The sequence below is a fragment of the Vidua macroura genome, chromosome 3 (assembly GCF_024509145.1).
Source record: "Vidua macroura isolate BioBank_ID:100142 chromosome 3, ASM2450914v1, whole genome shotgun sequence".
NCBI classification, from domain to species: Eukaryota; Metazoa; Chordata; class Aves; order Passeriformes; family Viduidae; genus Vidua; species Vidua macroura.
The window spans coordinates 105,406,563-105,478,276 of NC_071573.1; the positions used below are offsets into that span (position 1 = coordinate 105,406,563).

At 44.5% G+C, this 71,714-nt stretch overlaps 2 protein-coding genes across 2 annotated transcripts; both read left to right on the forward strand.

Moving 5' to 3' along the window:
* The first annotated feature begins 390 nt into the window (after positions 1-390).
* On the forward strand, positions 391-12,561 carry LOC128805285 (b(0,+)-type amino acid transporter 1-like). The gene is made up of 7 exons (XM_053973862.1): positions 391-452; positions 2,992-3,777; positions 5,375-5,508; positions 8,266-8,395; positions 10,639-10,763; positions 11,184-11,271; positions 12,328-12,561. The coding sequence occupies exons 2-7, from the start codon at positions 3,034-3,036 to the stop codon at positions 12,559-12,561; spliced, it is 1,455 nt and encodes a 484-aa protein (XP_053829837.1). The 5' UTR covers positions 391-452; positions 2,992-3,033.
* Positions 12,562-37,647: 25,086 nt separating this feature from the next.
* Positions 37,648-40,026, forward strand: RHOB (ras homolog family member B). The gene has a single exon (XM_053974297.1). The coding sequence runs from the start codon at positions 37,949-37,951 to the stop codon at positions 38,537-38,539; it is 591 nt and encodes a 196-aa protein (XP_053830272.1). The 5' UTR covers positions 37,648-37,948; the 3' UTR covers positions 38,540-40,026.
* The last annotated feature ends 31,688 nt before the right edge of the window (positions 40,027-71,714 follow it).

Below are 71,714 nucleotides of genomic sequence, written 5' to 3' on the forward strand. Positions count from 1 at the left end.
GAAAGTTATGGGCAGTGGTTTTAGCTGCTCCACCCTCAGATTACAGGTTATTTTTAATCCCATCTAGAGATTTGTAACTCTTTTCCAAGCATGGGACAGGGAAACCAAGCCCGTAACTGTGTTCCAAATATCACTCCTGGGACCTAAAATTAAATATTGCAAAATATTTGCCCACATGTTTTGCCTAGTTTTTACCACTGACATTGACCTTTACTTCAAATTGGTTTTCTCTAGTCCTCCTGAGATGAAAAAACACCATAAAGACATTAAGGAGACTGTTCATTCACAGCTCGAATATAGTCTATTTGTGCTATTGTAATGTTGAAGGAGTAATACTTACAGTAGGCTTTCTTTTCAGCCAGGAATGCAAAATATCAAAAAACCGTGGATTGAGCCATGTCGCATTATTGCTCGGGACCAGTAGATGGCAACCACCCATTGCAGTGTCAAAGGTAAGTGAGAATTGTTCAGGTAGGGGATGTATTAGGAGACAGGTTGAGCAGCAAAGCTCTGCTACTCCACACGAGGAGAAGGCAGAACTTGTATTTTTTGCTCCTACTTATACCTCTCCCTTTGGGAAGGGAGCAGTGAGTTGCCCTTTTCCATACTCAGTTTTGACAAATTATAATTGTGACAATTCATTTGACTAAGCTATCTGCTGCTTCTTCTATCTGAGGCTGCTCCTTACTGCTAATATCAGTCAAAAAAAGAACAAGACAATGGAAAAAAAATCCAAAGCAATCAGACTACCTTAACTTCCACAGGAATAGCCTCAAGTTCTTATCATTATTAATTAGATTCCTTATTACTTTAGGTGGAAGCAGTTAGAACTGAGTAACAATTAATCTGGGATCGGAAATAGACTTCCCTCTAGGAATTGACTGGTGCTATTGACATACCAGCTAATTAATTCTCATTATATGAGGGGCCTTACAGAATTTTTTTTGACATAATAAAGTTTGAAGACATTCTATTTTTTTTCCTACAACATTAGATTAAAAGTTATTCATTTCTAGGAGCAGGAACACTAAGGGTTTGGAAAAAATGCCCTCCAAGAACTTTGCATTTACACTTCAGAACAGAAGTTCCTTCATTAAAACAGGAGAAGAGTTAGAGAAGTATATGTATAGCTTTACTAGAAGGATACTTAATTGCCTGTAGTCATATGAAATTTTCCTTTAGCGTTGATTTAATCATATTTTGTGCCTTTGTTTTCAATAATTATTGGTATACATAATACATGTATTGATGCACACAGGAGTGTCAGTAGTGCAGGAAAAAACCCAGACCTTTGGACCCCTGAAGGATTCCAGCATCGCCTTACAGTGTCATTTGCAATTTAAAGAAGAATACACTACAAATAGCTAAACCAGACAAGAAGAGCACTGTCACTTAGTAAAAGCAAACCAAAATAGTCTGCATTACTGGGATGCCTCTCTCCAAGTTCTCAACCACTTTGCAAACCATTAACTTGAAATGTGTTCATTTGCACTCTTGCAGTACAAGGTTTATTCTCAGAACGTACACCTTAGCTGGGAAAGCTTAAAAAACCTATTTGACCGATAAAGTATAAGCTTTTGCTTTTGTTACAACTACCCCTTGATTAACTGTGAATTTCTATAAGGGACTTTGAAATTAGGAGAAAACCAGCTGGCATCCATTTCCTAGTGAATACTAGAGAGGTGGTATTAGGAATAGCTTCTGAAGTCCTTTATGAAACCCATCAAAATTGTTCATTATTTCCTTAATCTAATAGTAACATTTATACTCTAAACCCCTCTACTTTTTAATGAGATTTGAGAGATTCTTTCTTCTTTAGAGAACTTAAAGTCTTTCAACCTGATGATAAAATCTGAGCACCTTTATTTGCCTTAGGATGAGAAACTATATGACTTGTATATGGTGTTTTTCTTGTGGACTCACGAGTTTTGTTAAGGGTCCAAGAGTTACCTTCTTACAGAGAACTGCAAAGCTAGTTAGATTTTTTTTTTTTACAAAAAGGCAAAGAAAGAGAAGTCTAAATTATTTAGAAGGAATTTTTAGAGAAACAATGGGTCTGTTTATAGTCATGCTTTTTTTAGCTCAAATATTTGAGGACAGATAGTTTTAAAGATTCAAGGTCTGTGGTTGTCATGAAGGGCAGAGAAAGGTCTCCTTGTAACCGTCATATTTATAGCAGAACCTGCCTCAAGGTCTGGAATTTTATGTGTTAGATATCTAAGTAAGGGTCAGGGGTAACTTCAGAAGCTTGTACCATGTTTCTGTCATGTGTGCATTGAAATGTGTATACGATGAGGTGTGACAAAGTGCTCTGAAGATTGTGGTCTGGTAGGAGTGTGCACACCTTATGTAAATGGTAAAAAGGCCCTGGAAAACTGTAATTGCAGTCTTTTCATGCTTCTCCGCCTCCACTTCCTAAAATTGGAAAAAGCCCATATTGCCCCCTACTACTGTACAGAAAAAGAGTCTCTGGACTGTTTTTAGCAAAACCTTTCTGTTTCTTTGATCAAGACACTGGAAATGTTCCCTGTTGAGCAAAGCCTTAGCATGTTGGCCAGCAGACTTGTTCGTTTGATCATGTTATGGTGAAGAATGTAAATATGATTGAGCACTGAAGTGAGTGCTTGAACCTTGACTTTTCAGCAAGGAATAAAGTACAGATTTGCATGGGGACTTTGCTTACCTGATCCTTATTTCAGATGCTGTTTGAGGCATGATTTAAAGGAGAGATAACCAGGATCACAGTCCAGCAATATGCTGAGTGATTTTGAGGTGGTGCTGGATACTATCCATTACCATTGCTTGCAATGAGATTCAGGGATAATCAAACTTGGCATAATAAATTACCAAGATAAGATGGGTAATGAAAGAATGTGAAATGCAGAAGATAGGTTTGTGCTTCTCAACGGCATTCAGTGTGACTTTTGTAATTATTAACTAAACCTTAAAGCCTGAGGTAGTCCTTATTCAAATGCCTTAATCCTTTTTCAGATTCTGTCCTTACAACAACTTCTATCTCTTCACATTTCCATAATGAGGGAGAGGAAGGCAACAGATCCACTCCATTCATCCACAGATCTGAGTGAAGGGAAGGAGAAGTTAAGACTGAAACAAGAGGTCGGCCTGATTAGCAGTGTGTCATTAATTGCAGGTACCATGATAGGCTCGGGGATCTTTATGTCCCCTGAGTGGGTACTGCATCACATGGGGAACCCTGCCAGCAGCCTGCTGATCTGGGCAGCTTGTGGTCTCCTGGCCATGTTTGGAGCCTTGTCGTATGCTGAGCTTGGAACAATAATTAAAGAGTCTGGAGGAGAATATATTTACATTTTGAGGATTTTTGGTTCCTTTCCTGCTTTCATTTTCGCCTACACTTCTGTCATCCTGGTGAGACCAGCTGGTTTGGCTGCTGTCTGTCTGAGCTTTGCTGAGTACGCCATTGCGCCGTTCTATCCAGGATGCTCATCTCCACAGGTTGCCGTCAAATGTACAGCTGCTGCCTGCATCCTGATTTTAGCTATCATCAACAGTCTCAACGTGAGGCTGGCAACATCTGTTATGAACATTTTCACAGCTGCCAAACTCTTGGCTTTGTTGGTGATCGTGGTAGGTGGGTTGCTACTGCTTGCCAAGGGACAAACTCAGAGTTTTCAGAATGGTTTTCAAGGCACGACTGCAGGTATTGGAGCAGTTGGAGTGGCGTTTTACCAGGGACTCTGGTCCTATGATGGATGGAACAACCTAAATTATGTAACTGAGGAACTGAGGAAGCCTGAGGTGAGTGAATGAGCAAGCAAGCTGGGTTTTACTTACTTAATCCTGCTGTTAATATGTTTGATTCTATCTGTGATTGTGTTAAGAGTGGTAATCAAGGGTTTTATAGTGAGGGTGGTGAGACACTGACACAAGAGATGTTGTGGATGCCCCATCCCCAGAAGTGTTCAAAGCCAGCTTTTGTGGGGCTTTGAGCAACCTAGTGTAGTGGAAGGAACCCCTGCTCATTGCATGGAGGTTAGAACTAGATAATCTTTAAGGTTCCTTCCAATCCAAACCATCTTGTGGTCCTATAAAAGTCCTAAATTAACCCATTGACTGGAAAGAAATTATTAGGCAGCACTTGGATGCTTTGGGGTGAAGTTTTTTCTTAGTGTTTAGAGGATCTCACTGTAGACACCTAGATTTATTCAGAAAAACACTCACTGCTATAATCCATAAAGGATTCTTAACAACATGTATTTTCTGAAAGACTTGATCCATAATCTATGCTTTAGAAAACTACTTTATCTCTCCCTGTTGCATTGAGGGGCAACTTCAGAGCAAGCCAAGCCTCACTGGAAAAGGAATCTAACTCTGTGAATGATCCCTGTCTTTAGACATCCATATTTTAGCATTGTGCAGTCCATGCTATAGGCACTGAAGTAGCTCATCTGCATCTCACATTACCTTCTCTGTGCCATATTACCCACTTTCACAGATCAAACACTGCAGCAGTGAACAACTCTTACTTTGCAAGAGTTGTGTGAGTGCAGAGTTTATGGAGTGTGCTTTGTACCAGTGCAGCGCACAAGATCCAACAGATTAAATGCAATTACACAGTTAAATATTAACCTAAATGGCAGCAAAAATCCCAGGGCCACTCTCTCCCACAGGATTGTGAGCACTGATATTCAGGCCCTTCCAGAGTGGGGAAGGGATACAGCATTAGGAATCGCTGTATCTTGCCCTGTGTTGAGAATGGGGAATGCAAAAATTGGTATTTCAGGTTCTTAGATGCATAATTGCCATTTCCCACTATTTTCAGTTGCATAAGACACTGTTGATTTTATTGAGTCTTAAAATGATCCTGTGGTGTTCTAATACACAATCCTGCCACTAAGAAAAAAGAAATATTTCCTTCCTAGAGTGAATCCCCTTTAAGATTTTGAGATCAAACCCCTGTTTTGATTTAAACTGTAGAGTAGTTAAATGTGATGCAATACACTGGAACTTTGTCCATGGCAGTGAGGTGTTTATGGGAAGATGCAGCACACCAGGAGACACAACATACTAATAACAAATAAATCAATATTAAAATAATCAAGAAGTATGCAAAAGACATCTTGGGCAGCTACAAACCAAAATCTTTTAAATAAGATTTGGTGGGTTCTTTTTGTTTGATTTATTTTGTTAGGTTGGTTGTGGGGTTTTTAAGACTAACTTTAGAACTGTACAAGACTGGTGTGAAAGCTGCCATGTGAATCTGGATCTATGTCTTGTTCTGAGGAAAAGTTTAGGGAGTGGAGGAATTTGAATGAGAGACGTGGGTGGTGGCAAAACCAAACCAAACAAAAAAAGCACAGTGCTGCACCTAACACTGCTGTCATCCCTTTTCTAGGTGACCCTTCCCAGAGCTCTGATGATTGCCATTCCTTTGGTTACATGCCTGTATTTGCTGGTAAATGTGAGCTACTTGGCAGCCATGACTCCCTCTGAGCTGCTGTCTTCAGGAGCTGTGGCCGTCACCTGGGGGTGAGCTCTGCATGGGGCAACATGGGCAACGCAGCCCTGAGAAACACTGGTTCTCTCCTGAGTTTCAGGAGATTTAAATGTTATTCCCAGAGGGAATGGTAGCACTGCACTGGTCAGGCCAGGAGGACCTGTCAGGCCATGTTACAGAGAAGAAGAGGGTGACAAAGATGTTCAGAGGGCTGAAGCACATTGCTGTCTGAGAGAGCTGGACTGTTCAGCCTGGAAGAGAGAAAGCTCCAGGGAGACGTTACAGCACTTTCCAGTGCCTAAAGGGGCTATAAGAGAGCTGGAAGGGAAGTTTTTACAAGGGCATGTAGAAGTAGAACAAGCACGAATGGCTTCAGTTTGAAAGAGAGTAGGTTTAGCTTAGACATAAGGAAGAAATTATTTACTGTGAGAGTGGTGAGGCACAGGCACAGGTTGCCTAGAGAAGCTGTGGATATCCCATCCCTGGAAACATTCAAGGTGAGGTTGGAGGGGGCTTTGAGCAGCCTGGTGTAGTGGAAGGTGTCCCTGCCCATGGCAGGGGCTTGGAAGAGGATGATCTTCAAGGTCCATTCCAAACTGTTCTATGATTCTGTAATTCTGTGGTGAGACGAAGGCTGAACAGCTCCAGCTGTCCATGGTCTCCAAGGTGCATCTAGGCTGCCAAGATGGCATATTCCTTACTCCTCATTCCCTTTGTTTACACTGGGAACCTGTAACTCCCCCAACTCATGTTTTACCTCATGGAAAGTGCCCATAAAGGAGAGGTGAAGGTCACACCAGCAGCATCTCCCCACAGGCACTGAGAATGCAGTGAGGGTACATATCCAGACTTGGGGACACACATTTTTGATATTTCCAGGGAAATGAGGAGGGCAATGTGCTGCCCTGCTTATGCAGAGGCAGTGTGTTGGGAGTGAGGCAGGAGTCAACTGGCTGAATCCTGTCTACTTGGCACCTGGAATTTAGAGCAGACCAGAGTCTTTTGTCTCAGTTTCTCCATCTGTGGGGATATGGAAGATGGCATTGATCTCAACAACACCTTTGAGAGCTGTTATACACAGGTTGGGTAGCCTTTGGTAACTGTAACTTCAATTGGCTTGTGTTTCTCCAGAGCTGCACAGAAACAATTTCTACCTTCAACCTGAAGTATTTGGTGACATTAAACAGTTTCTGTACAAGATAAGGAATTTAGGAAGAGAAGGAAGGGACCATCATGAGAGCTATAGACACCATCAATGGTCTTCCACCAGAACATCCAGCCTTAGTCTAAATATTTCCAAAGACACAGAATCCCTGATAGCCCTAAATGAGTTATCTGGCAGAAATGATGACACAGTGTATCCACAGATTATGTACTGCTCTTCCAAAAAGTCAGCAGCAGCTTCTGTGTGCATTTCACAAGATCTCCCATTTGAAGATCTGTCTGAGCTCTTGCTGGATGTGTTCTCTAACAGCCTTTCACGTCATTATGAGTAGGAGCTTTTAAAGGTCTAGTGCTTTGTTTGAGCATGTCACAAAGCCTCACTAAGCTGCAGTGTCATGAACTTTCCCTGCACTTCCTTTCCCATCATTCCTAATTAGCAAGTTATTTGTGAGCTTCCTCCTTTGTAACACATCTCCTTTTCCTGCCTGATTAACTTTTTCACCCAAGAGTGCAATTCAGGAAGAAATATTGAACTAATGACAGGAAAGCTGAGCACTCAAAGGCTGGGGAACAGGTAGGGAGCCAGTCTGAGGAGGTGAAGGTTGTGGCTCACAAGCAAGACATGCAGCTATTCAGGCCATTAATAAAGAATGAGAGGAGTATAAAGAAACCAGAGGAGGACTTGTCACATTTAAATTTATTTATTTAATCTATTTATTCCCTATATAAGAGGAAAACTGCCAGAAACAAATATTGTTCAGTGGTGAGAGGTGCAGCCACAAAAGGAGCTCAGGAAACTCTTCCCAGTGTTTCTTTGATGACAGTGATTTAAGAGCAACCACAGGTTTCAGTTTGCTTGTAAATAAAGTGATCTAAAAAAACACTTGAGTTTTGGATTTTTGCCAGTTAGATAAACAGTGTTTGTGTATGTGATAATTACCCCAAACACCAGCATTTATTACTCAGTTAATACTCTTAATGCTGCTTCATTCTAGAAGACAATCTTCATTTTCAGGTGAGAAAATTAAGATTCCTTCCTAATGTTTACCTTGAACTCTGTAACTCCAGTACTTCTTCTGTTAAGTAGAAAACGAAACAGAAATGTCTGAACATGTTGTAGAACCAAACATCTGAAATTCAAACAATTTTTTTGGCTTAAGTCAGATTCACAGAAGAGCAGTAATAGGTGCATATGGGATTGAAGGGTTAAAATCCTATGCATATTCAGGAAGAGGTTGTAATGCAGAATATTTCTTCCAGTGTCATAGGAACAGTTTTTTCTGTGATATCCGAGCTAATATTATTGGTTGTGATAGCAGTATCTTCAGGTGTTTTGCCACAGCATCAGTACACAAAAAGGTGGTTTTGCCTGTTGTGACCTCTTTGTACACCATCGCAGTGTGGATAGAATATATATAGCAGGAAGAAAAGCTGTCAGACAAGACAAACTTACTGGTCACTAATATATGGGAATTGCAAGAAGATTTTAAATCTTTAGAAAGACTTTGGAAAAAGATTCTGTATAATACAGAAATAATGGAGGGATGTAACCTGTCTGGCTCTACAGTGAGTATTCAATACCTCTATGAACTGCATCTTATGCCGTGAATTCTTTCCCACCTCAGGGACAAAGTCCTGGGCAGCTGGGCATGGCTCATCTCCCTGTCGGTGGCCCTGTCTACGTTTGGTTCATCGAACGGCACTTTCTTCAGCGGAGGCCGCGTGTGCTACATTGCTGCCAGGGAGGGCCATTTGGTAAGCACAAAGAAAGGGGTCTAGCTTGCTTTGAGCAACTTCACCTTCTTGTGACACTAAAGCAGAGAGGAAAACACTGTGTATGTTCAGCTGGCAGAGTGATGGCTCTTCAAGGGGTTTGTTCCTTGCTCATTAATTCCCATCTCTTTCAAATGTAAAGTGTATGTTGTCTCTGGGCTTTCTTCTTCAATCAGGTGCTTCCAAAAGCATATTCATATGAACATATTCACAGCTAGCCTGAATTCTAAGAACAGCTTTGAAATGAACCACTCAAATACTGTGCATTAGAGCACCCGGCACAAGCTGTGGGGTGACCCAGTCAATATACCTTCCAGGAAAGGAGAACCTGGCCATGCTTGTGTGTTGTAAGGCACCTTTGCTCGCACTGGGAAGGTAGCCCAGCACCAGCCAGCTGCTTTTGCAGCTATTATACTGACTATACAGATTGGTTTCAGGGGTGATCCAGCCTTCACATGGGTAGTCCAGCTTAGATGCAGCATAGTATATCTCTGGTCTTCAAGCTTCGTAGCAATTACAAGGTGACACAAAGCCTCACAACTCTCCTAGCATTGGTTTTGTTAGGTGGGCCAAATCTGGTAACCCAGTGGAGGTCAGGCTGCTGCAGCTCCCTCCTCCCTGGTCCAACCAATTAGTTCAGTAGCCACACACAGAGCCAAACATAGGTATCAAACATTTATATACAGCTATACATACATGTATAGCTGTGCATATACATACAGAGCCAGCAAGGAACATAGAGCTCCACATACAGACATACCTGGGGCTCACACAAACACCAGCACTAACAACACCAAGGGCCTTTCATTCCCTGTCTGGCTGATCAGGGGTCTATTAGTGAGAAATACATATAAATCTTATGTACAGTGTGGGTCCTTCCAGCAGCTGGGTTCAGATACTCAGCCCCTGGATCCCAGTCTCCCCAGTTGCTGGTATCTGGGCAAACAAGCCCCCAAGGTTGCTGTCACATCCCAGCTGCTGATACAGACCCCCTCACTCACAGGTACACCTCCACACACACTTCATCACACTGCTCCACAAAGAGGAGAAAAAAGGCTGAAGTGCGTTTGTCCTCTGTTTTGAGCAGGCCTCTTGTGTTCCTCCTGAATCTCTCTGCTTTTTTTGGTCCTTCCCACCCACAACATCTGGCATTTCAGTCCTCAGGTGTGAAGGCACTGAAATAGGTTGCACAGAGATGTTGTGGATGCCCAGTCTCTGGAAGTTTGAGGCCAGGCTTGATGGGGCTCTGAGCAGCTGGGTCTAGTGAAAGGTGTCCCCTCCCTACAGCAGGATGTTGCAATTAGATAATCTTTAAGGTCCCTTCCAACCCAAATCATTCTATGAATCTATGATTCCACACCAGCTCCACTCCTGGTTCATAGCAGGGAATCTTTTATGCATGTGAATGACCAGGTTGGTGGAAATGACTGTACTGGTGGTTGCTGGTTTTGGTGGTTATTGGTTTTGGTGGTTACTGGTTCCTCATCTTCTCTCTCTGAGGATAGTGCCTGCTCTATCATGGCAAGCTCTGTGCTGAAAAGTGCACAGATGGTCTGAATCTGACCATACCAGACTATGAGCTGAATGCTTATGCCATTTCTCAGACATTCATATCTAGCAAAGGTCCTTGCATGATATTTTGGTTGGGAATTAAAAATAAAATAAAATAAAATAAAATAAAATAAAATAAAATAAAATAAAATAAAATAAAATAAAATAAATTTAAAAAGCAGCCTTTCTCATTAAGCTTTCCCAATGAAACAAACAACAAAGAGGCTACTAATCCTGAAGGAAATCCTGGTTTAATTTTTATTTACATAAATGTTTCAGGAGTAGTCCTTGTCTCATTTTCCAGTCATCCCAAGAGAAGTCAAGTCCGAGAGAGATGTGACAGAGGGCAGAAGAATGGGCCCGTGGCAAAGGTCCTGATGGTGGTCAGGAAAGCTCTAATTTGACTCATTCTGTCACATCAGTAGTTTGAAAACCTCATTTTGCCTGCTCAAACTGAGCATATTTGATATGAAACCCTGATTTGATATGAGACACTGATACCCTTGAAGGAGTTTCCTGTATTTACACTCCTTGGAGTTGGGCTGTTTTTATGCTTATTTGGTGATTATGGGTGGCTCTGGCTGCAGGCAAAGCTCCCACCAGCAGCTGAGAGGGATGAGTAAGGACCTCTGAGTCCATGAAATGATGATACAGGGCTTTGCTTTGTTTTTCAGCCAGACATTCTGTCCATGGCTCATGTGCGACGCCTCACGCCCTCCCCTGCTCTCCTGTTTACGTCTGCGATGTCTTTAATAATGATAATATCAGGGAGCTTCACCAGCATCGTGAACTTTTTCAGGTATGTGCGTGTAGGGTTTCTGTTTGCATCCCCTGTGCTCCTGGGTTTTACATTTTTTATAAGTATTTTCTTGCATTATCTTTTTGAGCCTGGGCTATTGCTTTCTAACCAATACTGGGGAGAGGAGGAGGGAAGAAAGAAGAGATTGGGAAACAGCACCTTTGCAATGCATGAATGCTCTGTCACTAGAGACTTAACTGAATGTGATTCATCCCCATTGAATCAGTAATGTTCAGATAATTCTAAAGTTCTCACTGTTTATGCTAGAAAGGAAATTAATGGAAGAACTACTAAATTTATATCAATATTCACCTTTTTAATTGGAGATATGAACATCTGGGATCTGCAAGGCAGGACTGACATTCCTGGATAATCTCACCCCAAGTTTAATGCTGTCTAATTTTTTTTCTTTTCTTTGAGTTTTGTGGCATGGCTTTTCTATGGAATGACTATTTCTGGGCTCCTGTATTTAAAAATCAAGAAACCAGAACTGCCAAGATCTTACAAGGTAAAATAATAACATAAAACCCTCAAATATTTTCCTATATTGTTCAAATGACTAAGAGAACATTTAGAGAAAAGAGTGAGCACTGGTGGCTTACAGATTCAATGTGGTTCTCCTTCCTTTTTTAATGTCAAGTTTTGTGTCAGCAAAGCCAACAAGGGGTGAGACAGTGTGAACATACAGGCATAAGTCAAAGTTGAATTCTCTGTCTTGATAAGCTAATAATGCCCTACCTCCTCACTATGAAAATATGTCTACCATATCCTCTTTTTTTCTAAAAGATTTAAGTGGTAAATGAATGATGATTCTGATCAACATTGCAGTCACCTGTTTATGCTCACAGACTTTGGGCACACTCCTTGGAGGGTAGCCCAGGTGTAAGAACCTTGCAGAGGGAAAAATAACTTAGGTGGAGTGCCCCAAGTTCTTTGAGATGACATAGGGACAGGTTTGTTCCCCACAAAACAGATAAAAGGAGGGAAATCAAGAGTCATGTGTTCTTCCCCTGATGCCATGAGTGAGCTGATCTTCAGTGCTTCCTCAGTGGCTGAGGATTATTAATAAATGCACAAGCCACCCTCCTTTGAGGAAGGGTGGCTTCAAATTTAAGTTTAAATGCTTTCTGACCAGGCTTACAGAAACTGCCGCTGAGATTGCCTGTCCACCTGTCTATCAACACATGGATAAAACTTTTTGTGCAAGGGTGCTAAGGTACAGTTGATTTGGATACAATTGCTCTGTGTTTTGTCTACAGCTTGGCTTTTAGATGCAAGAGCAGACCTGGCACTAAACCCAGTAGTTTGCGTCTTCAGGTCTAGGAGGGCAGGAAACACTAGGGGTTAACGTGTGATATGGTGGTGTAGCTCTTGCAGGGATGTTCAGCCTTGAAGTGGGGTAGACTGGGAAACAGGATGTCTGGATTAATTGGTATTTCTAGGTAATACCTCAGGTTGCAGAAAGGTTTCATCTAAAAAGCCTTCTGTAGAAGTTCCAGGGTTGTCCAGACACACAGAGGCCCAGAATTGCATGAGTCTTTATGCTGATGTTTTGCTTTCACAGGTCCCAATTATCATCCCCATAATTGTGCTGATGGCAGCTGTGTACCTGGTGTTAGCTCCCATCATTGATCAACCCCAAACAGAGATCCTCTACATCGTCCTGTTCATTTTCAGTGGCATCATTTTTTATTTCCCACTGGTTCGCTTTAAGTACCACCCTCGCTTCTTACAGAGAGTCACTTTACACCTCCAGTTGTTGTTGGAAGTTGCTCCAACTACCAGGGATGCAAACTGAGATAACATCCTTCCTTCACGTGGCTGCCTGCACCTCATGGTTTTTCCCTTGATTTTCAAGGCTCAGAAAATATTCTTCTGTAAAGAGCAATGAGTAGAATGCGAGTGACACTAAGTGTCCAGGTGAGATGGACTACAGCTATGATTCCTCATGTTTCCTTAAAATTCTGGGGACATGTTTTTCTCCTTTTCAGCTTTGCCTTGGCATTACATAGAGATTCCAAAGGAATCTGTACTTTTGTATTTTTCATCCCAAAAAGGGCAGTTTCTCAGGATCTTATCTCTTATTTCAAGATAAAATGCAGCAAAAGATAGACAATGAAATATTATTCGTATAGCAGGCTGAGTCCCATAGCCATTCCTGGCAATGCCTTTAATTATTTACACCTTGTTCTGCCCACTGTGACTGCAGAGCTTCTTAAATCAATAAAGCAAGGGCTCACCATAGCCACAGGAAATAAACCCTTTTTCACTCAGGTATTCACCCTTCTTTCAGTTCCAGATCACAGTCACAACAGTCCTTTCTCTGTCTCAGAAACCATCCCACAGAAAACCCCCTGGCATGAGACGAGAAGTGCTTTAAAGCTCTGTCAGTTTACTCAATTGAGAATGTACTTGTCATCTGGGATCCATCCATTCATGATGAGGATGCAAGCAGCATCACTCAAGTACCAATATTCACCCATGTGCTACCTGTGATCCCCCTGAAAAAAAAAAAAAAAACAAACTTATTTTGTGGCAAAGTGAAGAAAAAAGAAACCAACCAAAAAACCCTAGAGCATATGTGCCAGCAAGATACTCTGACTAGGAATTAAAGAAACCACATACTGTGCTACATTAGGAGAAGTGTGACCAGCAGAGCAAGGAAACAGTCTGTCTCTTTGGACTCAACACCTGAAATCATGTATCTAGTGTTAGGCCCTGCTGTTCAAGGTGGAGTTGTGAAGACCACCTGGGCCCTTCTTTGTAATGGCAAGTCAGAGCAGTGGTCACAAGCTGTGGCTTGAGATGTTCAGGCTGGACTTAGGGGAAATGTGCCTCATGAGGGCAGTGCAGCATTGGAGCAGTGTGCAGAAAGGTGGTGAGATCTCAGTTCCCTTACATTTTATACCACAGCATTTCCACCAATTTCTGTTATTCTAAAGTCACAGCACAAAAGTCACAGGCTGTGCTCTCACCCACACCTAACACACTGAAGTCACTGTTGTTTCCCATTATCTTGAGGCACAACTGTTTTTTTCCTGCTCTAGGGGAAGGAGAAGTATTATAAGCTGTTTTCTTCACATTTTTTTCAGAAGGTTCCAGGATATCTGTCATAGACTAAAAAGGTCTAGGAGTTGGTCCCTAAAATGCCTTGTTAAAATAGCAAAAGTTAACTGTCAGTGTTCTTCTATTGAACCTGATACAATCCTGCTGCCTTTTACCTAACCTGCTATGATCCTAGAACACAGGTTACTTGATACTCCAGGCCTCTTCCCATCTCAGAGTTGTGTATCTGATTACAATCTCATTCTGCAATGTCACCCCTCCTGCTCCTCTGAGTGGTGATACTAGCAGCTACAGGGAAGTACCAACAGTCAGTTTTTCCAAGTGTTAGGTATGATAATGGATAGGCCAGATGCCACTCATCCAAATCCTTAGCTTAAACAGTGTTTAGGAGGATTTCCTGGTTTTTACTGGAGTTGCCAACAAAGGCCAATGAGGGAACAATTTTTTCTCCTGAATCCCTTGACAATATAAAATTCTTGGGATGCGTCTCTTAAAGGAGGGGATGTTCTCAAAAGGACTGATGAGGTTAGGAGCTCTAGGTTACCTTCCTCCCACTAGCCCAGGCTCTTAATCTGATGTCAGGGAAACTTCTTAAAGGAGCTGCATCTCAGATACTTACCTATTAGAAGAATTAGAATAATACAATTAGAATAAATTAGAATAATACAGTTTCTCTGATTATAATTTTTTGAAACAATTTTTTTCTTACCTATTTATGAAGCCTGTCACACAGGGCTGTGCTCTAATAAAGAACATGAAAAGACTTAGCACTTTGAATAAATAGCCTTTATATATTATTGGTTTGTGTATGGATATAGGGCAATTGGAAAGCTGCAATTATCATACTCTGTACCAATCTCATTTTCTATAGATATTATTGTAACAAGATGTTCTTTTTTATTTATGTTGCCTAGGATTTGCAGGTGTTTATAATGCCAAAACAAGATGCTGAAAGCTCAGAGAATTGAAAGATAATTACAATAAAATGGGCATTACAATGAAGTGAGTTAATGTGTCTGTTTCTGTTTTTTATCCAAGAAAAACAATTCCATAGAAATTTTACTGCATGATGATAAACAATCAGCATCAGGCTTATCTCTCCTTGGTCAGAAAGTTTAACAACATGCGTGGGTGTTTATATATGCATACACTCATTTTTCAAAATGATTGCTTATCTATTCAGCCCCAGGATATGTAAATTGGAATCTCTTTTTCCTTCATGAGACATTTACAACAGAAGTGCCAGGAAGAGGCAACACATCCTTACCATTTATTCCTGCAGCACAGTGACAATGTGACAGTGGACAGAGCTCTGTATCTGCAGCTTGTACAGGTTATCCTACCAGATCTTATTGGTCCTGTCCATTTCCAAAGCTCCAGATCCCTGTGACTCTGCTTAAATCCTTTCTTCATGGGCTCAGAGGAAAATTGGACTATCAGCATTGACCTCAAGATAATCATAAGATCTCTACTTCACCTCTAGACCCTGGGTATCACTGAGTCCCATCCTTCAGCTGGCAACCTGCAACAATCTGTTGGGAGCTTTACCTTGGTGCAAAAATTCTGGGCTTTTTCCTGACTTCCTCAGAAACATCAGAGATGGACTACACCTAGGGACAGTAAAGGACAGTCCAGTGTGTGAGAGAGGGCAGACAATCCTCCTTTGGTGATTTTCTAGTCAGGCATGCTCATAAGCCCAAGTTCAAGTGATTGCCATAATTCGTGGTTGAGGACAAATTTCCGATTGAGTGGGACAGAGCAAAATTCAAGATGACTTTAAATTTTTCTCTGTTCAAGAAACACAGTTCACCCACTTAGACTGAGTTCTCAGCCAGTGCAGAGGTTTTGATGTTTAGTCTCTCCTGCTCTTTGCTGGGACATAGGAAATGAAAAACACCTCACTGGACTCTCTCAGGAGTGTTAACTTGCTCTCCAGGTCATTACACTTAGGGGATGAAATAAATACAGTCAGCTCTGGGAATCACAGACCATTCCAGTGTGCATTGGAACTGACCTCTGGAGGTCTCTCATCCAACTTCCTTCTTGAAGCAGGAAGGTTGTAAGGTTGTTTACCTGTGCCTCTGTCTCTTCATGTTTTGGAAAACACTGAAGATGGAGAGCCCACCATCTCTCTGCACCACTCTCTGGATAAAGAAATTTTGCTGAGGTTCAATCTGAACATCTCAAGCTGCAGCTTGTGGCTGTTGCCCTTCCCTGTATCATCTTCTACTGCCAAAGTGGTTGCTTCTATCCTTTTTGTAACTCTCTTTTGTGGAGCTGTAGGTTGCTGTTATGTTGCCTCTTTCTTTTTGCCAAACTCAACAAGCCCAGCTCAAGAAGCTTTTTCATGTAGGCAAAGTGCTCTGGACTAAGGAGCTCTTGGGAGCTCTTTGCTGAACTCTCTCCAGTTCCTCTGCTTTCCTTTTGAACTGGGAAGGGGTCAGAAAATTGAATGCAACATTCCAAGTGTGCCCTCACAGATGTCAAGTCTACAAGAGACACTGACATCCCTTGGCCTGCTTAGGTATCTTTCCTAATGCAGGCTACTGTGTGTAACCCTTTCAGTCAGTCACTTCTGAGGGCTTCAGCTGACTTAGTTGAAGGCAATAGAAAACCTTTACTTTGTACAGTTGGTGCTCTTATTAGAAACTTTGTCTAGGCTGTGATAAATCCAGCATCAGGATGACTCAGCCTAGCAGTGCAGGGGGATCTACATCTTGCACTTTACCATTTATTGATTAGTTAGTTGGATACTGTCAGGGTCTTTATGTATGTGACTCATTCCTCATGAAGGAATGCTTTTGCTAAAAAAGGATGCACACCCACAGTCATACACTAAATGGGTGGTCTTAGGTTTGTGAACTAGCAGTGAGATTAATGGCTAGTGAAATAGCCCATCTGTCTTTAGACTCAAGCTACTGTATCATGTTTGTCCTCAGAGACAGTGAACCCTATGGCTTGAGTGTCTGGCAGATAAATGATCATATTTTCCTTCTAAAGCTTGGTCATCTGTTATTATTGTTTAATGTAATGGACTATGCCCTGGTTTCCATGCAGTGACATGAAAGGCAACAGGGGAGCTGAGAACAGGGAAAATGAGAAGTAGCTTGAAAGAGAATTACTGTACATACAAGTCTTGGCTTGTCTGTCTGAATTACCTTTGTAAAATGCAGACATGGACAACACCCAAACAGCAAAGATGTGTGCCCACAATTTTTGAAATGACAGAATAATTTTTTTTTTTTTTTTTTTTTTTTTTTTTTTTTTTTTTTTTTTTTTTTTGCTTAGCTGTAATTGATTTCCTTTCTGTCTGTACATTCTGGGCCTGTTCTTCAGTTCACAACCTGTTTTTCCCACAGCATAACTGTGTCATTAACAAAGTAGAGCAACGGTTCAGCCTTTTTTCATTGCTCAGTCTGTGGTTGCCAAACATCATCAACGGGCCATGATTCCTTTGAAGAGATGGCACCAGAATGCACACAGATTTCCAGCAGAAGGTACAGACCCTGGCACAAGGAGCATCACCAGTTCCTGAATTAGGAATCCAGAGCTGTCCCCAGGATCTCTCAGGGTATTGAATCTGCTGTCCTTCTCCCTTTGCTGTGGCCTTACTCCAAGGCTCTTAGTGCTCAGTTTTCCACTCTCATCCCACACTGTTTAAAATTGAATTAATGAGACTTCAGCCTGTCTGAGCTGTTGTGAATCTTAGTTCATTCATATTTGTAAATAAAAGGAAACAATCTCATCTCGCTGAAGAGGAAGCAGGAGGATCAAATGATGCCAGTAATCTTCTTTGTTCCTAGGCCAAGTAGTCCCTCTTACCTGTACTTTTACAATCTATATTAAGTGTGCAGAGGCCACAGAAAATATGGAGGGTTTCATCCTGGCTGATGGGCCGCTCTAAGTTCTACCAGCTAAGCCACCCTTTTGTTGTCCCTGGATGGCTCCCAGTCCACTCTGCAGGCAGGAGCCATGCTTCATGCCCAGCAAGAAAATACAGAGGAATGTGGATGTATTTCAGCACACCTAGGTGATGCTGCAAGCTATCCCAAGTATCAGGGTCCCTGGGATCCCCAAAACCTGCAGAGCTGTGTCCTTTGGAGCAAGACAAAAAGCTTGAACCAGATCCTGCTGCAGGTTCTTACCAGGATTCTCATGTACCAGGCACAAGCATGACCATGGGTAAAGAAGTATATGGTGACTTTTCATCCCCTTGGACCTGCCTGGACTCCAGGCCACTGTGGAAGCAGAAATGGTCCTTAAAAATCCCCTGCAGTCTTCATCAGCTTCCCAAAGGGTCCTCTCATCCCATGTCCCCCTGGATCAAGCTTTCCTGCTCCTCCTGCCCTGAGGCTGTGCTGCCAACCCGTCCAACAACCCCCTGCCTGCTTTTCCACTCTTGTTTAGTTTAGTTTCCCCTAAAAGTAGCATTCCTCAGATTTACAATGCAAAATACCCCTCAGACAGCACCAAAAAACTTTACTCAGGAGTCCTGAATATGGGCAAAGGACAGGGATTGGGGGATTTGGAATAGACATTGGCACAGATGGGAATGATGGGGAAGGCATTGCACAGCTGTAGGCTGAAACCTCAGCTTAACATTGGCTTCCTTGAAATCACAGAATCATTTAGGTAGGAAAAGACCTCTAAGTTAATCGAGAGATCATTGTAAAGAGCAGTAAGGTCTCCCCTAAACTCAGACAAGTTCCCATGTGTGGTAGATAGGGACAGGCGAACGGAAGATCTCGGGATGTGACGGAAAGCTAGACCCTTCCCCCCTTCTTCCTGCTATAGTTAATCAATTACCCCTAAAGCATGCAGCCCCTCCTAAACCCAGTAGTTTTCCACTCCTTACTAAGCCCAACCAGACCCACCATCCCCTTCTGACGTAGTGAAGCCCCCTTGACTATTTAACCCCATGAGATAAGATAATAAACGCCATTTGACCATCCACCACATTGGTGTCTGTGCATGTCTGTGGCCCGAGTGACCTGGGGGAGGCCGGGTTGCCGTGCTGTGTCTTGAACCAGGTCGCCAGCCTTCTCATCAGAAGGCGACACCCATGTCTGCTGTACCCAAGGCAGGTAGGGAGGGTCCTGGGAGCTGAAGGGCAGGGAGGTGACATCGCAGTGGACTGCAGGGCTGGCAGGTGGCAGTGGCAGTCAGGTGATGAAGAACTCGGCAGTATCAGCCTCTCCCCGCCCTGAGGCTGGCAGGATAAAGAGCTGGGACCGAGGAATGGGGTCGGTCTGCCCAGGGAGTTGTTTCGCTGTGCTGCAATGGAGAGCTGCATGCAGCCCCTGCCCACCCAGAGCCAGCTTCCTCCACTGGCAACAGAAAAGCTCCTTTTGGGGCAGGAGAGTGAGATCAAACAGCTCTGGTCTTACTCAGACAGATGCCAGCTCTGGAGCAAGGGAGAGGGCAGTCCTGGGGCTGGAAGTGAAATGATAAAAGGGAACAAGTCCTGCTCTCTGCAGTAGAGGCCTCCTGGTTCCTGTGTCCATCTGTCCTGTCTGTACCCCAGGCATCCACAATACAGCACTGACCAGAGCCACCTGCTGAACGGCACTGGGGACACTTTTCTTGGGCTGCAGCAACTGCCCTGTGACAGGGGATTCTCCCCATGGCCATGGCTTTTTTTTTTTTTTTTTTAAGAAGTAGTGATTAGAAAGGAAGGCAGCTTTCAGGCTGAAATCAGGATGAGTCAGGCAAATACATGAAAACTGAATTATTCATCACTGTATTCAAAACATATCCATCACCCTGCCATTTTGGAAATCCAGATGAAATGCTTTTGTTGGATACCCCTAGAGGTACTTTTATAGTGCATTTTAAGAACCTGGCTCTTTGTCTTGTTTTGAGATCAAAGCTGGTTGGGAAGCAGGAGCCGCCTCCTGGAGCAGGCAGGACCTTGCCCTGCTGAGCTCAGGGCTTGCTGGAAACCCACAGAGTAAAACTCAAGGCTCAAGTTGTGTAACTGAGCACAACGTGAATATGACTTTTTCATTATCCAAGGTGAGTGCAAACAGATAAACACAGGGGATAATGGGGAAGGGTTAATTACATACCTTTTCTCTACAGATGGAGTGTGGGTGGAAGAATGTTATCATTTATTTAAGATGTGTTGGTTCCTAACACAAAGAAGCTGTAGCTGTGAGTTAGGACCTGCATTTTGCTGTACATATGCAGAAGCCCCCTCAAAAATCAAACCACTTGCATCTCAGCATAACTCTGCTATGCAATGCAATGAACTGTGCAGAAGAAACATATTTGTGTTTTCACCCTGCAACCCCAATTACAGTGCAGTTCAATGGGCTTTGCAAAGTGGGACCCATGGAAATGCTTTGTGGGATAGTGCTCCCTCCAGGAGTGTTTTCTCAGAAGAGGTGGGACTGGCAAACAAACTCAGTTTTCCTTTTCCAGCATTCCCTCAGGGAGGACAGCAGGGGAGCACATTCCTCCTGGGGCAGAAGGAAAACAAAGCTATCAGTCCACCAGCTGCGCTTGTCCACAAGGATGTATCTCTTTGCCCTACATCCCCTGTAGGGAATACCTGGATTCATGCTCATGATGTGTCAGGAGTCACAGAGATGTTTTCTATGGCTTTAAGCAGAAATGAAGATATCTAGTCCATACAATAAATCTTGCAGAGGAAACAATACATGTAAAGCACTATACCTGCTCTAGCTTGTAAGAGGTTATAGAAAATAAAGTTCAGAAGGGCAAAAACTTTGGCTGATGGCTCTGACAACATCCCAGGCAAATGTAGTCAGTGACAAATGGCATCAGCAATAGCTAATTAATTCCTAAAAGCACTTTGAATATTAGCAGGTCACTTCAATAATTGTCTCTTTGTTACTACACAGAGAAGCAATTTCTCCAGGGTTATTTTAGGTTCCATTATCTGGCTTTTCTTTAAGCCAGTGTCCTGGGACCCATGTTGCCCCTGAGATAATGATCATCCTCTCCAAGGGAGGATCCACACTGTCCACAACACTATCTTAGCATTTTGTGTGGGTGGCTTTGGCTTAGACTGGCTGGGAGGTGTAAGAGAGGAACAGGCACAGCCACCAGTAAAGCAAGAAAATCAACCTGATATAAAACCTGCATCATTAAGTACAAAGGCTTATCCCCACCCCCCACTGTTGCAGAAGTGTCATACTGGGGGCAGATGTGGCCAAACTGCCCCTCACTTCCTGCTGAGGTTGTCCCAAAGCCCTGTGCAAGACACACAGGTCTCTCTGAATTCCTTCCTCCAAGTGAATTTCACCCCTGGTCACATCTCAGACTTCAGTCTATGAAAACACAGCCAGATCCAGCCCTTGTGTCTCACAGGCTGGGTCACGGGGAGCTTTCAAACAATCTGATGCATCTCCAGAGACAACGGACAACAAGTGGGATCCAGATGTGTCCTCCAGCACAAGGCCTTGCTTTTGGAAGGAATTTCCCCAGATCTTTCCCCAGATTTTGCTCTTGGGGTTTGTTTCATATAATGTACAGCTGCTTTCCTCCAGCTGCCCGTCATCAGCATTGGCTTCCCAGGGGTGAAGGCATGGTGAAAATTTTGCCTGCTCCTTTCCATTGCCATAGTCTGCTGCCTGTCCATCCCCTACACACTGGGAGTGGAGCATCCTGAACACCATTTCAGAAAGCCAACCACATCCTGGGATCCATCCAAAGCTGAGTGGACAGCAGGCCTAGGGAGAGGATTCTGCCCCCTTGCTCTGCTCTGATGAGACCTCACCCACACTCCTGCATCCAGCTCTGGGGTCTCCAGCAGAGGAAGGCAACCAACCTGTTGGAGTGACGCCAGAAGAGGCCACAAAAATAATCAGAGGGCTCAAACACCTCTCCAGGCTGAGAGAGTTGGGGTTGTTCAGCCTGGAGAAGAGAAGGTTCCAGGAAGACCTTATAGTAACCTCCAGTACCTAAAGGGTACTGCAAGATGAGGACAGACTTTTTAGTAGGGGCTTGTTGCAATGGGATAAGAGGCAATGGTTTTAAACTGAAAGAGGATCAATTCAGCTAAAAAGAAGAAAGTTTTTGCAGCAAGATGTTGAGAAACACTGGCACGGGTTGCCCAGAGAGATGGTGACTGCCCTGTCCCTGGAAACATTCAAGGTCAAGCTGAACAGCAACAGTTGCTCTGAGCAACCTGATCTAGTTGAAGGTGTCCTGTTCATGGCAGGTGGGTTGGACTGGAAGGAACCTGGAACTGCTCTGATTCTGATTCTGATTCTTCCTTGGGAGTCCCCGGCTCACAGCCTGCATTTCATGAAGAAACCAGGGCACTGAGTCCTGCTGTATTGACATGAAATGAAGCTTAAGCTCACAGTGAGCAGACGGTGGAGCCAAGAATGGAGCCTGGGCTCCTTAAAGCCTCCCTGCATCGGAAATGATGATGAAACATTTATTGATTGCAATGAAGCATTGCTGCACTGAGAGAGCTAAGGCAGGAGTCCATATGGCTCAGTGTTTCAAATCCTTTGCCTCGATATTTTTCCAGCTACAAAAATGTATGATTTTTTTCTCTCAGGCAGATACTTAGCAGCAGAGTTAAGTGAACTCTAAGGGCAGTTATAACTTAGACCCATTTTTGGGAGCCCAGTGATGCATGAGAAAGAGCTCTGTCTTTACAAACTCCTAAAAGCACATATAACTACTGCATACTGCTTTTCCATTGAGACTTACAGACAACTTCCAGTAGGATCACGGGTTAGGTTGTGGGCAGCCTAACATCACTGCTGTGTCATCTTGTCTGCTTATTTGGTGAGTTCTGATTTTCATAATTAATGCAATAGAGAAATTCAACAGAGAATTCACTTGGGGGAAGGAAATATGTCTGGGACTCTGAAGTTGAGGGATTTAAAACAAACTCTTTTTCAATAAAAGCAACCCATTAAGAGCATCTTGATTGCCTATTTGAATATTTCAATTTAAAGTACTAGTTTAAAAAAGTAAATAAAATATGCTTCAGTTCTGCAAATTAAATTTGTCCTTAGTTAAAGTCCATTGAGAGATACCCCCAGGGTGAAATTTCCCTACATCTCATTTCTGCCCTGCGGTGTTTTCATAGCAGTCTGAGTCATCCAAAGCTCCCAAGCTGAATTAATTTCTGAATCTCATAGTTGATATCCCAGAGCCACGTCTGTGATTCAGAAAAGCACTGATTAATACGGAGCGGGAGGAAGTCGGGCATTGCCGTTTGCCCCTGCCCGTGTCCCCAGCCCGCTGGACCCAGAGAGCCTGGCTCTCTGCAGGTCACACATGATGCTGGCACCGGGGGAATGCAGAGACTGGGAGGACTGGATGGGAAGCCACAGCAGGGGCGTGAGGGTCCTGCCCCATCCCTTCCCCATCTCAGCAGCCGGGCAGCAGCTGCACTTTGAGCACATCTCCAGAGGCAGCAGCCAGGACTTCTGCTGCAGCAATGCCCCTGTGAGCCTGGCCAGAGCTCCTTTGCTCATGCTATAGATTGTCATCTGCTTCATCCTTTCCTGGAGTTCAGCTCCAGCCTCTCCAGCCTGTCCCGGCCCTGCACAGAAGGTTTTCCCACAGATTGTTGCTCCTGTCTGTTGGAGCAGCACTGAGCTGGGTTAGGAGGATGAGGAGGAGAAGATTCTTCCTCATAGGGCAGGTGGAGCACTCACATCACAGCCTCATGTGGTGACAAGTGACAGTCCCATAGCCAGTGAGCAGAGTTGCTGCCACGGGATGTCTTCATCCTCTGTGTGTTGATGAGGCGCTGGGGAGCTGCACACACCAGCAGTGATGCCTCAGGCATCTGGAATTTTCAGCATTTTTGATTCCTCTGTTTTTCCTGTGAACATTCAGCTGGTTTTGGGCACCAGGCAGAGGCACTGCCCCCAGACATGCAACAGAAATACTGAGGAGACATGACAGAGTTCTCCATGAACTCTGCACTCCCAGTCCCCAGATCCTCCTATACCTTCAGCTGGGCTTGTTTCAAATGCAGTGAGAGGTTTAGTGAGAGGTGCAAACCCAGCTGTGCCAGGGCTCTGCAGCTACTGAGAGGGCCCTCAGGCAGGGTGGTTCTCCTGCTACAGTTTGGTAGATGGGCAGATGGTGCCATCAGGATGATTAACAGCACTGAATCCAGTTTGCCAAGAGCCCATTGATTTTCCAGAAGGGTGACAAATCTTCTCCTTATGTACCAACACTGAGACTGAAGTAATCTGCTTACAGCAGGAGGGAAGTCAGCTTTCAGCATGATTTAGGGAGGGCTGGGTTGCATCCAGACACACACCAATATGATCTTTCCTAAGTGCTGTTACACATTGCCTTAATAATTAATTAGAGATAAATAACATTTATGTTTCACATTAATTTGTAGCTGAGATAGGGCAGCAGACTAAATGCCAAGACCAGATCCTGCACTGGGTGGATAGCTTCCCAATGAGTCAAAGTGAGTAAAGATTGTCCTGGGGCTCTCTCTTTCCCCAGGGGTCTTAGTGCATGACCGCATAGGGAAGCCCTGTGGTAATGGCAATTTATTAATATCTTTTCTTGACAGAGTGAGAATCTGGGGAGATCTCTGGTTAACAGAGTTTATCAGATGCAATGATTTGCCATAGTCTTGAAGCAACTGGGTTGTGGCCAGACAAAGAAGGGACATCACAAAACACTGTCACCATCAGGAGCACCTCCCTCTGCTCTGGGTTGGTAAAACCCCTCATGTTTGCCACTGTATGAAAACAAAACAAAAAGGCAGTGCTGAGTTTGCAATCTCTTCTCTTGATCCGTATGGCAATCATCACAGAACTGTGTCAAAAAAAGGCTGGTAGGGATTACCATGAGGCTTTTCCATATCTGTCTAATTATAATGGGAATCCAGCTGTCTGGGTTGTAGTGGAAGAAAACAACAAGCTTGTTTTTGTGATATTGGATCCTGCTCTTTCCCGATCCCTCACCCTTTCCTCTGTGGTCTCTGTGTGAGGCTGAAGTATTGGTTTAGTGAGGGGGACCATGGTGATGCTGTGATAACCATGGCAGAGGCAGACCAAGTTCTGTGGGTCTTGATCTCCAGTTGCTGGGAAAGAAGCCAGTGTGCTCTTTCCAATGAGACTGGGATGAAGAGAAGAAAACGTCTGAGCTGCCTCTCTCATATTTTCACAGCATCATAATCTGTTGGCAATTTCCTAGTGATGCAGCGTGTACCAGGTTTACAGCAGGTCACTGGAAATGTACCCAGGCCCATTCATTGTTTTTAAAAGCAAAGCAATGCTTAAGTGCAACATTAATTTAAATTTACCTTCCTGCAGAATACTGGTGGACAGGGAGCTTTCCAAAAGATGCATTTTTATTATCTCTCTCTTCTACCTTTGGCCATTGATAAATTTTTATTTAGGCTTTAACCTGCCAAAGGCTTTAAGCACAGCTACATTTCACTTCCCTCCAGAGTAAGTGCTGGCAGGCAGCTGTCCATGATGGGCAGAGCCTGTGGCACGCCCAAAAGTGTCTTCTCATGGTGGCTGGGGAGTGTGACTAAAGCCTGGCCACAGGAACATGTGGATCAGAGGCAGTGGGGGAACCCCAGAAACCCCCAGTAGGGGACATGAGCCCCAGTGCACCTCCTCTCAGGGCTGTCCTGGAGTCTCAGCCTGGGGCATACCTGAGCTAAAGGGAGAGGCTGTGTGGACTGAGAGGGGTAAGGGGTACAGGACACAGTATGAGACAACACAGAGGAGGAGTGTCTTGGAATTGCGTAAGACTTACTATGGAATCTTTAGAGGAGGAAAAATGCAGGGGAAAAGGGAGGGATCTTGGTGGTTTGGAAAGGAATACGGGTAGAAAATCACAATGATAAGGGGAGAGAAGGGGCCAGCTGCATGTCAAGGATTGGCTGGTTGCTTTGTCTGGCTGGCCATGCCCTGCACCTGGTCAGAAGGGCTTGTCTTCTCCTTGAACTCCACTTCAGAGGCTTTTCATGGGTGAGAGACTCTCTGCTCTGAGTGCACATGTGTGTTGGGAGTCGAGGTGAATCACTGATGAATGTCAAGCTGGAGAAACAGGTGAGTAGGATAAAAGGCTTTAGGAGACAGATACCAAAGCAACCATAAGCCTGGTCTGGATCAGGGATCCAGATCAGAGATCCAGAGATACCAGAGATCTCTGTATTGGCTACTAGAGGGACCAGGGGTCCTGGCCAGCTACTGGGGGTATTGTGGAGCCTGGAAGTCAGCTGGGAGACCTGACTGTGTGTGTCTGTGAGAGAGCCAGCTGGAGATTAGAGGATTCAAGGACCAGCTACTGCGTAGACTTGGGTGTCTCAGGATAGTGGCTGGAGGGATCCACACTGTATAAATGTCCATATAAAAATGTATAAATATAAATATCTGTATATATGTGTGTGTATATATATACACATATATTTTTTAAAATGCATGTGTATATGTATGTATTCCATTAATGGGCTTTCATCATGATCTACCAGAGAGCAGAACAGGATGAGGCCCTTGGAGCTGGTTGTGTTTGTGTGTGTGTTGAGTGTTTCTGTGGAACTGGTCACATGTGTACCCAGATATGTGCTGAGTGTGCTTGTGCTCATGTGCCTACTGGGAACACACACTGAGCCCCACTGACAGCTGGCCCTGGGGCCAGGGACCTGCAGCAGCCTTGCCTCTGCTGGGCCACTGGATTTGTCAGCCTATGATAGTGACCTGCTCACTTGGGCCTGCAGTCGGGTGGGAGCCAAGGATAGTCTCTGCCAAGACTGTCCTACTGCCTGAGCAAAAGGGTTGAAAGAGAGAAAATGCTCCTTTTAATGTCTTCAAGCTTACAAACTCCCTCTCAGTCAAGGCTGGATGATGACACACAGCTAAACCCCCCATTCCCAGCACCCAGGCATATACACCTTGCAACACTGCTTGGCTCAGCCACACCTGAGCTGGCAAAGTTGCTTCCAATGGCATCAAACTGCTCAGAAACCAGTCATGGGTGTGATTCATGAACCGAGTGTTTGTCTACCAATCTGTCCCCTCAACAAGCACAGCCTGAGGGATGTGCTGAGACAAGTCCTCTCCAAAAGCTGTGTCACCCTGGCACAGGAGGTAGCTGTCATAAAGCATGTCTTGGGCAAGTGAGTAGATTGAAATGTGAACACATCAACAGTGCAAAGGCAGTTTCAGTTATGGACAAGTCCACTAGCAGAGATGAAGCTTTCAAGACCTTAGGGACACACAGAATTTAGTTTTGGCAAAAACTTGCAGTCTTTCCTCCTTTTCATATGCTGCTCTGAGTTGCTGAGGAGGAATACCATGATCCAGCCCTGTATCTCCATAAAAATATAATAAGAAATTACAGGCTCTTGTATCACTTTGACATTCTCTGAATGATTGCAGAGGTAGAAGATGATTAATTATTTAAAACAGATGCAGTACATTTCACAAAATGAATTTGATTAAGTGTCAAGATATGAAGAAAACTGAGACAAAACCTAAGAGAATCTATTTTCATAAAATAGAACATGCTTCCTGTCTGAAGGTAATTTTGAGTAAACAGATGAATTAGTAGGTGGACTGATAGATTGTCCACTAGGAAGACCTATTTACATAAGAAACTAATGTAAAATGGAGAATGGTCTTGCTAAGCAAGACATATTACCCTCTCTCCACTGCATCTGCAAAACAAGCAATGAAAAGGAGAGAACACATGGAGCTTTTTTAGTTCCAAACTGCTCCTCCTTGCAAAGCCCCGTACTGGGTGTTGTGCAGGGAGGTTTTTGCTAAAGCACTGCTGATATATCACTATGTAGATATCTCTGAAGTCTTCAGGTTCTTCCTACATCTCTGCACAAAACACATTCTAGATTGTCATGGCTTTTGTGGCTTACCATGGTCTGTAGAGCTCTATGGGGGGGAGTCAGGTCCTTTATCAAATGGGATCTGGAGGAGGTGTTTGAAGACCTGAGTGTCCAAGATCTTGTCTGTTCTTTCCCCAACTAAGTCAGCTTGTCTACAAACCATCCCTTGATGACATTCTTAAGCATGCAGGCTACTACAACACTGTTTTATGGAATGCATAAAGTATCTTTGCAATGAAAATGGAAAATTGCTCTCACATACTGTTTTCTTATTGTTATGTACTGACTTTATTTATTTATTAATTCTTATTTCTACTGAATACATCAATATCATTTATTTGCATATTTGCTTCACTGAAATCCCAAATTGTACTGTATAACATCATATTCACCTAATATAATATGAATTCCCCTGCTGTTTCAATTGGACAGCTGTGGTGATGGGGAACAAATAGTGTTTTTCATCTTAGAAATGGCCCTGTTGAATGATATATGAACTTCATTTAATTTCTATCTTCTGTTCCATTATATTTCTTTGCTTTGTTATTTTCCTAATAAATATTCATGTTTAATATTTAAATACACAAAGTAAAAAAAGAAAAGGTTAATAAAACAGTTTCCTCTCCTTCTCTTTCTTCTCCTTTCCTCTCCAACACTGGCAGCATGATTTAAATTAGAGGAGAGCACTTTGGCTCAAGCTTAGCCTGGGGTATTGACTGCTGGCAGTTTGCTTCTGTATGGATTCATCACTATTAATTTTTGTTCCAAGCTTAAGATACGGGCATGTATCACTTTCCAAGTATCGGTCTCGTACAGACTTTCTAGCTCTTCAGTGGCTAATATCTGAGTTCTTCCACAGCTAATGTCTGAGCTCTTCCCATGAGAGAGCACAATACCCATGCCAGCAGGCCTGTGGGAAGGAGCCCAGCATCACCTGGCAGGTGTTCCTGCACTGGGGTCTGCACAGGATCCTGGGGACACATTCCTGAGTGGGAAAGGTGAACTAGCACCCTGCTGCCATGGGGTACTGCTTCTTCCCAGCTACTTGGCAGTGCAGACACGCACATCCTCTTGTGTACAGCCATGCAGACATAGCCTGAGGTGGAATAGAGAAGCAACCCCAGATACAGATGCCTCAGGATAATACACTGACTGCTGGATCACAGAACAATGCTAAAATACAGAACAGGAAACTATCCAGCCTGTATTTCTCTTGGGTGATAGATGCCCTTAAATAAGGACTCCATACAAACCAATTTCTTAGCCACATAGTAAACATCTTTTGAAAAAGTGCTCTGAGACAGATACAGAGGGAGATCGTTGATTTTTTGGTAGAAGTGGCAAAAAACTGAATTTATACAGGTTAAGAAAAGATTATGAAAAACCTCCCCTGAGTTTCTCTTTTCCTATTGCAGAGGAGTATACAATGGAAACAGATTGCCAACTTTCTATTTCCCATTAAAAAAACCAATAAAAATATTAATGTTAAGAAACAGAAACTAAGGTCAGTGTATGAACAGTTTAATTCAGAGATATGTTCAGTGAATACTGGGAGTGAAACCAGTTACCCTTATCTTGAACAAAACACCGTTCTGGAAGAAAGGACTTGCTTATTTAGACTGAAAACAGACACCAGCCAATATGCTGCCCAGTGTCTTACAAAGCATCAGGTAGTGTGAGCTCTGATTCACCCAAGTGGTGGTCTGAACTTTCCAAGTAGGGGGAGCAGTAAGTGCTTAGAATCTTTGCAAAACTGCCTCTCTCCAGTTCAGTGCTCCACATCACAGGCACCTGAGACACCTGTGCTCTTTAACTTATCTGCAGACTAATCCTCCCCACCCACACATGCACATACTGGATGGAAATAACAATTGAAACCTATCTACATAAATACAGCTCTTTGAAAGGCTCAATTGATGCTACTACCTGAATCAGGAGAGCACACAGCACACAGGCACGCCCAAGTTGCATGCAGGGGCGGGGGTAGGAGGGTTTTAGAGTTTGGGTACAACATCAAGTTGCATCGAGGGGATTATTATAGACAGAGGGGAGAAGAAATTGAGGTTAAGAATGGTCTAGGAGACAAAAGGGAAAGGGCATGGAAAACAAGAAAAAGAAAGCTCCAGGAAGTAGATGATTCACAGTTACTTTAGGCAGCAGTTTAAGTTTCTCAGTTTGAAGATGGAAATAACACCTACTTATCACCAAGAGATGGGCTGGTAATTCATGTTGAAAAGCACTCAGAGATTCTTGGAAGAAAGGTACTTTTGGAAAAGTCATCCTTGAAGCATTTGTTGTTATAGCACAGTGTGATTGTGGACTTCAAACTGCTACCAAAAAGTCCTGTAGAGGGAAAGCAGCAATCCATCCAATACTGAATACTTGGCCAGCCCCAAAATTTCTACCCATGATATCATCAATAGACAAATAATGGTGGGAAAAGTGGGTAAGAAAAAAAAATCTTAATTGTGTATTTTGCTAGGTCTCTCACCTGGAAAAGCTCATTTGCAAAGTGTACAGCTCCAGGTGCATAATCAGTTTAGAAATTTGTCTTTGTTCTCATTTTGTTTCCTCCTGGGAAACTTTAACCAGGCTGCCAGAGTGATGACACCAGCATCAAGGAAGGCAGCTAAACCAAGTGACAGACTTCCATGTTCTCCTAGCTCATGACAGATACACTCAATTAGCGTGGTACCTTTACTTCAGGATCAGAAGGGGTTTGTCTTAGAATATTTCTCTGCCCATTTCTGTGTTTCAGCATGTGTCTTCAAATCCTGCACATTACTTGCTTGCTTCCAGCCTTGTGCCTTTAATCTCAGCTCATAGCTCAATTCTTTGGGCTGCCAGGACTCACTGCTTCTCAGAAGGGAGGAATGGGGAGTTGCACTCAAAATCTTTACATTTTGGTCCATCTCTGTGCCTCTCTGAGATGTTCTGCTTAGGTTGACAGTACGTCTCAGTCTCTTTCCAGATTGTTAATGACTTGCAAAGTTGACAGCATGCTTGCTGGCATTCCGTCTTCTTTATGTCCTCTGCCTCCAAGTGCTACAGAAAGACAGAAAAATTTACCATACATTCAGATGATAAGAACAAAGAGGTGTAGAAATTGAAGTCTAATCTTTTTCTCTACTTTTAAGGTAGGAATTCAATCATGAACTGCACTATCCTACCCCAAATCCAGGCTGGCTTACCCCAGTTTATTCACCTGTGCCTGAAGAAGAGATGGAGATAGCACTGCCTCTATTGCACTCTATGCTATACATTCCATTCCTGATGCATATATGAACCAAGCCTGGGCCAGCTTTACAAATTAATCCTAGAGAAAGTCAGACCTGCTCTGCCAGTCAGAAACCCGCTGCTATTAGCACAGCAGACTACTGGATACTTGTGTGGTGACACACTTCCCTAAGGACACCCTTCAAGGAAGTGTATGGAAGGAAACTTTGTCAGCACAGCTGTTTTGTTCTTGTGCTTGTCCCAGTAATGCTGGTTTTTCTGTCCGAGCCTCTGTGCAACTCCCGTGAACAAAAAACCTCCATGGAGAATGGTAGCTTGGTCATTTCCATTTCTCAGGACTGGTTCCACATCTCAAACTTAGAATTGTTCTCTTCAGCCTTTATTGGAGGTGGAGAAAGAAATAAATCCAGTTTTCAAGTGTGATGCTTTGCAGATAAGAGATGTTTTCCTCCTATAACATATAAGCACAAACACAACAGCAACAAAATTATCTGCTTACCTTTCCACATGATGGAATCCAACCACAAAATCCAACCACAAAATAATGTTCCCTTCTCACAAAATTTGGCAGTGCCTGTAGTGTTTTTTTTCTCATCTTTTCCTCATGTAATGTGCTTGGTTAATGATCTCCAGGCCTCTATCATCACCTTCTTTTGTCTTGGCAGAATAGCCCAGGTAAGCATATGCCCCAATGCTGGCAGCCTAAGCTTTTCCTTCTGTAGTGTTAATTGTCTCCTTGCCTGGAGTAGTTTCTTCTTAATACCTTAGCTCTATCTTGGCAGTCACCGGAATAATAGGTACTGTGAGGCAGAACACTTTGATTTCCAGAACCCAAAAATCAAGGATGTTTTGCTGTAAGCCAGTCCTGTCCCTGAAGAAGCACATAAAAGTAATACCTGTAGATGTCTACATCTTTGTGGAACTCTGGGCAGAGATCTCAGTAACCCACTTTGTCCTTCACTGACACATCCAAGAGAATGAAAAATCCACATCCAAGAATCATCTCTTCCACTTCTATCTCTGTGTCAGTAGTGTCAGCATTGGCTCATAGGACTTGGGAAGGTGTTCATGGCAAAGAGCAAAGATGAAGCACATTTTACCACAGGGGTGATCTCTAGCTACAGCTAACTTTCTCCTAAAAGCAGCCACTCCTTGAAAATAAAGATGAAATACAAAATGACATATTCCCAGGATGTGTTTGGGGTTTTTTTTAAGCTTTTGGCAAGGGTAGAATGAGGAGAGGAGAGAAATTCCATTAGTTTGGAATTTCCCTTATCTCCTTTTTTCTTCCTATACTCCTCTTTTACCTTTCTTCCCAATATTTTTCTGTCTTTTAATTCTGACATCACAATTTTCTGAAACTGTGACTACTCTGTTCTTACCTAATATTATATATCAAAAAATTAAGGTATAAGCCAAATCTGTATGTAACCAAGACTCCTGCAGTACCCTGTATTTCTGTTTTATCATCTCAGATATTGTTTATGGCCAGTGTTCAGTCCGTAACAAATTTATTTTTTTTTAGATTGAATGACTTAATTTTGTGAGTGAGATGGAATGTAAAACACTGTAGTGAATAACTTTCCAAATTGGTTTTATTGACATTTTTCCTGCCATGATCTGTTAGTGGAATTCTACAATGGCAATAGCTCTTCTGTGTGCACCCATGCTGCTTTTGCTCATAGATCAATGATCACGTGGGAATTAAGAAAGTGCTCTCAGTCCTCATAGAGTCATGGTTAATTTATATGAAGTAGAAGTTTGTTAGACTTACAGGATAGTAATTTCCACCATCAACCGCCTTCCCTCAGACCAGTTTCTTCTAATATTGTTGCTGCCTCAGCTTCCTCAGGTCACAGGTTCCCCTACAGAGAGAACTGACTACCACACTTCAAAGACCACCATGAAGACCACAGTAATTAGAGGAATAGGTTAATGTATCTTAATATAGCAAATAAATCTACATGGAGAACCATATGACATCATTGCTTTTTAAAGAAATCTACTTTACTGCCAATAAAGTGGAAATTACACAAATCATTAACAAATCACAACATGTTTACTTCAGAAGTTTCCTTGTTCCTATTGCAAAAGGCTCATCCTGTGCAAGCACTTCAGAACTGAGTATGCCAAACTCCCTGGTGGAATGTGGGCTGACAGTGCTGGAGTGTGAAACAGGAGTAGACCTGCAAGAGAGACCCTCCAAACATCACTTTTCAGATCTGCTGAGGCATCACAGAAAAATGAATTGCAGAATCAAAGAATGGATAAGGTGAGGAGGGGTTATCTACTCCACCCTGCCCTGCTCAGAGCAGGATCAACTACAGCAGGTTGCTCAGGACTGTGTCCAGTTGGGTTTTGAATATGCCCAAGGATGGAGACTCCATGGTTTCTGTGGGCAGCCTTTTCCAGTGTCTGACCATCCTGAAAATAGTGGCATGAAGTACATCCACTGGAGAGTCTAAAGATAAAGAACTTCCCACTGTTAAGGATATTATCTTGAACTCCAGATAGAGAGACTAACTTCCCTGCTATCTTGGCATTGGACAAGCAATTTTTACTCTGTCTCAGTTTTCCTGGTAGATGGAAGACTGCAAGGTGTCTGCAGTCAGTAAAAACTGAGAACAAAGGGAACCAGAAGGTGACAAGTTTGGTCTCTCTGCAGAGAGAACTGTTTCCAAAGGCATCACTGGTGATATAGACATGTAACATCATGAGTATCCATAAGAGTTATATGGTCAGCTCATTTATTTCATTAAGCTACAGAAGGGTTCTTCAACTGAGATGAGGTGTTGTAGGTCTAAAAAATTCTTTCCTAAGGAGGAGGCACTTGTTTTTATTTAATTTGAACTCAGCTGGAGACAAAAGGCCACTTTAATTTACTGTAGTGGTATAATTTTACTCTGGCAATCCATATTTCCGGAGTCCTATTAAAGTATGAATTTTATAGTCTTCCTATAAGAACTGGAAAAAATTAAACCAAACAGCTTCTAACTGACCTCTCTTATTCCCTGGAAGATCAATGCCAGTGGATCCCATACAGCTCTTTAGTCATGAAAGCATTTCTTTTTTGGGATGGTGTGCTTTCAAGTGCACTGTACTTAGCACAAACCTCTGTATGAAAACACACAGGTGATTTCACCTTCTCCTGCTGTGCCGTGGCATTCTAGTTGCTAGGTAGATCAGTCTGGATTGTCTGCTGAGGGCACTGATCCCAAGGGGCTCTGAGAGTTAAACTCTGCGTTCCTCCAGGAACGCTGGAAAGCAATGGACCTGTGGTGACACACAGCAAGGTCTGGTTCCTAAATGTGCCAGAAACTCTTCTTAGGGTGACAGATACCATTTCTGCCCATTCTCTCACATCTACCCAGAGCTTTTCCACACTAGCCTGTGAACTGCTCATATGTCACTGCCTCTTTCCTTCCTCACTTCGCTGAAAAGCTTTGACTGCATGAGGACTGCAGGATGCCTGATGCTGGCATTACAAGCCAGTACTCAGGACTTTGTGTGCCATTAGAGGACATGTGGCTCCCTCAGCATGTTATGCCACAGCAGGCAATGTACTTACTTGCCTACTTATTGAAAAAAAGGAGAAAGATTGTCTTCCCCACTGAGCTTTCACGCTTTTGGTACAGATTTATGCTTGAACACAAATTATCTGAGTTACAGACATGCCCTTTAGAAAATCTGCTTAGAAGAAGAGCAGGGGGGGAATATAATCTGGAAACAATCTCCAGTAATTGACAGGAATTGTCTTCTCAACCAAAAAATGCCACTTGGATTAAATAAAAAACAAAACAAAACAAAACAAAAACAAAAAAACAAAAAAAAAAAAAACAAAAACAAAAAAAAAAACCAAAAAAAAACCAAAAAAAAAAAACAAAAAAAAAAAACCCCAACAAAATGTGAGTTTTAATCTGAAAACCATCCGCACAAGCAATAAAAGCAAACAAGTGGTGTCTTCTTTGTCCTACTTCATGCTTTCTTCCTCAATCATACAGATGTATGTGGTGCAGCAGAACTAGCGGTGTGCTTAGAGAGCGAAGATTCAGCTTGCCTAAAGGACTACCGTTCAGCATATCATGCAGATTCATGCAGAAAATATAAAAGCTACAATGTAAGTTAAAATTCAGCCCTAAAATACATGAGCTGGATATATTCGCTAGTTACAGATGTGTAATAACCACATTGACTTAGATGTTCCCCATAGAGCCTGCTGCTGGAGTGTACCCCAGAATAGTGAAATGAGTGTGATCTCAGCCTGAGTTGGTCACAGGGCTGAGACTCATGATAAAAAGCTTCTGGAAAAAAGACTTATAAAGCATTTGAAACCCTTGGTCAAGGAGTTACATAGGCTTTGCTGAAGTCTGTCTTGCAAGGTGAGAGATGAAACATCAGGCACTTTGCTTTCAGTGCAACTGTGTGGAAGACTAGAGATGTGAGACTTGAAAATTAAGCATGAGCCATTAAGTTATGGGTCAGACCATAACTGAGTGCTGCAAATATATGTGTACTGCTCAGTTACAAGAAAAATTCATGCTATGGATTTAACTTGAGCAAGCCGGACATTTGTGGAGTAATTCCTTTGAACAATTTGGAAGCTGGAACCAGCAGACAATTTGGATGAGGTCACCCTGCTTTGAAGCCTTTAAAGAGTTAAGCAGTATGAATGTGGGACACTCGAGGCACACGGGTAATTGCCAGCAGCACTCCCGGCAACAATGGAGCCGTGTGCTTTGAAATGAATCAACTACTTATTTACCTGCCTTCCGTGGCACGGCACAGATGAGTCGATACACGTAACTGCTCATTTGCATTATTCCTTTTTATATTTAACAAAACATTTTGCTCCTGAAAAGACAAAACCAAACACCCAGGCATGATTCAAAAGTCAAATACAAGCGGAATCAGAAATATATTTAAGCAGCACCTCTCATGCCAGTTGAAGCAGTCGCAGCTTCTCCTGCTGCCGCCGCAGAGGTGGATTTTTCCAGCGGTGTTTTTTTTCCAGCTGCGGATTTTTCCAGCTGCGGAGCCGCAAGGAGCAGGCGCAGGGCGGTGCAGGGCGCAGAGCTGCCGCGAGAGGGCGCTGGGGCCCCGCCGTCAGCGCGGCGCGGCCGAGCCGCGGCGGGGAGCGGCGAGTTGGAGGGAGTCACATCGGACGGGGGAAATGCACAGCAAATCCCCTCTGTCTGCCCCTCCGAGCGGCCTGAACCGCTTGGGAGTGGACAGAAAATAGCTGCAAGCTGCCAGTGCACCATCGCCAGGAGGACATGACAGCAGGGGAATGATTTCCACACAGTTTTGTGAAGAATTGAAGCCTGTGAGCAGTGACAACGGATTTTAAGGGACGATGCAAGCCAGAAATTTGGCTCTCTTGAAGGCCATAGGTACTGAAGAACATCCATGTCTATGTCTACACTTTATTGCTGGATTCTTTAAAAAATCAGTTTGAATTTATTATGTTCACATAAAATATGCTGTACAAAGCCCTGTAAGATGAAGGTACAAATTCATCTGTCAGCATTCGGGGACATGCTCTTTTGACTGGGAGAAGTGGGTATTACAAAAAGCTCACAGAAAATGAATTTTATTTCAATGTCTAGGATTAAAGGAACCTTTTACCCTATTGGCGCACACCCCTCTGTAACAGTCTGCTACAAGTAACTTGTCAGGCAATTTGATGTACTCAGTGATGCATTCACTCTCCAAGTGGGTATTTTAAAATACATTTTTTAATAACAACAGTATTGTACAAACCACTCATTTTTGTTCCTAATGCCAGTGCTGGCTAGGAAAACGGGACACTTCGAATCAAACCCCGAGAGGCAGTAGCCACAGGACATCGTCTGTGTGGGAAAGCTCGCAGGGAAGAAGTTTGGGACACCACCCGGCTGAGCAGCGATAGCTGCAACAGGGACCGAGCGCGTCGCTGCCGGCGGTGTCCGTGTGTCCCCCGGCACTGCGGCCGCCCCAGCGCGCCCAGCCCAGCCCAGCCAGCTCCTCCTGTGGGGGGGGGGGGGGGGGGGGGGAACTCGCACCCTGCCCTCCCAGCAAGCCCCCACTACAGGGCTTTGCGCCCCTTTATTTTCCACCTTCATTTTTTCATTGCTGTGACTTCCGATATCCCTGTAAATTGAGACCCAAAGGCCACTTCAGTTCAAGCCTGCTGCTTCTCCCGGTTTACAATTCCTCCGCTCCTTTTTGGCCAAGAGCTGGCGAGAGTCGAATATGATGAATTTTTAAATGAAGGGAATCGAGCGCTTTTCCAGGAGCACCCAGCGAACGCTTTTATTTTATTCAATCGCCTGCAATACTCTCCGTTCACTTTGTCCGGGCTTTAAAAGCATCACTGGGACGCAGCGGTGTTCCCCGTTCCTCTCGAGTGCCCGCCCAGCCTCTTCACACCGGCCAGCCCGAGCGGCGAGACTGCGGCGGGGACCGGCCCTGCCCTGCCCCGGCGCCAAGCAGGGATCCCGCGGGGCCGGGAGCTCCCCACCGGGGCCAGGGAGCTCCTCACCGGGGCCAGGGAGCTCCCGGGCCGCCCCAGCGCGGCTCCGCCCGCCGCGGCCCCGGGCCCGCGGCCCCGGCCCGGCCGCTTCCCCGCCCGCCTCGGCCCCGCCTCCCGCCCGCGACCGCCCGCCAATCGCAGCGCTCTCCGCCGGGGATGACCTCACTCCTTGCCTTCCCATTGGTCAGCTATATTAAGAAAGTCGCGAGCGCCTTTAAATAGCGGCGCCGGGCCGCAGCTTGCGGCAGTGGCTGCGCGGAGTGGGTCCGGTGCGGGTATTTGCTGTGAGGGCGAGAACCGGCGGCACCGCTTCCACCGCAGAGCTCCGCGGCCGGCGGCGCTGCCCTGCGGCCGTAGCGCTCCCGCGAGGCTGGGTACGACGGCGCGGTGCCGGTGAGCAAAGAGAGCAGGGCGCGCCCGCCTGCCTGCGCGGGCCGGCTCGCCACGGTGCCCTGTGAGAAGCGAGAGGGAGCGGGAGGCGGCGGCCGCGGGGAGGAGGGCGCTGCCATCGTCCTGCTGCACGGCAAGGCCAGCTTGGCGAGCCTGGCCATGGCTGCCATCCGCAAGAAGCTGGTGGTGGTGGGGGACGGTGCCTGTGGCAAGACGTGCCTCCTTATCGTCTTCAGCAAGGACGAGTTCCCCGAGGTCTACGTGCCCACCGTCTTTGAGAACTACGTGGCGGACATCGAGGTGGACGGCAAGCAGGTGGAGCTGGCCCTGTGGGACACGGCTGGCCAGGAGGACTATGACCGCCTGCGTCCCCTTTCCTACCCGGACACCGATGTCATCCTCATGTGCTTCTCTGTGGACAGCCCGGACTCGCTGGAGAACATCCCGGAGAAGTGGGTGCCCGAAGTCAAGCACTTCTGCCCCAACGTCCCCATCATCCTGGTGGCCAACAAGAAGGACCTGCGGAACGACGAGCACGTGCGGAACGAGCTGGCCCGCATGAAGCAGGAGCCGGTGCGCACCGAGGACGGCCGGGCCATGGCCATTCGCATCCAGGCCTACGACTACCTGGAGTGCTCGGCCAAGACCAAGGAGGGTGTCCGGGAGGTCTTCGAGACTGCCACCCGGGCAGCCCTGCAGAAGCGCTACGGCACCCAGAACGGCTGCATCAACTGCTGCAAAGTCCTATAGGGCGTGTCTGGAGCGCGGCGCTGGGCACAGCGCCTGGGTCACCTGTTGGCAGGTGGAGACGAGCTGGGTTATACACGCACACGGCATCTGCCTGTCCCCTCCGCTAGGGACTGGCTGTGGATGGGGTGGGGGCTAAGGGAGGGAGCACGCTCCTTGAGCCTTAGCCAAAAAGGGTTGTGCTTGCTCAGCCGTGGGGACAGAGGGAGGGGGGGATTGCATGCCCTGAGTCTTGGGAATAAAGTGGGGAGAAGCCTTCTCCTACCACTGGCCCCTGCGAGTTAGTCGTGGACTCAACAACAAAAAGCTGCTGAGACTGGACTGAGCAAACCTTGCACCCGGTTCTGCCCCTTTGCCAACACCTGCTGCTCCCTGCTCCCGGGCAGCCTCCTCTCTTTTGCAAGAGGAGGGCAGTGGAGCTGAGATGCTCGAAGGGACTTCTGCCTCCTGCCTGCATGTGCCTCCACCCAGGCGAGCTGGGGAAAGGGGCTGCCTCTCCCAGGCTGCCTGCAGCATCCTTGCTTCTCCCTCACATGTTTCAGCCTGAGCCTGACCTGCTGTGGAAATTAGTGCCCTGAAGACCGAGACTGGGAGGGGAAGGGAGGGTCATCCCAAGCGAAGCCTGTATATATGTTACCTTTTTTGTCTTGTGCAAACTGGGGTTGTGCAGGGAGTGCTTATTTAAAGTGAGGTGGGGAGGGGGTGCCCAGGTGGGACTTGTGTTGTGCAAAGGAACTTGTCCTGAGTGACTGATGCCTGCTGATAACAGGAGCCATGAACTGACTCCAGCTGCAGAAGCCACCAGGCCAGAAAGTAAAGCTGAACTGTCCTGCTTGCTGGATATCCATCTCCTGACAGATGAGGCAGGATGAGCAAGAGGATGATATTGCCATATTATGATTTTGGTGCCTGCTCCTTACTTTTAATGTTGTCTCCTGCAAGTGTGTTGATTTGGGTTTATTTAAAAGTTTATTTTCAAAAGATGTTACTTTGCACAACTCGGTGGATTTTTTTTTTTTATGTTTAAATTAAACACTCAATGCACTCATCATCTGCATACAACACTGTAGCATTGGAAACATTCTTACTCAGTAACCTCATCTGGGTCTTGTTTAAAACTGATTTCACACAAGACAAAATAAAACCACTGTATATTTTTGCCTTGGAAAAAAATGGGTGAAAGCACTGTTACTTGTGCAGTGAGTACATCAGACTTTAGCACTAAAGGGCAGTTTAAAGAATCAAGGTTTATTTAAAACTTATTTTCACAAGGTGGCCAACCTGGGTGAAAATAATTTTCTGTTTCTCTGGTTCAGAGAACAAATGTATCCATTTATGTTTGTTTACTTTCCTCCCTCTTCCCTCAACAGTGGTACTGAGACTGTTTTTAATAAACTGACATGGCAAAAACTGAGATGTATATGATGTTTACATAAAACTATAGTGTATGCAGTTTTTTATGTAAAGTATTAAAAGATTCTATGCTGACACTTGTGAGAGCAGTGTTGTGATTCATGGAGACTGTCCTCTGATTGCAGCAGGACACCTGGATATTGTTGAACTAGACCAGAGTTTGCCCCTTGCCTACACATGCTTTTTTTTGGCTTTTTTCCAGTGGGTGAAATACCTGTCTGGTATTTTAGCTTTTAGAGGATGGTGGGTTTAGTTCCCTTTGGGGGAGCTGCTTCCTTAGTTTTTTTCTGTGCGTGGCATATGGAAATGTATTCAAAAGTCAAGGTGGTGACTAATCCATCCTTGTTGCCGTTGAGCACGGGCAGCCTCTGTGGCTCGTGCTTGGGCTCCCAGTGAGCTGGTGTTGCAGCAGAACAGGCACAAAACTGAAAAGTAGCACCAGCTGTAAGGATTAATTTTTGAGGAAGTATTTAGATAAAAGCAGTTTTTATTAGTGGTCTCCCTTTGCTTGAAGTACATGGCCCCACTTGCTGTAGCAGAGCATGGGGGCAAACACTGCTCTCTGTTGAACCAGTAGTCCCAAAGCTGCCTGGATGGATTTCCCAACTGCTGGCCTCATTAATTCCCATAGCAACCTAAGAAGTCTGGGCCTCTCTGTGTCAGGGATCCCCAGCAGGGCATTGTGCCTGTCCCTTCCCTCTTCTTGCCTGGGCAGGTGTGCAAGGCCCTTTGCTGCTGCCTGTGGCTTTGGCTCCTGGCAGGAAGAGGTTATTTTTGCCTCATGCAAAATGTGATTGTTGCTAAACAGTAAGACCTATGCCCAAAGTGCTCTTGTTTCCTATTTTTTTTTCCCTGGAAGAGCTTTCTCAGATAGCTTCAAGGGAATCTCAGGACAGGCTTCTATTTTCATAAATCTCTTCTCCACCACTTTTGCAGAGATGTGAGAAGAGTTCAGCTTTTCCAGGTTTTGACCTGTGAATATCTGCTAGGGTACATATAATTCAGAAATGTTAACAAATGCTATCAAATACCAAGGCAAGCAAAACACATGGAGTGGCTTTTGCTCATTTGCTCACAGAGGGCTGAAAGTGGATGGGGCTTTTCAGGCAGACTGACATAGAAATAACAGGTTCCTTGTTCAACACCTGGAAAGTCAATCAACCATAATGTGAAAATACTACAGTACATGCTCAGTCCATGCTGTGAGTTTATTACACTGTTTCCCATGATCCTTAATGAAAGACAGACACATTTTCACATAGCCAGTTTGTCAGGATTTCTTGAAAGGTACCTAAATCCTAGGTTTTGGGTATCCTTCTCAATTCTCCTGATATTCAAATTTCAATTTCAATTCTCTGGATAGTCAGTGTGTGAGTTTCTTATCTTCAATTTGAGAACATTAAAATCAAAGATCCTTTGAAAGAGATCTCAGTTTTGGATGCTTAAAGGGCCATGGCCAAAGGGGCCCTCATTCTTGCAGGAGACTCAAACCCCCAGCTCTGTGCAGGGTAACACTCTTACACATGATGCCAGCCATTGATGTTAAACCTGCACTGGAAACCTTCTCATTAAAATGATTGCAATAGCTGAAAGCCTTATCAATTCAGTTAGACTGCAGCAATAACTAATCTTCTCAAAACCTCAAAGGAGAAAGCATTAATATTTGTATTTTAAACACTGGGAAATGGGTTAGCATTGCATCCCTGTATAATTAACTATACCAATATTTTCCACTGAGGTGCTTACAAGGTAATTACATTCATTATTTCCAATTGGATCTTTGCCCAAGTCAGGGATACAGCCTCTGGCCCAAGGGGGAAAAGCTGCAAGAAAGCACATTTTGGTTTTAACTGAGCATGACCTTTCTCTGCTACTTGTGAAGCTGAGTAAGCTGTCAGGGTGAGATCACTGTGGGAGTCCACCCATTAGGGTCAGACTGGGATCAGAGCTCTAACATAACTCCTTTACTTTATGTCACATTGCTGGGCTTGCTTTGGTGGAGGGGAAACATAAGGTGTGGCATCTCCCACCCTTCATGACTCAGACACCCAGGGCCAGGCTGACGCCTCACAGCATGAGAGTGTCACACTGACCAGCTCCATCTGACACCCGGACAGGGCCAGGCTGACGCCCCACAGTGTGAGAGTGTCACACTGACCAGCTCCACCCCACAGCTGCATCTACCCAAGTGTACCCAGAGTGCCTTGCACCACTGGGGCCAGGCAGGCACCTGAGCTCAGGGCAGGTGCCTGACAACCTACACTCTGTATTCAGATAGAGGATTGGTTTCATCTGGACCTCCCCTGGCTTATCTTCATCTGGTCACCTAATTCATATCTATCTGATCCCAGTCTCTCTGCTGTAACCTTTTGGCAGGAGAAGCAGTGAGTTGAGCAAGTCAGAGCATCAAAGGAAGGTCAGCCATCGACTCACCTCACAGTCCCTGTGCACACCGCTGGGCACAGAGGCTTTTGCCAGTTGAGTCCACACACTACACAGATGTCCTCAGTTGAGGAAGGTTGTACCTTCCCTTATTCTGTTCGAGATGAGTTCAGCTTCTGCTAAAGTTGTTTCTTCTCATGTGAGCCAGAACCCTGTGATGGTGCTGTCACATCCTTAGAAGCAAACTCTGGAAACGTAGAGGCACCTTGCTGAAAGGCCCACTCATCATCTCCATCATTCTCCATTCAAGAGAGGAGGCCACTTGTGCACTCCCACAAGGTTCCTAGGCTGAACCCTCTGGCAGTGTGAGGGTGTCTTGTCAGGGCTGAAGATGAAGCCACCCAGGGAAGGTCAGAACCACCTTTTGCTCTTCTTTTCCCTCTACCCACAGCAGCTGTAAGTAGCCCTTGCATGATCAAATAGAGAATCTCTGTATGGAAAGCACACTCCATAGGGTATGTCAAACACAGAGTAAGTCATCTTTGGTGGGAGAAAGAAGTAATTAAATCTCCTTGGTACTTTTGGCAGAATGTTTGATGAAGTACTTGTTATGCATTGGAATTAGGCTCTTTATCCCTGCTAGTTTTTTTAACCCTCACGTACCTCCACACACTCCAGGGGGCTTGCAGACTTTAAAGCAATGTCCTCTTAGTGGTATTCTGTGTTTGCAACAATAAATTAGTTTAGCTCCATTTGCCTTACATTATGTTGGATGGGTTACAAATATTTTTTAGCAACTCAGTATGATGCCTTAAGTTTTGGCTTTCATATTTTCCAGATTCTGTGCTGTATTAGTACCTAACTCTTCGTATAAAGTGTTAGCAAGTTCTCTTCACAGTTTAGTCAGACAAAACAATCCTTTTCCAGCTCCAGAACCACGGACACTGTTGCAGTTTCAGGCCCAAAAAAGTATCAACAACAGCGAATTGCAGAGAGCAATCTGGAAGGATGGGACTTCACAACCTGAAGCTGTAATTGGACAATGAATCCCAATATGTAAATGGACCAGAACTTATAAAAGTGTGAAAACGTGTGACCCATTGTCCATCTTGCATCCATCTTGGGTGTAGCCTTGGTCGGGCTCTTGTGCTGCCCAAGGTGTATCCTTGGAAGGCCTTTTAATAAATACCTACTTTATTCCCTTAATACTGTCTAGCCTCTGTTCTAGGTAGCCTCTCAAGGCATCAGGTAAAGAATTGACACAAACTCCTACAGAAAGAGAAATAAAATAATTACTCTAAGGGACTCCACAAGTGTTTTACTCGAATTGGTGTCACTAGCAGTAATTCACTCACAGATTTTATTCCTTGGCTGCAGAACTAGATGATGTTTAAGGTCCTTTCCAACACAAGCCACACTATGTTTCCATGTTTTTAAGTGCTTGATTTGAGTAGTGATGTAATGGATGGACATTTACTTCAATGCTACTAGAGGAAAGGAATGAGTTGCACTTCACTCTTCCTCCCTTGAATTTGTCCAGTTTTTTGTTGAGAGCAAATTTTCTTCAGGCTTGCTCCCAGTGGCAGTGGTAAGCCACAGTCTGTGAAAAGTAGCAGACAGGTAAATTCAGTTTTGTGGCCGTGCACAGTCTGCACAGGACAGACTCTCTCCATTTCTGTCATAGGAGCCACGAAGTGAGAGGCTTTGAAAGTCACCTTTGAAAGTGAGAGGTGTGTGTCAGCAGTGTATTATCCATCCATCCATAACTCAGAAGTTTATACCATTTGGTATAATAACAGCTGCGGGCATATCTGTGTTCCTTACATGATTATGCCCTGGTGCTAAAAGGTGGGGTTGTTAGAGGGGGTCGAAGCCAGAGGCACTGATGTGATGATACCTTACACTGAACTGTAGCTGAAGAGTAAGAACATTAGTCCGGTGCCTACAGCACGAACTAACTCAGTGTGTACATTTCCCTCCTCACTTGCCAGTCTGTGTGGGTTTTGTCTGTGTTGCTAAATCTTGCTTTCCAGTAAAGGGGACCAGTGGGTGGGATTTTATGCTAAATGCTTAGTTCCGTTGTTTTTAGGTCATTCATCCGCTTCTGCATTCAAAGCTTGCTCTGGCAGGGCTGTAGATAGGGATTTGGAAACAAAGGGGGTTTCCTGGTGGGAAATCACCCTCGTTTGCATGCGAATATCCCCTACCCTCCCGGCTGCAGGGAGAGGAGGGCGGTGGCAGTGGGGAGCCCCCAGGACCTGGGGAGTCCGCAGGGCATGGGGAAGTGAGAGGAAGGATCTGCCAAGGGTCTGCCCTGGAAGAGCCTTTTCTCTGCTCCGAAGCTTTTGTGCAGCGGAGCTTTTATACCACGAATTTTGACCAGATTGACCCTACAGCCCTTGCTCTGTGGGGCTCTTCCCTCTGAGTGCACCAGCACAAGTGGGGACTGCAGGATCCGGTCCCACTTTCCTGGATTCTCTGCGGTCTTGCGTTCAAGGTTCTTATAAGAGTATTTGGACACTTTGTATTTTTGACAAATGATCGACTTGGAAAATTTTGAGGCAAATCACTGCCTGGTGTGCAAGTGTAAGAACATCAGAAAGACAAAGATAGATATATATCTTTTTGGGGGGGTTTAAACCAACCAAGCATGAGTGTCTGAAAGAAACTCCAAGTTTCTAAATACCGCTTTCTAAAAATACTCAAAATTAATTTCCATTTTCTCTGATAGTCATCTTGGAGGGACAGTAAAATGTTGGCATCTAGAGGCACAAGGAAACTGGATGGGAGAGAGTTCATGTCAAGACAACATGTACCAACACACCTTCCCAGAGTGAAGCAATGGGCAGAAAGATAGATGTGTGTCTCTCTCATGTTTTCTCCTTATGGAAGTGTTCCCAAACAAGGCATCCTTCAGCTGGGGACAGAATCCTTGATGGTGACAGAACACTTTGCATTGGCAGTGATTGCTGCATTTCACTCAAAACACTCCCAATGATTACTGAAATCAGAGGGTCAAAGTAGACACACACATACACCAGTAAAGTGGTGACAGGGAAAGCAAGTTGTAATTATCTTGTAGCCAGGAATTTAGCGAAGGTGTGCCTAATGCCTGAGCTCTTTGCTAACTCCCCTGGCTCCCAGACACCGGTGGCCTCTCCTCTTGGGTGGGCTCAGATTTAACACCATTGTGTGAAATTCAGAGCAACTGTTCTCAGCCTATATTCATCCGGGAAGATTTCAGACTGGAAGAAGGGCTTTGATTCCTGAGGGATTCTGTCTTTTCCAGAGGTACCTATGGGTTTAATAAAAAGCCATTCCTCTGCACATTTTTCATCTAAAAACGCTTTTAATTCTTTATCATTCCAGGGAAGCAGCTAAGGATGGCAGGATGTTTCACTTGCGCTCTTAGACTGACATTACTGTGGCAGTTGTAATATGTACTCTAAGACATAGGTTCCAGACACTTTTTACTCTCCTTAGCCTAAACATATATTTGAAACATAAGTTTCTGTAACTTTGCATCTCACAAAGTAGGCAAAGAAATAAGCCAGACGTATTTTTTTCCATCTGATCACAAGAAACTAATGACCACTGTCACTTAAAGGAGTCTGTGCTGGGCCCCTGAGCTGGGTGCAGGTACCTGGCAGGTATAGGGACCCTCATTTCTCTGCACACTCTGCAGAAATGCCCACGGAAGGAAGGTTTTTTCCCTAGCTGACTGCTACCAACACCATGCTGAAGGAGTGAAAATGCTGTGGAGGGCCCAGGACAGCTGTCCTCAGGTAGCTGAGGGTGGGTGCCTTTGGTGCCAGCCCCCTCCTGCCAGGGGACACACTGTCACTAAGGGCTGGGGGGCTGGTGCACAGTCACCTTGCAGGGAGACAGTCCCCCTAATACCATATAGCAGACAAATTGTAAATAATGTATTGATTCACTCTGCTGGTGATAATCTCCTGAACCCTTTGTTAAATTTTGGGATTAAACTGGTTTGTCTCAGAAGGTTGGTTTATCAGCAGAGTCATTCCATGTCAGCATGGTTTTTGTTGCACTGGTAAAACTCCCCATGTGACTGGGGCAAGGTTTCCCTTTTGCAGGTTACTTTTCTCCAAACAGGACTGTGTTGTGGCAAACTCTTCCAGCAGGATGAGGACATGGGACTGGAAACACCAGCACACTCCACAGGCAGCAGCCGGTGGCCGGGATTGAACTGGAGATGCAGCTCAAGCTGCCATGGCTGAAATTTCACTGCAAAAGTTTCTTGTTTCTCCTTTTGCTCCTTTGATCCATGTAAAGATCAAATTTCAGGGGAAAATCAGCCAGGACAAGCTGCAGAGGGCTAGAATTACAGCATATGAAGCAGCAGGGCCAGAGGAGATCACTTTCAGGCTGCAGCCGGTCCTTACTCAAGTAAAGCCAGAGCCCGGGACTGAGGGAGGGCCACGTCAGCTGCTCCTATTGTTATAGATACAGATGTTTAAAATTAAAAGCAATTGTTTATTAGGCATTCCCATATGACTATTTCATAAAGCAGTCACACACTGGTCTCAGAACTTGCAGCTCTTCCACTAACAGACTGTGTTAAGTCTGTGCATGAATGGTTTTAAAAAACCCAAGAAAAATATGCATTCTTATGTGTTAATTTTGCAAGCCAATCCAGTGCCTGTGCTTTAAAAGTTGACAAAGGAAGAAAAGCAACCCAGAAGGTGCTCGCATGCCAAAATTTGTTGTATTTTTGGATGAAATGAACAGGGGAGGCCGGCCCAGGGCTCTTCCAGCCCTGGTTGGTGGGCTGGCCGTGACTCACCTCTTGGCAGCACTGCTGGGTGGCACTGAGCATCACTGCGTGCTCTGCGGCTGAGCTGGGGCCATACCCAGCCTTCAGTCACCAGCTTCTCAAACCTACTGCCCTCACACTGAAGCCACTTCAAGTAAAGGTTGAGTGTAGATTGCTTTCTTGTCCGGGAACATTTGTTGGACAGTGTATTCCTTTGAGGCTTTCTGGCTGAAGAAACTGTTGCAAATAGGGTTAGCAAGGTGTCTCAGCAACACTGTGGATAGCACAGGTGGGGGGTATTTTTGTGGGCAAAAGGTAGGTCTGCAAAACCATATGCACATAGCTATGTTCATGGAATTTCATCCATAATACTGGCAGGATTTAAATTTTCCAGAATTTGTGGCTTTGATAACTGTTCTGCAGAATTTCCTGATGTCTCTCATGAAGGTCTTCAGCCTTTTTAAACAAAACGACTCCAATTAGACAATTCCTGTTGTGCTTGAAAATAATGCTATAAAAATAACTAATAGCAAGAAAGAAGCAAGGAAAAAACCCAACAAAACAATCAACCAAAAAACCCCACACCCAAAAACCAGGATTAGAAGTTCTCTCACAATGTGACAGGCATCATGCCAGCACTCAGTCATGCTGTCTGGGCTACTGTGGCACTCTGGGACCAATTCCTAGCAAGCTGAGTCCCTTGGCTAGAGATTGTAGATCCTAGAAAGTAGCAGTCCAGCTTTTTCTAATGGGGCTTCATTTGCTGAGGGGTTTATTAACCCTTTCTTTTCTCTGTGAGCCAAAGCCCTTTCACCCAGCGGCGGGTCTGTGTCCAAGGAGAGCCGAGCACTGAATGGCAAAGCTCTGCCCATTGTGGGAGCCAGGATTGTTGTTTGTCTTTTTCTTTGCTGTGTGTGTTATTTGTCACCAAGCAGAGGTTTGATCAAACAGAAGCTGCCTGTGAATTCAGAAGAAATTAATGCCAGTGATTTACCTGGACTAATGTCAGTGTTACCCCAGCACTAAGCTCGGGATCTCCTGAGGTCCTTCCAACCTAAATTATCTAGTTCTGTACATCAAAGCTTAGCTGTCACCTACAAAGCTGGGAAGAGGTCAAACTCAGGTTTCACATGTTATTTCCTGAGTAGACCTATGTTTAGTGGTCTCCCTTCTTTGAGGGACAGCTTGGATGTCTCAGTGACTGTCCTACCCACTACGCTGCCGCTTACATGGATAGTCACCAAGCTTGCATGATCAAAACTGACCTCTTTCCATCCTGCTGAATTCTGAGGGCATTATTTAAATTGAGGGATGATGAGTGAGTTTCACAGGTCTGACAAGGACCAGAGTATCCTGTCCTCACCCACATGGGACAGGAGACGAGTGAGCCAAGGTGCTAGTGCAGAGGAGAGACCTTCTCCAAGCTTGCTCTGTCCAGTGACAGGGCTTTTCCTGCGCTGTGGCTGTGTCCTGCACTGGGAGGGTCCTCACTGATCTTTAGGGTTTGAGGTTCCATGGCTTGTGGTCTTGTTCCTATTTATTTGTAGCTTCGTGGAGCTCAAAAACTGAGGTGTGCTCCCAATGCTTTTGTCCCCCCGATGGCAGCCAAACAGCCAGGGGAACTTCACATGATTTCTGCTTTGCCACATAATTCTGTTTTCCCTGTGTGAACGTGCAGTGCTGGCAGCATCCCAATCATCACTGGGATAGACAGAGATCCGTGTGCTCCAGCTGTGGCTCCTGCTCCAGCGCTGCCCCCTTTGGCAGGACAGGATCAGATGGGATATCAGCCATGCAGCAGACACAGAGGTCAGGACTCTCCCCAGCCCACCCACCAGGCCACTGGGCACATCAGCCTGTGCTCTCTCCACCCAGGGCATGCTAATTCCCTGTGATTGTCCCTTATTATAAAAATCTCTCTGAAAGTCTGTCAGATTTTGGTTTTTTTCCTCTCTTGACTTCTACCTGTCTCATCAGAAAGCTGCTCTGAGTATTACCTCCTTGCACTTGAAATCTGATCTCCAGCCTATTTATTGCTAATAGGTGCTCATTTATTAATATGCCAAGATTAATGGACCTTTTCCCTGGTATAGGAAAACCATATTGCTGCATTACTGAATACAGTTCTTTCCTGTCTTTACAAACTGTGAGGAGCTGTTGGATCAAATCAGTTCCTAAATGGTAAGCATTTAAGCCTCTGTGATGAGAAGGTTGTGTTTGTTGCTAGGATTCACATCTTGCTTGTGCACTTCCCAGTCATTTCTGTCTGTCCGTGACTGTTGTTCCTCATTCCACTCTTCATAAATGAGTCTGACATTTTTAGAAAGAAGATAAATGTCCTTTGTCCTGGCAATCACCAGAGTTCTGGCCTTTTCCTAAATGTTCGTAGAAGAACTAGAGTCTGTTGAATGCTCCCACCTTTACAGATGGAAAATTTTCATCTGAACTTCTCTTATGGAGAGGTTTCAGTCCCTGTTTTTCTCTTGAGCATCACTAGGGGAGATTCATGGATCCTGTGATGCAATAGCACGTGCGCAACATTTCCCCGTGTATGCATGAGCAAGAGCTAATAATTTTGAGTATTACCTCCAGCCTTTCTTTTGGCTTCATGTGGAACCCTCCTGCCTGTGCTTGATGAATCTTTTGTCATGGGGAGCAGTGCAGACACAAATACAGCACACTCCACTCCCCCACTGCCCTCTGTTCAGATGTGGTTTTGGGGGACAGCTGAGGGAGCCGCAGGCCATCCCCATGGCACACAGGGACATGTGCAGGGCAGGACACAGCCTGGGGAACACAACTCCAGGGCTCCTGTGAGCAGCTCTGTGTCCATCTCAGGGTGTACCACAGTCCTGAGCCTCCTCCACCGCCTGCCCCTCATTGAACGCCTCTCGCCAGCAGCAGCATGAACCTGCAGTGAGGAAGGTGACAGGGAGCTGAGTCACTGACGGCTCTCAGGCTCACCCAATTTTGTGGCCAAAACAGCTGACTTTATTTTCCACAGCTGTCAGTCATGGAAAGCAGCTTTGTTTTTTTCTGTTTTCAGTGAAGAAGGAAAAACAGGGGTGAGAGTCTGCAACCAAGTATTACTGATTGGAACTGACGGAGCTGGGCTGCTCCTGCAGAACATTTATTCCTCCTACACCCTCAGTAACTCAGCTTCATGCTTCGAGATCAACAAATTACTCCTACAAAACTGCACTGTCAAGGCCGAGGTGTGTCCTCTCCCTGCTCAGGCTGTAGTCACTGGTCTAACAAAGGGATGCTTCCTAGGTGAGCTCATGGATTAAATGTGTGTAGGGCACCGCTTGCTTTTGAAGCTTGCTCAACAGTTTAATCAGCTTTGGAGGCAGTTTGTACAAGCTTTGTTTTTAATTTTTTGGTTTTGGATATATGTGGTTTTTTTTTTTTAGCAGAGGAAAATACTTTGACCCTCCAAAGGCAGCAGTATTTCCCCCAGGCTGGACAGATTACCAGCTAGAAGTGAGCAGCCAGAGTGGAAGGGATGTGGGGAGTCCCCTCCTTTCATATCAAACACATAGCATGGCTGTCAGACTCCCAGACTACTTGATAACTGGATAAGAAATGTCATCTTTATCTGACTCTCTGCACAGCTCTTATCTGGCCACAGACATTCCCTGCACTATGCTTGCCCTTCACCTTGTGTCATTTCTGGACAGCTGAGGAAACTCTCAGCTCTCCTTGCCTATGTTTTCACCCTTGTAGATAAGAAGTAAATGAGGCCGAGGAGGTCCCAGGGACACCTGACTCTTCTCCCTCTCCTCATGTTCCTTTATAGCTGACTCACAAAATATTTTTTTTCCTCTTTCAGTATTTCTTCTTCTCCTTTTGAAAGCCAACTGTGTACAGGACTCAGAAAACGTAAGGGAAAGGAGATACCACCATGTTCATCAAACAACCAGCCTGAAAGGTCTTGAACTTGTGACTGTCCATCTGACACTTACATGTATTTTTGTCCAAATTGCTTTTCTTCCTTACAGGCTCTTTAAATGCTGTCCTCAATGTTCCTTACCAACAGAGCCACCTCTCTCCATAGTAACCCCAGCTGGCAGCTAAATATTTAACAGTCTGAGAACATCTTTTTTTAGTCACAGAGCTTGTATTTCTTGGAATTACCCAAACCTAGTGTTTCTACACAGTCCGTTTAATCCAGCAACTGATTTCAAAGTCTCTGGAGCTGTCACTGAGTCACAGGCTCTGACACTGCAGCACATGCTGAGATGCTGGTGGGAGAGTTTGATGCTTCTGAAAGGGTTTGCTGGTGAAAACATTTTTCTCAGGAGAAATAAGTAGGGTGTGAAATGCCCCCTCAGTCTTTTCACATCTCAAGGATGTAGGGCTAATGTTCCTTATAAAAGTTTCTCATTATTGGCTTGGTTGTGTCTAATAGCCTCAGCCACCCTGAACATCTGCTCTGATCTGCATCCCTCTTGGCAGACCTGGCTCATGGATACTACTGGGATTAGTTTCATGTGAAAAGCATTTGAAGCAAGGAGGTGATTTAGAAATCCCTGAAATAGCACTACCAGTGTGTCTCAGAGTGTGGAGGTGCCATGCAGCAGTTAGCTGGTCTCTCTCCCCAGTGGGACTAGCTACAATCACATATATGCCTGCATCATTGTTTCTGCAGTGTTTATATTGCTTAACTATTTTAATAAGCCCCTTTCAGGCAAAAAAAGTGTGGTCTACTATTGCACTGCTGCACAGTGTTAAGAGGCTTCTGCTGTGCTCCTGGGCTTGCTGCTGATTCCCTGGGCAAGACACATTATCCCTTCAGGCCCCCTCTCCCCTTACACGATTCTGAATGTTTCCATCAGTTCAAACGGTTCTTAAGAAAACTCATGTCTTATTTTTTGAAGGGCCCAATGTAAGGCACAGTTAAAAACACTGAGGTAATGCACTTTTCACAACCAAACCCTTCTCCTGTATGAGCTGATTTACTAAAGTGCATAGAATCATTAAGCTTGGAAAGGACCCTTCAGTTTATGGAGTCCACCTATTAACCTAACACTTCCAGGTCCAACACTAAACCATGCTCCTAACCAGGACATCCACATGTCTTTTGAACATTTCCAGGGATGATGACTCCACCGCTTTTCTGGGTATTGTTCCAATGTTTGACCACCTTTTCAGGGAAGAAAATTTTCCTAATGTACAGTTTAAACATCTCCTGGTGCAACTTGAGGCCATTTCCTCTTGTCGTGTCTCTTGTTCCTTGGGAGAAGAAACAGAGCCCCACTTTGCTACAACCTCTTTCCAGGGAGTTCTAGAGAGTGCTACGGTTCCCCCTGAGCCTCCTTTTCTCTAGGCTGAACCTTCACCCAGGTCCCTCATTAGACTTGTTCTCCAGACCCTTCCCCAGCTCTGTGTTCCTCCTCTGGACATGTTCAAACACCTCAATGTCTTTCTTGTCGTGAGGGGCCCAGAACTGAACCCAAGACTCTCAGTGGCCTCACCAGTGCTGATTAAGTTTGAAGAGATTTTCCTAACTTTTATCTTGCTGGTGTCTAGACCACCACGACTACAGCAATACTACTGCTCCTGCCCATGTCTCCATTCCTACTCTGCAGTCACAGCAGCACAAGGACATTGCAGAAACCAGCCAGGCTTGTCACTTCTGGACAAGGAGCTGCACCCTTCTGTGAGAAACATTAGGACTTAGGAAACTTGCATAGAGATATTTATAGCATGGCTCCTTCCTGGGATGGAGAGAAACTTATTTTTAAATACCAGAGAGCAGAAATAGGCCAGCTCTGAAGGTGAAAAGGTATGAACTTCTATTTGGGGAGCACTGCATGACCGGAGTCGCATGCAAAGGAAACTAGCAGTGGGTAGAGTCAGTTCAGGTTCTTCTGACTTGCCTTGCGGTACCTTTGAGACCCCTGAGGCCAGATTCTTCTCCTTTATTCAGTGCTGAAACCAGACCTGAATATAAGGAAAGCAGAATCTGGACATTCCTTTTGCATTTCTCCCCATTTTTGCACTCTTAACTAGGTATGTGCCAGCCCCAAATGTTCCTTGGAAGGGAATCTGAGAGGTAATAGGTGCTGATGTGAAGTGACAGATCTGCAACTTGTGATCAGAATGAATGTCCAGGATTGTGGTGGAGTTTATCCCTGCATTTTTGAGAGAGGATGAAATTATGTATTGAATACAAACTACCTTTCCATTAGATATGCTATTATTGACTTGGATCAAATTAGCCCTTTAAGCAAGGACTGCTTGCCATTTTCACAATTCTGGCTTTTAATCATCGCCAGCTTGTAAATTCCTCCTTCATAGGCTAAGCCTGCTGGAAGGATTTCCATGGAGCTGACAGAAGTGCTTTGTAGAAGCGGCCCCTCTTTTGTCCTGGGGAATTGCAACCCTATAAGTCTTCATTTTACTTGACATTCCAATTTGCAGCTTGGATGCCACAAGAAATGCCTTGGGTTTTGGCTTAGTGATGAAACTTGTGATATTGCAAGTGTAACAGAAAAATGAAGATCTGTAAAGGCCCAAAGCTTCCCTTTGCTAATGTACATAGCCAACCTGACAGGAAGAAAAACCTCTCTTCAGCTGAGATATGTAGATATATGCTTACTGTCAAACATGAATGCCATGGAGGTGATATGCTGGGTTGGTTTTATCATGACTGAGATTGGCTCAGCTGGTCAGAGCATGGTGCTGATAACACCAAGCTTGTGTGTTTGATCCCTCTCTGGGCCATTCATTTCAGAGTTGGACTTTTGGTCTTTGTGGGTCACTTCCAACTCAAAGTATTCTATGATTCTGTGACAACAGAGGGAAAAAGAAACGTGTGGAAAGCCTTATCTACCCTAAGAAAGGGTCTGCTTTGTTTTTCTGTTTTATATTCTCTGTGTATGGGGATAAGTGCCAGTTTACCAGCTGGAAGAGCTGGGGTTTTTGGGGGTGCAGTAGGAGATGCCAGTCTTACACTCATAGAGTCATAGAATTATTTGGGTTGGAATTATTTAGGTTGGAAAAGGTATCTAAGATCATCGAGTCCAACCATGAACCTAAGACTGCCAAGAATATTAGAGCACTTCTTGCTTTCTGTATAGAAGACCTTCCTCACATCCAAGCGAGTGCCTAGAAAGTTGCTGTCACACAACCATGGTTTGGCTTCCTCCCTGGCCTAAGGAATTAATTCTATTTTCATCTTCCCTTCTCTTCAGTCCTCTGAAATTTGTAGAGGGAATGACACCTAAACTAAAAAGGGCATAAGTTTAATTGTATGGGAAAATGAGCTCCTACAGGCAAAATTTTCCCAACAAGCAAAAAGCTGGACATCTGGAGGCTTTCCTCTCCATCACTCAGAATAAGGATGGTTTGTTGCCTTGAGTTAGAAGAATCAGGATTTGATTTGATCCATAAACCCCTCATGTCTTCTGCAATAGCCCTGGTCAGCCATAAACCAGCTGGGTGGCAGGGACATCCTACTGTGCCTCTATTACTTTGTTCTCAGCCACTGACAAAACAGAGCCCATAGGGATGATTTTCTAGTCGACGAGGGGGTGTCATGGAGGTGGTTGTACATTATGGAGATTTATTTGTCACCTTTTGCTCATGTAACAAGGAGAAATTGATGCATGGAAATACCCATTTTTCTCTCTCCTGAATAACTTATTTCAAACCTGCAGAAGGCTTTTTGGGGATTCCCTGCTTTCAGCAGTGGGTCTTTGGGATTGTGCACAGAGACAGAACAATTTTCTCTTGGGACTGGCTTTGCACTTTCTTTAAAGGCTGTCCAACATGGGAACAACACCAAAGCAATTGGCCCTTGTAAAAAATATTCCTTTCAGCAGAGCTACTTTTCCTTGCAGGCGAAGGGAGCTGTAAGGCTACTCTGGCTGATAAATTCTGGGTGGGGTGAGGGAAAGTGTTGTAATGCTGTAGTTCCCCTAATTCTGCCATCCCCACTCACATCTACCAAGGCTTTAAGTGTCAGAGATATCTGCTACCCATCTGTGACCTTCATTTCTTCAGATCGCCCTTATTTTCTGCAGTGCAGAAGACACAGCAGGAGTAACCTTAGCAATTAAATGCCAAATAAGCCAAGAGCAGGCTGTCATTAAGACACATGCACTGGGGACCTTGTCCTGAAGGTGAACCTTGCATTTTCCATGCTCTTTCCCTTCAATCTGAGGCTTCCCCTAAGTATGGCTTGAAGCAATAGATCATTAAAACTGGGGTAACACTGGTTTTCTTTTCTCTCTGCTTCCACAGACTGAAGGAGAAAGCTGTGTTGTAAGGTGGAGTCCCGGGGCTGAAGCTGGTAGCCAAGAATTAACTCAATGCCTGTACCAGCTGTTGCTTTCTGTGTTTCTCTTATCAAAGGCTGGTGCTACCTTTGCCATGCACCAAGGAGGAGGCAAGGTGCTTTTTAAAGCTCCTCATACTCTTTAACATGGCTGATGATTTATGTGCGTGTGCTCAGGTGCTAAATGACTTTCCTGCAGCATTTGAAGTTTGGTGAATGAATAACCACCTCTCACCTGGGCAGAGCAGCACAGACTTTGTGCTGTGCTGAGGGTAACAATAAAACCTGGTCAGGCTTCTCCAGCATTAAGCTGACATGCAGGCAGCCTTTCCCCCTCTGACAGCAATCCTAAAACATGTCATGTCCTTCATGCCTGCTTCTGAAAAGCCACAGAAATTATTTTCAGTGCTTTTGCTCCCTGCTAAGCTGTCAGACCTGGTGCAGTCTCAGTTCTGGCATTTCTAGGGTGGAGGTAAAACCATACAGGTTTCCCAGCTCAATTCTCCATAAGCCTTCAAGGAGGAGCAGTCATTTGGGACAGAGCTGAGTCTCTTAGCTAATAATGAGAGGAAAATGCTCTCTGACAAGACAGTGCTGTCAGCCATGGCAAAGCTCACATCTTCCCTGAGAAGGGGGTAGATTGTTGCTTTATTTTCAAGGCAACATCTAGCTTTATGCATTCAGGGTTGAATCCTCACCTTTGGGTGGCCACAAAGCCCTCAAGTCCAATCCACTTAAGGGATGAGTTTGCCTGCTACTGTGGTGGGCCTGGCATGCAGATAGGCCTGTCTTTCCAGGGAAAGGCAGCAGCCCCATGGTCACAATTACATCAGATTGTCCCCATCTCTAGGTTCCCTGCAGACTCTAGAGGAGTGCTGGCTGCCCTAGCACGCTGACTCTCCACTGTCTTTAGCAGCCTTATCCCAGCCAGATCTCTGCTCTGCTCTGGTGTGCAATGTGCCACTTGAGCAGAGCAGCAGACCCCTTACCCACCCTGGGAGCCACTGGATTTATGTTGCTGATTCTCCTTGTGAGCCCTGTCTGTGAGCACAGGTAACACGTGAGGAGGCTTTGCCAAGAGCTTGGCCTGAGGGTGGAGACTGCTTGGTGCAGCAATGGGGAGGGCACCTGCCTTCCCAAAGCAGGTTACAGACACCTGCAGGCTGTCTGTGCCTGCTTTGGAGACTGGGCTGTTGCCACTGAATTGGTGCCACCAACACCCCAGCTGAGCTCTTAGAGGCTCTTGAGTGGATGTGCCTGTGAGAGGAACAGGTTGCCCAGAGAAGTTGTTGATACCCCATCCTTGGAAGTGTTCAAGGCCAGGTTGGATGGAGCCTTGAGCAATCTGATCTACTGGAAAGTGTCCCTGCCCATGGTGGGGGGATTGAAATGGGATGCTCTTTAAGGTTCCTTCTAATCCAAACAATTCTGTGATTCTACAATTCTATAATTCTGTGATTCCATGATTCTATGACAAATAGTTGCGCGTGTTCTCATGCCTGAGATCATTGCCTTTCTCTCACCACAGGCTCAAAAATACTACACAATCTTTTTTCAAACAGAAATTGCCAGTCTCAAACATTGGCAAAACACAACCCTTAGTGACTTTGCACTTATATAGAAAAGTTTGAGTTCAGACAAAATTGACTTTCCTGATTCTGTAGGTCAGACGGCTGGGTGTGTATTAGATTAGTCCCCTGTTGCCTTGGGGATGTTGTAAAAGAGATCTTCCCCAGGGAAGATGGGAAATGTTTGCTTCTGACATGCCCTTAGAAGCCCAGGGGAGCCCTGTATCATAGGAAGGCCTCTCAGACAGAATTTAGGATTGCAAAATCTCTACCTGCCTTAATTAACAAGTTGCACAATGCTTCATTGGACAAAGAATGCCTGAATTGTGAGTTTGCACAGAAAAATCCCCAAGTAGGTGAGTTTAAAAAGTGACATTTCCATAATTAACTTCAATATCTACATCAGGTTATAGTTTGACATGGCAATTTGAACATGTGTGCCTAATTTCACTGTGCTTTTTTCAGTCTCTCCTACTCGGTTATGTATAACATTAACAGTGGGCAGGTCCGTGTTGCACAGAGGTTGTGGAAGTGCCTGTGAGGAAATGCCTGTGTGTCAGAGAGCTGCATGACAGACATCATATGTGCCATGGACTGCTTGGAGCACCTTTGATGCCAGGCTGATGTTGGGAAAGGAGCCCTGGAGTTCAGCCATACTCACAATTCCTACCTGTTCAGTCCTCATCAGGGATCACCTTTGACTTTCTTCCTCCTGATCCACACAATTGTGCCCTTCTCCTCATTCTGGGTGCACCTGACAGGAAATCCAATCTGAAAAAAAGAAAAGCAAACCACAGGAAGCTTCTTTGCTCAGCCCTTCCATGTGCTGCTATTTTTTAGCATATATCTATATACCAACATAACAGCTTCACCTTAAATGCTTTTGAAGTTTATAAGTGGTCAGATAACATTTGCCTTTCAGTTTTATTTGCTTTCCCGGCTAAGACTGCATGAAGAGCTGCTCTGTTCACACAGGAGAGGTTTCACTTGTGGCATGTCTAGCCAGGAACACACACAGCAGTGCCAGGGGACTCAACAGGAAAACCCAGTTGTGTGAGGCTGCCAGCCTGCATTTGCAAAGAGACGGTTCAGAGGGTTCAGACGAATCTCCAGATCTCTTATGCTTTTCCAAACCATAATTATAAATATTCTGACAATTATCCGTGATTAGACAAATACTCTTGCAGGCACAGTAAGCCAATGAGGGTAGCCTGTTCTGTGAATAATCATCAATTTAATGTGTGTTTAGGACATCTAAATTCTTGCCTTTAAAGCACTCTGAAACTCATTCAGACATATCCCCTTGCGTCAGGGATGAAAATTGTGATTATTTTCCATTGAAGTTGACCAAATCTCCTACTTTAAACATGAGCTTTCCTTTGAATGTTAGATTGCATTTAGACTTTATTACTAACTCTTTCCAATCTTTAAAAACTCTCTCAAATCAACTTACTTCTGCTTGTGGAGCTATCTATCAGCTGCCAGCTCTCTGCCTCCTCTGTCTGGAGCACATTCCCAGCTGGCAGGTGCCACCAGAGACCTCCCCACTATCCTGTCACCATGTCAGGGGCATAAAGGTGATCAGCAGCACCATCACCACCTTCCCAGGTACTTCTGTCTTGGGCTTCTCTCTGGCTGAGATGGTGCCAGGAAATTAATGCAGAGCATGGCAGTGAGGAGACCTCTAGAACAGAGACAGAGGATGGCACCTCCTGAGCAAGCTCAGCTATGGGAGAAGGAAGGAGGTCTGTGAAAAGTACAGCAGAAGGCACCAGCAGCTTCCACAGCCAGCAGCTGCTGCTTTGCCTGCTGCCCATCCCTGCAGGCTTGTGCCTCCTTGTTTGCAGTGGCACCTTAGCTGGGAAGAGGGAATGTGGGCTGTGTTTGTGTGTGAGTTGCTGGGACAAAGGGAGAAAATTCTCTAGACCTTCTCTAAGATCTCTGGGACCCCTAGTCAGTGATAGGGAAAAATCTCTGTGCTGGCTGCAGTCCTCCAGGGGCTGTACCTGCAAACTGTGCAAACTGCTTTAAGAAAGGGCTGGAGCCAGAATGAGCCCCTCATTTCTGTCTTCCCAAGGCTGTGAAGTGACTCACCCTCCCTGGGAGCTGTTCCTGAGGACAGGAGTGGGAGCGAGGTGTCAGAAACTGAACTAAAAACAAAAGTTAGGTTCGGGCCCAGGAAAATTTCCTGCTGCTGCTGTGGGTGGATAATGACACAGCCTCCACAGACACAAAGCAGAGCCTCTGAGAACTGAGGCAGAAGGGTGAACACAGGCCAGGACTATTTAAAACTCAAAGTCTGTGCTTTGGGTTTTTATATGTGAAAGACCTAATTATGGGGACTTAAATTCTGTCAGAGCAGCTACTTCAGATGACTGAGTACAGGGTTGCTCACAGTATGGAGGAACATTCCCAGGTTGTTTCAGACAAAATATTTCAGGACTTGATCCTTTATCCCTTTTCACACAGTCAAACCTCTCTCATGCCAAGAGCTCGTGGAGATCAAGGCTACTCCACCAGAAACAGCTCCTCTGCAGAAGCTGATCACTGAGTTGGTTGAAAGGTTTTGGTCTGAGTCTTTTGCTGTTACATGAGATGGGCCACAAAGGACAAAGACAGCTCGCACACAAAGGAGCAGCACAGCTGGATGCACCTCCAGCAAGGAGATGGAAGTTATATCTGCTGCCTGTTAGGGTGGATTTGAGTCAAGCCTTTTAATTCCCTTCAGCAACAGTAGGACTGTAGTAAGCCTTTACCCTGCCAGATTTCAAGCTCTTGGGGGTTATTAGAAAAGAAATTCACTAAATACTGCTCTGTGTCGTGTGACTGGACGAGAGGATACTGTTGGAAGTAGATTTGTGCTGCAGAAAAGTACCAGTGTTGCTAAGAACAGTCATGACCTTGTTCCAAATGGTTGCTTGTGTTATAAAACTGAGATTTGCCTACATGCTGCAGCAATCTCCTTGGTTGAAAGAACCTCCCCTTCTTTAAACTCGCCTATGCCACAACAAACTGCTCTCCCTCCCCTAAAGCACAGGCGAGAAACCTTTCTGTGAGTCACCAAGACAGCTCCCACAAGGCACGTGCTCCCTTTCCCCTGCTGTCAGATACAGGATCTAGGTAGCGCCACACGTGAGCTTTGCTTTTAGCAGAGCAGAAGATCACATTCACATCCAGTGCAGGTCATGGCAGATTTTCACTCTGGACCCCTCTCAGCTGTCCAGCACTAACTCCATCTGCTGAGGATGCTGTGCTCTGTGTGGGCTCAGATATGGATCTAGACCAGGCATAGTCCCAGCAGGATAACTCCCTGGGAATGGCATGAAGCATATCTGGTTTGATGAAGCATATCTAGTCTGTCTGAAATCTCCCATTTATGTCAAGGGCTCTTTTTTTGTACAGGTATGCAATAACCTGCCCACAATTCTCTTGTTGCAAAGCTGATTTTATCTCCCTCATACTTTACTGGGCCATGGCTCAGTATTGAGCTTTTTACACAAAGGAAAGCTGCAAGTTTTAACCCCTCAAACTTCCCCCTTGTTAGAGAAAACAATCCCCTGTTCTTCAGCCCTTGCCTGTAGGTCACAGTTTTGAGTCCTTTCATCATTCTGGCTGCTGTGCTTTAATCTCCCCAGTTTGTCTCTGTTCTCTCTAATTGAGCCACAGTGATCTAGTTGAGGATTTTCCAGAGTGGGCCAGAATAGAGTAATTATCTCCTGTCTCACAGAGAGTCTGATATTCTTGATGCATCTTTGTTTTTTGATACATTGTAACTCCGGGCCCTTTTTTGCTGCACTGCTGCCAACCTACGTGTTCCTTGTTTGTGTCTGTTCCTCTGATTCATTCTTCTCAAGTTTAATATTTTTCATGTGTATGTAATCAATTAAATCTTGCAGAGTTGGGTTCATTTATGATTTTCCTTCAAGCATTTTAATCTCTGAATTTATCTATTGGGGTATTCTTCTAGCTAGCAAATTTTTAAAGTATTCCATCTTGTTCATTGTCCAAACTGTTCATAGAAATGAACACTAGCACTGGAGCAATACTAGATATAAAGCAGAGTGGCACAGTACACATTTCACATGTCTTCTCAGTTTGGTAGAGCAGCTGATTATAAGAGACCTTTGAGGACAGTTTCATGACATACCCTGCCCAATAAATGAAACCCAAACAATTTTGTAGATGTATGTTTTGTCAATGAGGACTTCCAGATTTTCAGCATTAGTGGCACTCACAGAAATGATAGCACTGGCTGAGGGAACAAGATTGTTCATGTAGAGGTTTCTTCCTGTGAATTTGAAATACCTCTCACCGTGTCTGTGACACCCTCTGGACAAGCCTGGCTGGCACTTTTTGTCCTCAGCCAAGCCAGTTGTCAAATGCCAAAACTTAGCAGGTTCATGGAAGGACTGGGAAAAAGGATGAGATTTCCCCCCAAAACAGATAATTATTTTTGTTTTAAATTACTTGAACTGTCCTTTCCATATCCCTGGAAATGTTCAAGACCAGGTTGCATGGAGCTTTGAGCAACCTGGTCTAGTGGAAGGTGCTCCTGCCCATGACAGGGGGGCTGGAACTGCATGATCTTTAAGGTGCCTTCCAATCCAAACCAAACCATTCTATGAACTCAAAAGTCAATATGTTACTTTGTAAATGCTCAGAAAAGGTATTTGTGGCCTTTACTTGTAAATGTTTGGAAACCATTCATGAATTAGACTGGTGGATGATGAAAAAAATTACTGAATGTTGGCCTGCTGTTGTGTTGATGGGTGGAAGCTGGACAGCTGAGAAGAAAACCACCTCTAAATTCTGTGCATTGGCTCAGAGGAAACATATTGGTGATAAAGGCAAACTGAGCTTGAACTGTGAGCAACTGAACATGCTCAGGGTGAAGAATTCCCTGTAGAGTGGGGTAGGGTGGGCAGAGCAGAGGACTGAGCCTGGAGCATCATTCATGGTTGTCCAAGGTCACTGTATTCCTCTAGGGACACGTGGAGTGTGGCTCTTGCTGGAGCTTCTAAGGGGGTTTCTGGGACTGTTTCCCTGTGTGGGTGCCATGGACTGTTTGTCATGGCTTGATGGAGGAGCACTTGTGCAAGAATCTCTCTGGCTACCATTTTCTGGTACTGCCATTTTCTGGTACTGCCATTTAGTTAAAATTTTTAAATGTACCTTTGTAACTCAAGTGCTTGGTGCTGCTCAGTTGCTCCAAGCAGGACTTGAAGTTCTGCTGATTTGCAACTCAGTTCTTGGTGAAAAACAAATTTGCAAGAGTGGTTTAGATCCTGCAGTGTCAACGTCACCAATCCCCATGGTTTGGGGAAATACCTTTCTGTCTCAAAGGTTAGGGCTCGTCCCTTTGCCTCCACGTAATAACTTTATATTTTTAAGTGGGTTGTTAACTGTAATCATCACCCCTAGTTGAATAAATTGGGTACTAAAAAGGACTCTGAAAGAAAAATAATAGGCATGAAAATGAAATCCAGGAGCCCAGGCCATCTTGTGAAACCTGGATTCTACTCTGGTCTCAGAGCAAGGAGACCCTCAGGGACAGGACATGGCTGTGCATCCTTCTGGCCAGTACCTCAGTCATGTTCCTCTTTCATCCCCTATTGCAGCTGAGTCTGGTCCAAGGTTCCTTCCCTGGCACATCACCCCAGTGAGATTTCCTGAGGGGAAGCAGAGGAAGACAGGAGAGGTATAAACTGGTGCCCTGAAGTGAATGGAGAGCTGCAGAAGGACACTGGTTTTGTTTTGTTCATGCCTTGTGTAGTGGGGTGAGATGCTGAGCTATGGTCAGGGGTCTTCAACATCATTGCACACAAGATATAATTTTTTCATGGATTTATGGAAAAGATCTTGTGCTACAAAATATCAGGGGATTAACTTTGTTTTTACTCATTTCTATCACATGAAAGCAGGCAGACTGACTGAAAAGTTAGTTCAAAGCTGAGCAAGTTAACTTCTCTGTGAATGTTTACTCAAATAGAGACAAGTTGCAATTTCTTATGGTAGAGTTATACTGCTGATTCTGCTGTATGCTGGCTTTTTTTTTTTTTTTTTTTTTTTATACTAGGCTCATCTGCTCTGTTTTGAGCACCTTCTAGCAGTGAATTCAGCGTTACAATAAATTCTCACTGACTCTGAACATAGAGATGTTTATGATACTATGTGAAATGGCAGAAATCTCCTGCACAGCATTTCTAAATGAAACCCAAAGTACTCAGTTTGAGTAGGGAAGAGTCTTGTGTACACTTCCCAAAATAAATAGCTTTTGGACTAGTGTACTAAAGGCACACAGACAATAAAAATAAACCAGGAAATTACAGGAAAAGAAATAGTAGTTTCCAGTGAAGAATAGGGCACATTTGGAGCATCTGATTCAGTAAAGTCTGTTAAAAGTTGCAAAGGGTGATAATTCATCCTTTCTGCTCAGGATGTTCAGGCTTTTTCATATGCTGATATGACTTTGAAATAGTTCTCTATCTCACTTTGATGGTATTAAGAAAAACAGATTTATGGACAACTAGCCTGAAGTCAGTCATGCCCTGCCTAGAAACTGAAACCTTTCTGCTTTTGAAAGGGATCTAAGACATCATATCTGAGGCTTTAAATCCAGTCAGGTTAGATGGATTCAAATACGGAAGGGTTTGATGAAATGCACTCTGGAGTACCTAAGGGCCAACAAGATGAATTTCTAAACTATTAAGCTTTATTTTATAGAGCTTCTGAAGTGCGTGCACAACCTTTGCAGTTTGGGAAAGGACAGATGTAGCATCCATCTTCAAAAGCAGTAAAAAAGAGACTCTGTGAAAAGATCCTGGCAAGCCCCTTGACAGCCCACCAGCATGGGTCTCTGTCCTTGCTCTATCCCCAGCCCTCACCCACACCAGAACAAGTCCAAAAGAGACACCCATCCCCAAGGGCTCCCAAAGAGAAGTGTCTGGGACTGGAAACTCTTGGTTGTCCTTCCTTTCTGTTAGTGGCTGCTTCACAGCCCCCGGGATCATCCTGCTCTAGCTCCTCCATGTATTTAAAAACAACTCAGATCTGGGGCAGAGAGTGGGTTTTTCACAGATTCAAAGAACATCCTGAGTTAGAAGGGACCCAACAAAGATCATCAAGTCCAACCCTTAAGTAAATGGCCTGTACAGGGATTGAAACCACAACCTTGGTGTTATTTACATCCTTCTCTGACCAACTGAGCCAATCACAGGGTGAATTGACTGAAATCACAGAAAATCCAGGCTTTTTGTTCCTGGGCTGCATCAGAGTGTAGACTTGGAAAGTTCAGTACACCTTTTGTAAACATGGAAGGGAGCATGGACTGAGGAAAGGGCTGCATGCTGAACATCCTGAGCTGATCAGGAATAATTTTCATTCTGGAACATATTTCTTCTTGGAAATAGTTATGGGATCATAGACTATTCTGACCTGGAAGTGTCTCTCAAGGATCATTGAGTCCAACTCCTGGCTCTGCACAGGGCAATCCTTAGAATCACACCATGTTCCTGAGAGTGTTGTCTAAGAGTTTCTTGAACTGTCAGGCTGGTGCTGTGACCACTGCCCTGAGAAGCCTGTTCCAGTGCCCAACCACCCTCTGGGTGAAAAGCCCTTTTATAATATCCAACCTCCCCTGACACAGTGTCATGTTACTGGTCACCAGAGAGAAGAGGTCAGTGCCTGCCCCTCTGCTTCCCCTTGTAAGGGAGCTCTAGAGAGCAATGAGGTCTCCCCTCAGTTTCCTCCAGGCTGAAGCCAAGTGACCTCAGATACTCCTCGTATGGCTTCCCCTCTAGACCCTTTACCATCTTTATGGCCTCCTTTGGACCTCCTTTCTGCTGCCCACAGTAGATCCTGATGCCAGCACTGCTTCAGCATTTTTTAGAATTCAGGGTGTAAATAAAAGGTATTTCTGAATTTCTAATAAAGAATGGAATATCAGTTTATAGCTGGATGTCCAAACCACACAACACCCTGTCTCATCCTATACAAATCTGGAAAATGGCTGGAAAGGAACAGGGAGCAAACTTAATGGACTGTTTTTACAAAAAGTTAATAACAACTCTTACAGACCAAAACAGTGCATCAAATGCTCAACTATATTCCTCTCCAAAGCTGCTGCCCTGGGAAAGAGTTTGGGCTCCATGGGAAAGACAGGGAAAATGTGGGGCTTTATCTTCTCTGTCACTGGCAAATTAACCACTGCTGTTTTTTCTGAAAGTAATTTGCAGCTTTAAAGATTTGCATATGTCATGTATGCCTCCCTGCTTTTGTTCTGTGAACCTTGATGCAGCAGTAATATTCAGAGAGCAGTCAGGGGCACTGGGCCGGCAGGCACTGCCCAGCTCCACTCAAATGCTGCACAGAGCGAGTGAGGCTCCTGCAGAATAAGGTGCAGCATAAACCTGGAGCATCACAGCTGCACTGGAGTAACTCTGCACTGACACAGGTTTAGAGAGAACCAAGGCCATATACAGTAATAGAATGGTTTGGGTTGAACGGGATCTGTAAAGTGTAAGTTGCTCAGAGCCCTGTCCAACCTGACCTTGACTGTTCCTAGGGATTGAACATCCACTACCTCTCTGGGCAACCCATGTCAGTGTTTTACCACCCTCACTGAAAAAAAAAAAAATTCTTCTTTGTATAAAATCTGAGGTGCCAGTGGCACTTTCAGAACAGCTTTGTAACTCCACTGTAGAGCTTATGAAGTTTGCATTTTTTCCTATCTTGTTTCTTATGATTTAGGGGAAGAAATGTGTTTGACAATATTTTAAAGAGGGCTCTTCTCCCCTGTCCCCATTGCTCTCAAGGAGCTGAAGTAGCAACAGGTGAGTTAAAGGTTCACAAACAGGACTTGACTGCACTGAAATCAGTCGAGGCACCAGTGGGGTTTTGCATGGTTGCGGGCTGTATGATTTTTAGTTAAGCATGCAAAATAAACATTTTAAAACCACCTTCTTATAACTACTCTAGATCTAGACAGCTGTTTTTAGAAACAAGAGACCTTTCAGCTTATTAGCCAACTCCTCTGCTATCACAGAAATCTTTTTTATATACTTTTGAAAGAATTCACCCTGAAAGTCTGTGTTCAAAGAAATGTTATGTTTTCCTTTTGGAAGAGATTCTGATCACTTTAGAGGCAAGAAGCCTTCTAATTTTCAGCCTAAGTATATTTGTGGATAGTGTGTACCTATTTGTTCTCCTGCCAACACTGTGCTTTAGGTTAAACGGATCCTTTCCTCTCCTCTGTTTAATTTCCCTTTCCTCCTTGCTGTATTTATAGAAAGCAATTAACACACCTTTTTAGCCTCTGGTTTCCTAGGCTCAGAAAACCAAACTCTGGGCATCACTCAGGAAGCCATCCTTCCTTGATAGAATTGTTCAGACATTCTTGCTGCCAGACCCAGTTTCCTACATTATATGTGTATCTGTAACATTTGGGATAGAATTAAGTTAGTCCCTGGTTCAAGTGTACCAGGTTCCTTGACTTCTTTTCCCCTCAGATAATCTCCTTTTCAGCCCTCTGTGGGTATCCCCATTTAGCCACCTTGCCTTGTCCATATAATAAGCTATGGCATCCTGGTTAAAACATGATAAAGTATTATTTTTACTTTCAAACTTTGCCTATGTAATCCATAGATGTTGTTATACATTATTTCTTTCACCTTTTTTCCTTTTTGTTTATGTGGTCCCTTTTATGCATTTCTGAGGTACTTCCTGCTCATTCTTACTATCCTTTGAAGCCAGTCCACTTCTCACAATTATCAAAATGCTCTTCTAATATTTTTGCAAATATTTAAAAGCCTGAGCATCTGAAAGATGCCCTTGTTCATTCAATAGTGAGATTAAAGTGCCAGGAAAGTGTTATGGTTTTGTTCCACCCCCTCTGTAGTGCATTTTAGTGAGCCACAAGCATATGAGAATGGTGCCAGGTCACGATGGAACAGTTCATCTCATCCATCATCATCCTGTCCCCATTTGGCATTGTGTTCCTTGTGTGCCAGCCCAAGGATATTTCTGGCCTGCCTTAGTTCTCCAGTCATGTCTTTCTTCCAGAAGCAAGCTGTGTTTGCTAGTGCAGTGACATTTCTAGGGGGCAGAGGAGGATTTTGTGAGATAAGTCACATCTTTTGTAAGCCATCACAGCCAAGTTTTCCGAGCTGTAAGAGAACCTCATATTTACCACACCATGGCATGAAACCTCTCAGATCAGCATGAAAAAGCTCTAACAGGACTTTTTTTATCCATGCCACAGGGTAGATGAAAGCTGAAAGTCACCTTGTCCATCCAAGTTGACATGGACATGCAACTCATGGTCTTTGAGTCTTGCAGAAAATTGTTTGCCCTCCTTTGCTTTTTCTCTCTCCTTTACATGGAGATTAAATCATAGAATCATAGAATGGTTTGGGTAGGATGGGACCATAAAGATCATCCAGTTCCAACTCCCCTGCCATGAGCAGGGACACCTTCCACAAGACCAGGTTTCTCAAAGCTCCATCCAACCTGTCTTTGAACACTTCCAAGGATGAGACATGCACAGCTTATCTTGGGAACCTGTGACATGGCGTCACCACCCTCACAGGAAATAAACCTTCTCCTAATATCTAATCTAAACCCACTGGTTTTAATTTTAAATCCATTCCCCCTTGTCCTGTTTCTACATGCTCTTGCAAAAAGCTCCTCTCCATCTTTCTTGTAGGTTCCCTTTGGGGACTGGAAGGTTGTAATTAGGTTATCCCTAAGCCATCTCTTTTCCAGTCTGAATGAACCCAATTCTTACAGCCTTTCATTGTAGGAGAGGTGCTCCATGCCTCTAATCATCTTGCTGGCCCTCCTCTGGACTTGCTCCACCAGATCAAAGTCCTTCCAAATGCAGCATTTGTGTCTCTTTAGGTGGATCATTTCATTAAATTGCAATAATGCAGCAGCAAGTGAAGAAAAGCTGCTCTCGCCAACCCTCACTCTACTCTTCTGAGAGTTGATGTCCAGGAGGAGGAGCAAGTTGTTGTTTTGTAAGATTTCTGGTGGGGTCCCAGAAGTATTTGCCAGGATGAGGGGAAGATGAACCCGTGGCTTCTGGACAGCAGGATCAATCTTCATGAGCAATCTCCATGATCTTTTCCCTGTGGAAAGGGCTGCCAGATCTGCAAGAACATCTTCACTCTCATATCATGGGAAAGGTGCCTGCACTGTGCTGGTGTTGTTCCCTGGGAACAGCATCAGCTTGAAGTGCCTGCCAGCTGTCTAAACCACATTTAATCTTTAGAATAGCTGTGCAAATCTAGTCAGCATGCCTTGCTGCAATCCAGTCCTGTCAACACTGCTCAGAAATGACTGACCTTTTCAGTCCCTGTGCAGGAGGAGTGAAGGCTCACAACTGGGCATGCTGAAAACCGCCGACTAGCAAGGAACAAATCCAACATGGTGGTGTTGCTCTTCCTACAGCAGTTCAGTCTCTTTATGTGAGTTCAGCACTGTCAGCATTTGGGGGATGGCAAATCAGACTGAAGGGAGCAGAGCTGTGAAATGTTTCATGGCTCTTTTCAGGGAAGATCAGCATGGTCAGGGTAATTCTGAAACATGCTTGGTTGGACATTAGCACTTCTTCTGTTAGTGGTGCAACACAAATCTATCTTTCTATGATTTCCACAGAAAGTGACAGTTCTATTCACCTCCTAATGACTGGCACAAGGCATGATGCCATCCAACTTCTGTATCTAAGATGAACTATAAGAGTAAGGTATTTCTGGAAGATATATGTTGTCAAGCACAAGCTTGTAGTTCTTGTATAAATGGTTAAGTGCAAAAGTTTTAGATGCTCCAGAGGCAAAAACAAATGTTCAGATAGTCCCTTCCAGGATTAAATTTAGCATATAATCAGAAATTAATCTATTGAACATTATTTATGAGCTCTGGGTTAATGATATAGGTGTGCAACAGCGTGTACCCATGCAAGTCTTATACTTGAAAAGTTCAGATTCATTTTCAGCATCTGATAACAAATTTGATAAAGTTTAAGTTTTTACCTGATCTGAGATCTTATCTCCTTTTTCTTATTCCTTATTTTAATCCTATACAGGAAGGGGAACTTCAGTCCAACAGAAAGGAGCCTTCAAGGAACAGATTGCTTGTAGGTGCCACAGTTTAGAATTTTTGGAAAGAAAACCTAAGTATTTTGATATGGCATGGCAAAAGGTAGGCAAGAGATAAACTTCCAGAGAGATGGGAGTGAATGGTATTATTCAAATAGTAAAGCAGCTGTATACGGCTCTCAGTTCTGGTTGCATTTTCACAGAATCATTGGACTGCTGGTTGTAAGGGACCTCTAAAGGATTCTCGTACATCCTCAAGCTGAAGTCAGGACTACTGCCAGCACCAGACAAAGCCATTGCTAGTCTGATTTACATTTCATCTCTAACGTGCAGGCTCTAGAGATTTATTCTTCCAGGACTATATTATTCTCCTGCTTAAGAAGTTTCTTAGGGCCAAATCTGACCCCACTAAGGTGCAACTTGGGGTCATTGCCATCTTGAACATAAAATAATCTAGATTCTTTTTTTTTTTTATTTAACCGTGGGGATTTTGAGTTGACTTAGTCTTGCTTTCTTCAGCAGAGGAGATCAGTATGCACTTTGTTCTTGCAATGTTATTGGAAATGTTACAAACTTCCAACATTAAATGATGCTGGACTTGAAATTCTAGCTGTTCTACCCCTGACAAGGGACAAAATTACCTGATCATGTTAGGTCCCACTCAGCATCCCAACAGACTGACTGGGGAGCACCCACAGACATAGCAGGGAATGAAAGCATGACCAGACCTGTGGCTGGAAGCATCCACTAAGCCACTGGGTGGGATGAATTTGTCCAGTGTGACACACAGCACTGGTGGATGTGCAGGGCAGTTCATGGAACAATGCAGCCCTGGGTGCAGGGAGGCCTTTCTCGTCATGCACTTGGAGCTCCTTCTCTGCATTTCTGCCCATGGAGGGTTTGAGAGTCCTGCCTTGGAGCACTGGATCCTCTGGACATGGTAAAAATTGATCTGTTGTGTGGATGTGGAGAAGGAAGAGAGGAAGGAGGTGACAAGAAACACCTACAGCCTTCTCTTTGTCAAAATTGTCATGAAAGATAAAGATATAAAGCGATTAGAAAGCATCCAAAGGAGGGCTGGAAGTTGGACTGCATCCTTGTGGGTCCCCTCCAACTCAGGACATTCTGTGATCGTGGGGTTCTGCTGCATTGGTTGAGACCCTTAAAGACCCTCATGGCCTATTGTTGGCTCCACAACAGTGTCATACTGGCCCAGGACACGACTCTTTAACACCTTACTAGTATGTAACAGTTTGTCTTACCAGTGTGTATTTGTAAGGTGTGAGGGTTGGAGTGGGGCTTCTTCACATTTTTATTGCCAATTATATTTCTGAGTAATTTGAGGCTGGAAGCCAAGTTACTGAGTCTGGTAAGGTAGCACAGTGTGGGAGAAGAGCAAGGGAAAATGTGGGGGTGTATTTCTGAAATACCAGTGGTGGGTGGATACCTTAATTTTAAGATTTGCATGCAGAGAAATAGAGGGTTTTTTGTCCAAAGCTTCTATACCAGCACACACTGAAAATTTTGGTCTTGAGAAGAGATGGGAGCAGCATATCAAAGGTAAAATGACTTGTGCTGCAGACTGTAATAACTGAAACCATGGATAAATCTCATCATCTGAGTGACTCAATGACTCAGGGTCAGGCTTGAAGGAGGAACATCTTCTTTGATAAAAAATATTTTTATATTTTTGGAGAAATGTATTTATCTTACCACAGTATATTATTTAAGGTGAAAATTAGAGACATTATTTTTTTGGTCTATTTTGCTGGGAGGTGTGTGGGAGAAGGATGGGGTGACACGACTGGAAACCCCACCTCTAGTTCTGCCTGGGAGAATTTGGCATGGAATTGTTCACTGGGCAAGAGTTAACCTGACTTATGCAGTTCTCAGGAAGATAAGACAGCTGGACAAATATTGGGAAAAGACAAAAATAAACACATGTGTGAAATTTTAAAAACATATGCCCTGACTTCCACTCATCTTTGTGCTTGTCACCCACAAACGTCTTGGCACAGAGTTTATTATCAGGAGGCCTTGCTGAAAGAGCGATTTCTAGCTCTGTGCTGCACAACAGTTAGGAGCTGTGCTTGCAGTCAGGCTTGATCAAGAAATGGAGGCTGAGGGGAAATTTCCTCACTTTCTACCTGAAAGGAAGTTGGAGACTGGTGGGAGTCAGTTTCTTCTCCCAGTTAACAAGTGGTACGACAAAACAGCCTCAAATTGCACCAGACGAGGTTAGATTGGCTATTGGGAACAACTTCTTCACTGAAACAGGGATCAGGCTTTCAAAGAGGCTGCCCAGGAAAGCGGCTGAGTCATCATCCCTGGAGATATTTAAAAGACATGTAGATGTGGCACCTGGGGACATGGTTTAATGCTGGGCTTGGCAGTGCTGGATTAATGATTAGACTTGATGACCTTAAAGAACTGTTCCAAGATTTATGATTCTATGGAGCCAGACCCATTGTGTAGTGTGGGGAGAGAGTGAGATGCTGGGCCACAAGTAGAGAGTGTGTGTGGTCTGTCACAGGCAATAACTTAAATAAGAAGAGAATTAATGAAGACTATAACCTGATCTTTCTAAACAAAAAAAAAAAAAAAAAAATTAGAGCTGCTAATCTCTCCTATCCAAATGGGAATGCAGATACATGGGCAC

Coding starts and splice junctions, on each gene's coding strand:
- LOC128805285 (XM_053973862.1), top strand. CDS start 3,034: ATGAGGGAGAGGAAGGCAACAGATCCACTCCATTCATCCACAGATCTG. Junction 10,764..11,183: donor AGCATCGTGAACTTTTTCAG/GTATGTGCGTGT, acceptor CTTTTCTTTGAG/TTTTGTGGCATGGCTTTTCT. Junction 11,272..12,327: donor AACTGCCAAGATCTTACAAG/GTAAAATAATAA, acceptor TTGCTTTCACAG/GTCCCAATTATCATCCCCAT.
- RHOB (XM_053974297.1), top strand. CDS start 37,949: ATGGCTGCCATCCGCAAGAAGCTGGTGGTGGTGGGGGACGGTGCCTGT.